Raw genomic sequence first — 72,089 nt, forward strand, 5'->3', positions numbered from 1 at the left:
CTGTTGGTCACATGTTTTTGTTAACTTTTTGCCCTGCGTTTTCCCCCTCTCTTCAGCATAAGGCGCTAGTCGATTCAGGCGCAGCTGGGAGTTTTATGGATCGTGGACTCGCCCGTAAATTGGGTATTCCGTTAGTGCAGATAGACCCACCTGTCCCCGTGCACTCCTTAGATAGCCGACCGTTAGGGTCAGGGCTGGTCAGAGAGGCCACGATTCCGCTGGACATGGTAACGCAGGGGAATCATAGGGAGAGGATCAGTTTCTACCTTATTGATTCACCTGGGTTTCCGGTGGTGTTGGGGGTTCCCTGGCTGGCTATTCACAGTCCCCTTATTTCCTGGAAACAGGGGGCTCTTAAGGGGTGGTCAGACGAGTGTTCAGAGAGGTGTATAGGAGTTTCCATAGGTGCCACAACGGTGGAGAGTCCAGACCAGGTTTCCACCGTGCGCATTCCCCCAGAATATGCCGATTTGGCTATCGCTTTTAGTAAGAAGAGGGCGACCAAATTACCACCCCATCGACGGTGGGATTGCGTGATAAACCTCCAGGAGAATGCTGCACTTCCCCGGAGTCATGTGTACCCGCTGTCACAGGAGGAGACGCTGGCTATGGAGACATATGTCACGGAAGCTCTGAGACAGGGGTACATTCGGCCCTCCATGTCACCCGTCTCCTCGAGTTTCTTTTTTGTGAGGAAAAAGGAGGGAGGTCTGCGTCCGTGCATTGATTATCGAGGTCTCAATTCGATCACAGTGGGTTTTAGCTATCCGCTACCTCTCATCGCTACGGCGGTGGAATCATTCCACGGAGCGCGTTTCTTCACAAAACTGGACCTCAGGAGCGCGTATAATCTGGTGCGTATTCGGGGAGGAGACGAGTGGAAAACAGCGTTTAGTACCACATCAGGCCACTATGAGTACCTCGTCATGCCGTATGGGTTGATGAATGCTCCAGCCGTCTTCCAATCCTTTGTAGATGAGATTCTCAGGGACTTGCACGGGCAGGGTGTGGTAGTCTATATTGATGACATCTTGATTTATTCTGCCACACGCGCCGCGCATGTTTCCCTGGTGCGCAGGGTTCTTGGGCGACTGCTGGAGCATGACCTATACGTCAAGGCTGAGAAATGTGTGTTCTCCAAACCAGCCGTTTCCTTCCTGGGTTATCGCATTTCCAGCTTGGGGATGATGATGGAGTGTGACCGCATTAATGCCGTGCGTAATTGGCCGACTCCGACCACGGTAAAGGAGGTGCAGCGGTTTTTAGGGTTTTCCAATTACTACCGGAGGTTTATCCGGGGTTTTGGCCAAGTAGCTGCGCTCATTACCTCACTGCTGAAGGGGGGGCCGGTGCGTTTGCGGTGGTCAGCAGAGGCTGATGGAGCCTTCAACCAGTTGAAGGTACTGTTCACTGGGGCTCCCGTGTTGGCGCATCCGGACCCTTCGTTAGCATTCATAGTGGAGGTGGATGCGTCTGAGGCTGGGGTTGGTGCCGTGCTGTCTCAACGCTCGGGCATGCCACCGAAGCTCCGTCCCTGCGCTTTCTTTTCTAAGAAGCTGGGTCCGGCGGAGCGGAACTATGATGTGGGGGACCGGGAGTTACTAGCTATGGTAAAAGCCCTGAAGGTGTGGAGACACTGGCTAGAGGGGGCTAAACACCCTTTTCTCATCTGGACTGACCACCGTAATCTGGAGTATATTCGAGCAGCGAGGAGACTGAATCCGCATCAGGCTAGGTGGGCCATGTTCTTTACACGTTTCAGATTTACGATCTCTTACAGACCAGGTTCCCTCAACACTAAGGCCGACGCGCTGTCCCGTCTCTATGACACCGAGGACCGGTCCATCGAACTCACTCCCATCCTTCCAGCCTCTCGGTTGGTGGCCCCAGTGGTATGGGAGGTGGACGCGGACATCGAGCGGGCGTTGAGGGTTGAACCTGCGCCTACACAGTGTCCGACTGGTAGAAGTTACGTACCGCTTGGTGTCCGTGATAAGTTGATTCGGTGGGCCCACACACTACCGTCTGCGGGTCATCCGGGGATTGATAGGACAGTGCGGGGTCTTAGGGGGAAATACTGGTGGCCCACCTTAGCTAGGGATGTAAGGCTCTATGTCTCTTCCTGTTCGGTATGCGCTCAGAGTAAGGCTCCTAGGCACCTTCCTAGAGGGAAGTTACAGCCCCTCCCGGTTCCACAACGGCCATGGTCCCATCTCTCGGTAGATTTCCTTACTGATCTTCCCCCATCTCAGGGGAATACTACCGTTCTGGTCGTTGTGGATCGGTTCTCTAAGTCCTGCCGTCTCCTCCCATTGCCTGGTCTCCCTACGGCCCTACAGACTGCAGAGGCTCTATTTACCCACGTCTTCCGGCACTATGGGGTTCCAGAGGATATCGTCTCTGATCGGGGTCCCCAGTTCACGTCTCGGGTTTGGAAGGCGTTTATGGAGCGTCTGGGGATCTCGGTCAGCCTTACCTCTGGTTATCACCCCAAAAGTAATGGGCAGGTGGAGAGAGTAAACCAGGAGGTGGGCAGGTTTCTGAGGTCGTATTGCCAGGACCGGCCAGGAGAATGGGCAAGGTACGTCCCGTGGGCAGAATTAGCCCAGAACTCTCTTCGGCATTCGTCCACGAATATGTCGCCATTCGATTGTTTTTTGCTGCCCACCAGTACTATTTATGATATAATTAGCAAAGATTATACTATGGAGTTGAATTTGTTGTATCATTTGTATTTTTGGTGGATTAAACTGAAATTGCAACAAACTTATGGCTATTGTATGTTTGTCATTTATTATCATGCCTTGTCCCTGTGCTCCCCATGCTATTCGCTTCCTCTGCTGGTCTTATTTGTCTCTTTCCTCCTTCTATCCCTCTCTCCCCCCTCCCTTTCACTCTCTCGCCCTCTTTCTCTATCGTCTCCTCCCTGCTCCCAGCTGTTCCTATAATCATCTGGTTCCCGATCCTTTTTTGATTAGAGTATATGCGTACTGGGCTACCAGCCGGTCCTGGCTCCGTGGCATCAGAGTCAGACCGAGGCTCCTGCAGTGGAGGAGTGGGTACAGCGCTCTAGAGAGACCTGGCGGGCAGTCCAGGATTCTCTCAGGCAGGCCATTGAACGGCAGAAGAGAGACGCTGACCGCCACCGCAGCGAGACCCCGGTGTTCACACCAGGGGACAGGGTCTGGCTCTCGACCCGAAACCTGCCCCTCCGCCTGCCCTGCCGGAAGCTGGGGCCGCAGTGTGTAGGGCCATTTAAAGTCCTGAGGAGGATAAACGAGGTGTGTTATAGATTGCAACTTCCCTCTTATTATCCTATTAACCCCTCGTTTCATGTGTCTCTCCTCAGGCCGGTGGTAACTGGTCCCCTACAAGACAGTGAGGTACCGGAGGTCCCTCCACCCCCTCTGGACATCGAGGGGTCCCCGGCGTACACAGTACAAGCTATTCTGGACTCCAGATGCCGGGTGAGGGGCCTGCAGTACCTCGTGGACTGGGAGGGGTACGGTCCGGAGGAGAGGTGCTGGGTACCGGGGAGGGACATTTTAGATCCTTCCCTCTTGAGGGATTTCCATCGCCTCCACCCGGATCGCCCTGCGCCTCGTCCTCCGGGTCGGCGTGCTGCGGGAGCCGTGCGTCAGGGGGGGGTACTGTCACGAACCTTGCCGAAGATGGTGCCTCTTCCCGTTTGGGCGGTGCTCGGCGGTCGTCGTCGCCGGCCTATTAGCTGCCATCGATTCCCTTTCCGTTTGTTTTGGGTAATTGGGTACACCTGTTTTGTATTAGGGTTTGTTTGTAGGGTATTTAAGGGCATTAGGCCCGCTGGGTATTTGTGCGGGCTTGTTTGTGTTACTCTGGGTTTGATGGTGTGAGTTATTCATGTATTTATTCTCCGGACTATTTTGTCCTGTTAGGACTGGCAATTTATATACGCCCTGTGTGTTGGCGTGATTGTTTTTGTTGCGCTGGGGAATACATGTGAAAGAAAGACTGAACCCTGCTCTCTGTGCCTGATTCCACCCACCACTCCTAGTTGATCGTAACAAATATATGATCGAATGACTCTCTCTTTGAATCTGGCGTTGTTTTGCATAGCATTTTATAAACCATGTGCCATGGAATTGGTACATCAAATCTATTCACAACTATTTTGCAATCTACACTACTTATTTTCACTAATGGAGCTCAAAATGTCCATATTGTTTTGCTAGCTGCATGTTTGATATACTATAACTCCACCAGTACTATTTATGATATAATTTACAAAGATTATACCTTTTTTAATATATATAATGGTTTTTATCAATTAGTATATTTGAGTTGAATTTGTTGTATCATTTGTATTTTTTGGTGGATTAAACTGAAATTGCAACAAACTTTCTATGGCTTGTTTTAAAAATAGCGATATTTTGGAGATGATTTAATAAAAACGAAAAAAACGAAAGTGAGATCTGAATAAAGGGAAAAAGGCCATTCTTGAACATGGGGTGAGACATTCTTACTAATTTGCTAGAGAACCAGTTTCGGATTTAAGTATAACTTTTGTATGACTGACGCCTTTAGTGAGGTCTAATGCTTTTATATTTAATAATATCTGCACTCCAAATTCATATTCGTTATATAAATAGGCCCTTTTAATTTTGTTTCTTGCCATCCCAAATAAAATGGAAATCAATCTTCCAAATCAAGATGTGTTAGCTCATGACCTAATGCACTTGCACAACACAGAAGTACATGCACGTGATACATTTATACTCCAATTAGACATGGTTTTGCGCATGTGCTAGATAATAAAGATTTCAACTTCAGTACTGGCACTCTAAAAAGTTTGGTAAAAAATACCCACTGGGGACACACTGACTGAATCAATGTTGTTTCCACATTTCAATGAAATACATGGAACCAACGTGGAATAGACTTTGAATTGACATCCATGCCCAGTGGATTATTTTCCTGTGGATGTTTTGGCTCACATTATGAGCAGATAGTGGATTATTTTCCTGTGGATGTTTTGGCTCACATTATGAGCAGATAAAGGATGAACTGCACAGACAACCGGTAGAGTAAGTTCAAATGTAATTCTATTCAACATTCTGGCTTGTAAGGAACATTTCCAAGATTTGGCAGTGCTTTGTTTCAGACTGTATACCAAGAAGTGTGATTTGTCAAGAACAAGACAAACACAAAGTAAGCACTTGAAATCACTGCACAAACTGAAGGATTTATATATATATATATATATATATATATATATATATATATATATATATATATATATATATATATATATATTAAACTTAATTTCAGTCACAGATAACTGGGGCACTTGCTAGCAATAAGGGCAGTATTTAGCAGTGTGGGCCAACATGTTTAAAAAAAGATCTAGGCCTAAAAGTAAGTCTATTGGCGTGAGTGTGTGCACAGGCATGTATTTTGCCATCACAAAATGATCAAATGAGTCAAACCATTCTATAAAACCACACTGTAGATTATATTAGGCCTACATGTGGGGATTTTTAAATAATAATCTGTCTGTAGCTAAATTAGGGGGTGCTAATTTCCAAGAAATGTAGTCTACACTGCAGTGAAAATAATGAATTATTTTCAAAATCATACTTGGTGACTGACTTCCTTTCTCCAAACAGCAGAGGGCAATAGTCACATGGCTGAATGCTATATAATTTTGTTGAAAATAGCTGCTTATTTCTTGGCATTAAATGTTGCATTAAATAGTTTGCTATAACATGTACTGTATACTACAATACAGAGGCACTGAACACCAGGATAAGATGAAATGGATGTAATGGTATCATCATACAATGTTTCCCAGTAAAATGCATGGTCTACACACCCTTCTTTTTATGTAACTTAGAAGTAAGGTAGAAGTAGGTAACCTAGATACAGATCCTAGAGGTACAGATTAATCCATATGCTGCCTCCACATGCCCAGATCATTTAGTTCCCACTCTAGTCTGGGCTACTTGGGAGAGATGTAATTGGATAGATATCATAATGATGAGAGGTGCTGCTGGGATGCACAGTATCTAGTCACTGTGTGTGCTGAGGTCAGCTTAAAAGAACAGGAAATTAAGCCATGTCCCAAGCATATGGGAACTAAATGATCTGGGCATGTGGTGGCAGCATATGGATTAATCTGTACCTCTAGGATCTGTATCTAGGTTACCTACTTTTACCTTACTTCTAAGTTCCACCAACCCAATAGCTAAGGCCACAGCAAAAATAATAACTAAAGGTCCAAGAAAGACATTGATGAGGAAAGTGACTCATGGGAATTAAATACACACATTTACTCATCACATCCTTGCGTCTTTAGGTCGGTATCATTTGTAGGTGTCAAAACAGTACTACGTTCAGTGTAAAACAATAAGGGAAATGCATGAACCATTAGGCCTACATAATTGAATGTTTGACATTGTGTCTGAAAGTCTGAAAGTAGGTTATATATTACTAAGCTCACTGTGACTCTCCCTCCCATCTCAAATTTAGAGAATATAAAGGACAAATTGCATTAGGCTAATTTCGTCCTGTGCGATATGACAGAAGACATGCTGATTGGTGGGTAGAGGAGTAGGAGGCGGGCACAATTAAGACTCAAATTACAATTAGTTTTATGCTGGTGACCTTGACTGCTCATTCCCTTATCAGACTGATTCTCTTTCCTCTAACACCGATCTAAAATATATATTGTTTTACTATGTCTCTCTGTTTTGCGTTTTAGTAGGTCATTGAGCTAAATGTTGTATTTTGATAGGCTAATATGTGTATGTACATTTACATTTACATTTAAGTCATTTAGCAGACGCTCTTATCCAGAGCGACTTACAAATTGGTGCATTCACCTTATGACATCCAGTGGGACAGTCACTTAACAATAGTGCATCTAAAACTTAGGGGGGGGTGAGAGGGATTACTTATCCTATCCTAGGTATTCCTTAAAGAGGTGGGGTTTCAGGTGTCTCCGGAAGGTGGTGATTGACTCCGCTGTCCTGGCGTCGTGAGGGAGTTTGTTCCACCATTGGGGGGCCAGGGCAGCGAACAGTTTTGACTGGGCTGAGCGGGAGCTGTACTTCCTCAGTGGTAGGGAGGCGAGCAGGCCAGAGGTGGATGAACGCAGTGCCCTTGTTTGGGTGTAGGGCCTGATCAGAGCCTGGAGGTACTGAGGTGCCGTTCCCCTCACAGCTCCGTAGGCAAGCACCATGGTCTTGTAGCGGATGCGAGCTTCAACTGGAAGCCAGTGGAGAGAACGGAGGAGCGGGGTGACGTGAGAGAACTTGGGAAGGTTGAACACCAGACGGGCTGCGGCGTTCTGGATGAGTTGAAGGGGTTTAATGGCACAGGCAGGGAGCCCAGCCAACAGCGAGTTGCAGTAATCCAGACGGGAGATGACAAGTGCCTGGATTAGGACCTGCGCCGCTTCCTGTGTGAGGCAGGGTCGTACTCTGCGGATGTTGTAGAGCATGAACCTACAGGAACGGGCCACCGCCTTGATGTTGGTTGAGAACGACAGGGTGTTGTCCAGGATCACGCCAAGGTTCTTGGCGCTCTGGGAGGAGGACACAATGGAGTTGTCAACCGTGATGGCGAGATCATGGAACGGGCAGTCCTTCCCCGGGAGGAAGAGCAGCTCCGTCTTGCCGAGGTTCAGCTTGAGGTGGTGATCCGTCATCCACACTGATATGTCTGCCAGACATGCAGAGATGCGATTCGCCACCTGGTCATCAGAAGGGGGAAAGGAGAAGATTAATTGTGTGTCGTCTGCATAGCAATGATAAGAGAGACCATGTGAGGTTATGACAGAGCCAAGTGACTTGGTGTATAGCGAGAATAGGAGAGGGCCAAGAACAGAGCCCTGGGGACACCAGTGGTGAGAGCGCGTGGTGAGGAGACAGATTCTCGCCACGCCACCTGGTAGGAGCGACCTGTCAGGTAGGACGCAATCCAAGCGTGGGCCGCGCCGGAGATGCCCAACTCGGAGAGGGTGGAGAGGAGGATCTGATGGTTCACAGTATCGAAGGCAGCCGATAGATCTAGAAGGATGAGAGCAGAGGAGAGAGAGTTAGCTTTAGCAGTGCGGAGCACCTCCGTGATACAGAGGAGAGCAGTCTCAGTTGAATGACTAGTCTTGAAACCTGACTGATTTGGATCAAGAAGGTCATTCAGAGAGAGATAGCGGGAGAGCTGGCCAAGGACGGCACGTTCAAGAGTTTTGGAGAGAAAAGAAAGAAGGGATACTGGTCTGTAATTGTTGACATCGGAGGGATCGAGTGTAGGTTTTTTCAGAAGGGGTGCAACTCTCGCTCTCTTGAAGACGGAAGGGACGTAGCCAGCGGTCAGGGATGAGTTGATGAGCGAGGTGAGGTAAGGGAGAAGGTCTCCGGAAATGGTCTGGAGAAGAGAGGAGGGGATAGGGTCAAGCGGGCAGGTTGTTGGGCGGCCGGCCGTCACAAGACGCGAGATTTCATCTGGAGAGAGAGGGGAGAAAGAGGTCAGAGCACAGGGTAGGGCAGTGTGAGCAGAACCAGCGGTGTCGTTTGACTTAGCAAACGAGGATCGGATGTCGTCGACCTTCTTTTCAAAATGGTTGACGAAGTCATCTGCAGAGAGGGAGGAGGGGGGGGGGAGGGGCGGAGGATTCAGGAGGGAGGAGAAGGTGGCAAAGAGCTTCCTAGGGTTAGAGGCAGATGCTTGGAATTTAGCGTGGTAGAAAGTGGCTTTAGCAGCAGAGACAGAGGAGGAAAATGTAGAGAGGAGGGAGTGAAAGGATGCCAGGTCCGCAGGGAGGCGAGTTTTCCTCCATTTCCGCTCGGCTGCCCGGAGCCCTGTTCTGTGAGCTCCCAATGAGTCATCGAGCCACGGAGCGGGAGGGGAGGACCGAGCCGGCCTGGAGGATAGGGGACATAGAGAGTCAAGGGATGCAGAGAGGGAGGAGAGGAGGGTTGAGGAGGCAGAATCAGGAGATAGGTGGGAGAAGGTTTGAGCGGAGGGAAGAGATGATAGGATGGAAGAGGAGAGAGTAGCGGGGGAGAGAGAGCGAAGGTTGGGACGGCGCGATACCATCCGAGTAGGGGCAGTGTGGGAGGTGTTGGATGAGAGCGAGAGGGAAAAGGATACAAGGCAGTGGTCGGAGACTTGGAGGGGAGTTGCAATGAGGTTAGTGGAGGAACAGCATCTAGTAAAGATGAGGTCGAGCGTATTGCCTGCCTTGTGAGTAGGGGGAGGTGAGAGGGTGAGGTCAAAAGAGGAGAGGAGTGGAAAGAAGGAGGCAGAGAGGAAAGAGTCAAAGGTAGACGTGGGGAGGTTAAAGTCGCCCAGAACTGTGAGAGGTGAGCCGTCCTCAGGAAAGGAGCTTATCAAGGCATCAAGCTCATTGATGAACTCTCCGAGGGAACCTGGAGGGCGATAAATGATAAGGATGTTAAGCTTGAAAGGGCTAGTAACTGTGACAGCATGGAATTCAAAGGAGGCGATAGACAGATGGGTAAGGGGAGAAAGAGAGAATGACCACTTGGGAGAGATGAGGATCCCGGTGCCACCACCCCGCTGACCAGACGCTCTCGGGGTGTGCGAGAACACGTGGGCGGACGAAGAGAGAGCAGTAGGAGTAGCAGTGTTGTGATAGGTTACATAAAATTCAATAAAGTTAAATCCATCACTGTATAATGTAGGCTATATGGTGAGGCCATTCAGCCAAGATGTGGCAGTCACGGATTGATTCCACCATCCTACTTGTGTACATTTTGTATGTTGTGGTGCATTAAAATACCAGAAGACCAACTTGATGTCAGTCTGGATCTCAGTGGGAACTGAAAAATACCACCTCTCAGATTTCATTAACCCCATTATCATAGGGCCCCACCCTGTACTATAGGAGACCCAACACTCTCATACTTGCAACCCAAAACAAAAAAGCTAATATTTGTCAGTCTTATAATCAATATTTTTTGGACTGTCCTTACATCAGGAAGTATTTCCTTATTGTCAACTGCATGATTATGGATAGGCCTACATTACATTTTTTTTAAATTAACTTTATTATTCAATAGTGCACATTTTGATACGTTGATACAAAACGTTTGATTTATGGAAAAATGGTACAGTGGAACCCCTCTCTCCCCCAGTTGTAATTTTGGCGTTGACTCTGTTACGTCAGCTGTTTCTCTGCTGTCCTGCAGTGTCCGTGTTTTTGTAGCTGAAAGTGTGAAAATACTCCGTTGCAATGGATAGTCGGATTTAGGAGAATACCTCAGCTTGGAAAGCATAAGAAATCTTACAATCCCACTCAAGTTAACTAAGGATACGGAATTAAACGTCTCTGCATTTCTATTTTCGGGTGGGATGGAAGGACACTTCTGCGCAAGGGACTCATTTATGCAGTGGTTAGATCTCTTGCTAGCAGAGCTAGCTAATGTGCAAATGCTAACTATAAAAACAATCAGCTAGCTACAACAAACGATTTGCATGAACGTCAGTGGATAGGTTTACTCGTTTAGCATATACAAATGCATTCCGCCAGCTTATTGTAATTTGTGTATTTTACTAAATCGAATCACTTAAAATGGATTAATGGATAGTTTACAAGCTAGCTAGCCAATTTAGCTAGCTGATTAGCTAGCTATGGATTGTTGTTGTGTTAGCTGACACGCTAGGTTTAGCTGTCCAGTTAAATCAACATAAAACTTGTCTTTGAAAATGTGGTGACACGTATTTAATGGTAGTCAGTACTGTACCCCTAGTATGGGAAATATATCCCAGCAAGCTACTGTTAGCTAACGTTAGCTAACTAGCTAGTTGATGGGTTGAGATGTAACTTGACTTCCCAATTAAGATGTAGTACGAGACAGCTGAAAGTTAATTCTAGTTTGCTAGCTAGCTTAGCTCATTCCTTACAGGAAAGATTGTAATTTGACATTTATTGCATGAGGGGGTGCCCAACAAGTCAGACAATCATGTCTAGTAAAGCCACGACTAAAGAGAATAAATCTGGTAGCTTCAGCAAGAAACTCTTCAGACGAGGCTCTGTGCGCTCCGTGGGTAGTTTTATGGGCAGAGTCCTCAGGACCCTGTCAACCCTGTCCCATTTTGGATCAGATGGGCATGCTATTGAAGGTGACAAAGACGACGGGGGTTTCACATTATTCAAAACTGGAGGCAAAGATTCACCAGCTTTGGATGGTAGTGACCGTTTCCTCGGAGAGAAGGTCCCTGGAGTGTCTGGTCTTAAAAACCATGGTAACACTTGTTTCATGAATGCCATCCTCCAGTGCCTGAGTAACACTGAACTCTTTGCTGAGTATTTGGCACTGGAACAATACAGAGGAGTCGAGGAAACTGATGAGGAGCAGGAGAAACCAAAGACAAACGGTGTGCATTTGGGGAGGAAGGGACCTCATGACAGAGGCGAGGTGACAGAGCAGCTGTCTGGACTGGTCCGGGCCCTGTGGACATTTGAATACACCCCACAGCACAGCAGGGAGTTCAAAGTAAGTTGGTACAATGTATCATAAAGCAAGACTGCTTCTCTCACAGGACTGCATTTGGTCCGCAGAATCAGCCTATACTACACATATTTGAAATGGTCAAATACATTTAGGCTACATCATACTTCTGAGACTAGGCTATCACCAGAATTTTCAAGCAGCGTTGCTGGTGCTGTTTGTTGCAGAATGCTGTCTCAAAGAGTGCTTTGCAGTATAAAGGCAATGCTCAGCATGATGCCCAGGAGTTTCTGCTCTGGCTTCTGGACAGGGTACATGAAGACCTCAACAACCATCCCAACAACAGGCCTTCCATTAAGGTAAACTTTTGTTTGCGCATCATAGAGTTAGGGCCTACTAATGCGACTTCAGGAACGGTGGTAGTGGCCAGGTTAGCACAACGAGACAGCTAGTGATGTGACCTCGAGCTAGCAGTGAATGGAGCTGTACCTGAGGTGAGTCAGCAGTCTGAGTGGACGAGGTGACAGGAGGTGGCTGGCTAATTGTGATGTCCTTTGAAGCCTCATTCAGACATTCCAAACGGATTAACATTTGAGCAAGGGTAAGGGCCTGGCATCCTGCAGGACAGATTTACAGACCTAACCCATTTCTGAACGCAGAGCCCCATATCAGGCATCAATCTTCCAGAGCACTGGAACAAACAAGTTAGGAGAGAGAGCTCACTTCCTTACTTTACGGAGTACTGACTGATTCACCTCCTAATGGGAGAATGAACAGGAAGTGATGGTGTTCTGTGTCCCTTTCCTGGATTGCTTCCCATCCGAAACAGTTTGGAACAGTTTGTGCATATATTATGGTGACATTTTATTTGTTTTGGTCATAGGCAAGGAGTTTTCAGCTGTTCGTGCTGACGTTTTATCTTGAGGCAAGCCAAAATGTGTAGCCGAAGTCTACGCCCCTTTGTCGGTGATTGGTCAACAGTAGGGATTCTTCAATGAAGAGTTTGTCATCACAAATCCTCTTCATTCAAATTTTGTTCACTTGAAAAGTAAAATTGTGCAACTTAGATCTCAGCAAAAACGTCAAAATGTAATGACAGATTTCTTCAGTTATCTTAGATGAATTCTGACTATGTTGAGGAAGTTTATACTGGCTACGGTGTCTTAAGATGGGCAAACGGTACTATTGTCACTTTCTCGTTTTAAAAGCAAAGGTCTTTTAAGGGAGTATGCGAGCACATTCGTTTGGATCACCTTAGGCGCCAGCCGAACCAAAGCATGGAGAAGACTTTAGACATGCAGAGTGAGAGACGTGACCAGAATAGACCCCACAGAGCTTTTGTTGATTAGTCTGCCTTGTCAAATGCTCATAGTTCCTTGAGGATGAGTCAGAGCTGCACCGTCACAGGCAGTTTTGTTTGTATTTTGGTCTCTTATCCTTTCGATGTTTTTCAGACAGCTTTGGATGCTCATTGACCTAGTGAATAGAATACAGCCTCAAAATCCTAAATCGTCTAATATGCAGTAAGAGCTCATCCACTCTGTTTTGTCCTATTAGCCACCAGTGGAAGAGGATGATGGGGGTCTAGAGGGGCCTTCCCTTCCACTCTCTACCGGTTCATTTGTGCAAGAGTTATTTCAGGCCCAGTACAGGTAGGTCTTATTTGATGCTTACCCCTGAGGAGTTTTATAATCTCCATTCTGTTTATTCCTCATGACTTCTTTTGAGACAAATGAGTTCCCTTTCTTACCAACAGGTCGTCGCTCACCTGCCCGCATTGCCAAAAACAGAGCAACACCTTTGATCCTTTCCTCTGCATCTCCCTTCCCATCCTCTTACCTCACACAAGGTGAGTACACACATCTGCTGTGTTCCATACTTCAGTCTGGTGGGAGGAACAAGACTGTTGACAAGTGTTGAAATGTACATTTTATTTTTATGTTTTATTTCACCTTTATTTAACCAGGTAGGCTAGTTGAGAACAAGTTCTCATTTACAACTGTGACCTGGCCAAGATAAAGCATAGCAGTGTGAACAGACAACAACACAGAGTTACACATGGAGTAAACAATAAACAAGTCAATAACACAGTAGAAAAAAATTGTCTAGAGGAGGAGGTATGTGAATAATTACAATTTTGCAGATTAACACTGGAGTAATAAATGATCAGATGGTCATGTGCGGGTAGAGATACTGGTGTGCAAAAGAGCAGAATACCTAGGATAGGATAAAGTAATCCTTCTCACCCCCCCTTCCCCCCTTAAAAGATTTAGATGCACTATTGTAAAGTGGCTGTTCCACTGGATGTCATAAGGTGAATGCACCAATTTGTAAGTCGCTCTGGATAAGAGCGTCTGCTAAATGACTTAAATGTAATGTAAATGCAGAAAAGTAAATAAATAAAAACAGTATGGGGATGAGGTAGGTCAATTGGGTGGGCTATTTACCAATGGACTATGTACAGCTGCTCAGATAGCAGATATTTAAAGTTGGTGAGGGAGATAAGTCTCCAACTTCAGCGATTAGTGCAATTCGTTCCAGTCACAGGCAGCCGAGAACTGGAAGGAAAGGCGGTCAAATGAGGTGTTGGCTTTAGGGATGATCAGTGAGATACACCTGCTGGACAGCGTGCTACGGGTGGGTGTTGCCATCATGACCAGTGATCTGAGATAAGGCGGAGCTTTACCTAGCATGGACTTGTGGATGAGACTACTTGAGACTTGAGACTGCGGTTCATTTCAATTTCCCAGGGTTGCAGAAGCAAAGTAAATGAGAAGGAATGTCGTTTTAGTCTCCAAAATGGCATATTTGGCCCATCTGCCGACCAAACCAAGCCAGTAATTATGGGACTCTTCTATTTCTACAGTCAATTTAAGGGCTACATGCCCAGACAAACACTCAATGGCTAAAGGAAATAGACTTACTTTTAAATCTGAAATGAAGATGTAGGCCTATGACTTTTTAGGAATATGTTAGTTTCTTTTCTGTCATAGTTTTAGTATTTTGAGTTTCATTATTTGTGCCTAGCAGTCAAAACCACCTTTATGCTCACTCAGCTGAGGATTCATAATGCTCCTAAACTGAGGTACCTGGGACACGCATGGCCTTTTTTGTCCTCATGATACAGTGATGTCCTCCGGCTGTAGTCTGATTGATGACAGAATGTTGGTTCTCCAGACCAAGGCTCAATGGCTCACCACTCTGGCTTCGCTACTACTTCTTCCTTCTCCCAGAAACACAATTCTGTTACTCAACTTTGGGTTATCATTTATCACTAGTCTGAAGCATCTAGGTTATTTCTCTTATGCCACTGTTTCTGGCCATAGTTGAGCTGATGTGAAGACCGATCCCACATAACTGAAGTTCAAATGAGAGAAACGCAGAAATGGCAACCATCTTAAAAATGAGGGTTCTCCAGAATGTGGGGTGTCTCAAACTGAACTCCTGAAAAAGCAGCGTTGCTGTGCCTGCTGGCTAAATTCTTAGTGTCAGCTTAGAGTAGCACTGATCCACACAGTCACCAGAGGAATCCTGCTCAGTGCTCTCACAGAGTAATTACAAATTAGCAGTCTCCACACAGTGTTGTAGCAGCATTACTAGGGGAGTTGGATACGTGTCCTCTCCTAGGAGGTTGATTATTGGACATAATTGTGTTTAATTTGGCGAAAGTTGAGTTTGTCCGTTCTGTTATTTCCTGGCCTTTGTCAGTGGTTTTTATCTGGTGTTTTGTAATTCCTTATATGGTGACAATATTTGATCCCTGTCATTCCCATGTTTCCTTTCTCTTCCCAGGCCTCTGTATGTGACAGTGGTCTACCAGGGGAAGTACTCTCACTGTATGAGGATCGGCGTGGCCGTGCCCCTGAACAGCACCGTGTCCAGACTCCGAGATGCTGTGTCACGTGAGACCAAGATCCCCCTGGACCAGGTGCTGCTTCCTTCCTGTTCTCTTATCCCTACCAGCCTCAGCTCTGTCTTACTAGGTTACATACACACAGAAGTTAACTTGATTGCTTTATTTTCTGGTGCTACCTAGCTACTAAGGATTTCAAAGGAATGTTATCTGAAAAGAACAGTAAAGGAGCACCCTATTTAGGCTTACTTTCCTCCTTTAATGATTCATCCCTGGGTAATAGTCTGATTGTACCAGCAGGTGTGCCCATTTCAGTATTAATAACTTCTTTACAGTGTTGTCGTAAGTACTATTAGGCCAGTGCGTCATCGTCTCTTTAATCAGGATGAAGGGATCACTGGAACAGAGCCCATTTTATCGAAGATCAACAGAACTGATGCCTTGGGTTTGATGTGCCTGAAACTTTCATACAGTGCTGTCATTGGATGACATTAAGCAGAACACTAATGTGTGTGAGATCCTGGTCTGAATAAGAAAAGTTGTCATGATTGAGGGATAGGGCAAGGACTCCAGGAGAAAGGGAGGAGGTTTTCAATCATGGTGTGTAGTCTTCCATATTTACCATTGTTCTGTATTTGCAGAAGAGGTAGGCCTATACACTGTAGAGAATATTGATGTTGTTTATTTATGTTCTGTAATTCATTCACTGAAATGGGCATGGCCTATCTCTAATCTGTTTCACCATCGTATCTGAATAAGAGGTTTCAGTGTTTACTAAATGGCAGCAGCATATTGATTTGTTTTGGCCATCCCCGCATCCCTCTGATTCAGTTTGTTTTGACGGAGATGTACTACGACGGTTTCCATCGCTCCTTCTGTGATGACGACGACGATCTCGATATCATTCAGGAGAGCGATTCCATCTTTGCCTTTGAGACGCCTGAGATGTTCAGACTAGAGAACATTCGAACCAAGAGAGGTACCTCTTCACTATTCATCTACTGTTGATATCACATTATTCAATACGTTTTGGGCATTTCTCAATGGAAGTTTTCTTTGGTAGTGTACTTGTCAAGCATTCTCTGTAATGTATATGGAAATATTGACTGAGTATCAATGACCAATTGAGATTTGAAATCCAGGGAGTCTCCTTGCCAACCTGAACCAGAACAACTTAAAGTTTGGGATTGAGATGAGCAGGACTCCATCTTTCATGCAAGGAGCCGTGATTCCTGCCACTACGTCAGCCAATAAGAACACAGGGGCCGACAAGATGGTCCTGCTGATCTGTAACCGAGCCTGCACCGGTCACCAAGGGAGGAGGTACTATAGAGATGAAATATTAATAATATTGACTGCGATGTTGGAATTGTATTTCTATGGGTACTACTGCCCAGTGTTTTCAACTATCCTCTGAAACCGTACACCATGCAGGTCATATGACATTTGTTATATTAAAATATACTTTGGAGTCTGTTAACAGGAGAATATCATTCCCTCTGTTCCAGGTTTGGTCTTCCATTTGTTCTGTACATGGATCGCACTGTGACCTGGGATATCCTGCAGAAGGAGATCCTGGAGAAGATGCATCACCTGCTCAGGCCAGGAGTTTACATTCAGGTGGGTGGAGGATAGTGAATGGAAACACAACCCCGCAGAAAGCAGGTCAACAAAAAAAATCACGATATGGCAAAAGAGTCTGAATTACAACCTGTGTAGGCTTTCACTAGTAGGCACTGTAGTTTACTGCATTTAACCCCCTAGAGTTGATCAATTACAAAACAAAAAAAATCACCATCAAAATCCGTCAGTTTAAGCTAGAGATGTTTTTTTTTGCATTGGATGCCTCTCAATCCACTGTATCCACCAGTGTCACACTTCCGCATCTGCGGTGAACGGTGACAGAGCTAGAGCGGTGTTTGTCAGACCATGAGACATCGCGAAAATTGTTCTTTTCACAAAAAGGTCTGTAGCATCTGAACAGTTTGACCTAGAAACTATTATGACCACTCTATGCAAAGTAAGACTCCCACAAACTGTTTTGCTCTATGACCCCCACAAATGTCTCAGGACTCGTCTGAAGATAACCAGGTACTGGTTCAAAGAAACGAATGGAAGTATGAAGGTAGTTTTGAGCCTACACAAAAAAAGGGGTTAAATATGTGTATAAAAATATATATATATATACACTACCGTTCAAAAGTTTGGCTCACTTAGGGTCACTTTTCCTTGTTTTCCATGAAAAGATAAATGAAATGAGTTGCAAAATGAATAAGAAATATAGTCAAGATGTTGACAAGGTTATAAATAATGATTTTTAATTGAAATAATAATTGTGTTCTTCACACTTTGCTTTCGTCCAAGAATCCTCCATTTGCAGCAATCATAGCCTTGTAGACCTTTGATATTCTAGTTGTCAATTTGTTGAGGTAATCTGAAGAGATTTCACCCCATGCTTCCTGAAGCACCTCCCACAAGTTGGATTGGGTTGATGGGAACTTCTTACGGTCAAGCTGCTTTCACAACAGCTCAATAGGGTTGAGATCCGGTGACTGTGCTGGCCACTCTATTATAGACAGAATACCAGCTGACTGCTTCTTCCCTAAATAGTTCTTGCATAGTTTGGAGCTCTGCTTTGGGTCATTGTCCTGTTGTAGGAGGAAATTGGCTCCAATTAAGCACCATCCACAGGGTATGCCATGATGTTGCAAAATGGAGTGATAGCCTTCCTTCTTCAAGATCCCTTTTACCCTGTACAAATTTCCGACTTTACCACCACCAAATCACCTCCAGACCATCACATTGCCTCCACCATGCCGGACAGATGGCGTCAAGCACTCCTCCAGCATCTTCATTTTTTTCTGCGTCACAAATGTTCTTCTTTGTGATCCGAACACCTCAAACTTAGATTCGTCTGTAAATAACACTTTTTTATAAATAACACTTTATTTTCCAATCTTCCTTTTTTCCAATCTTCCAGTGTCAGTTCTTTTGCCCATCTTAATATTTTATTTTTATTGGCCAGTCTGAGATATGGCTTTTTCTTTGCAACTCTGCCTAGAAGGCCAGCATCCCGGAGTCGCCTCTTCTCTGTTGAAGTTGGGACTGGTGTTTTGCGGATACTTTTTAATGAAGCTGCCAGTTGGGGCCTCCCACTCCTCTTTCTATTCTGGTTAGAGCCAGTTTGCACTGTTCTGTGAAGGGAGTAGTACACAGCGTTGTACGAGATCTTCAGTTTCTCTGAAATTTCTCTCATGGAATAGCCTTCATTTCTCAGAACAAGAATAGACTGACGAGTTTCAGAAGAAAGTTCTTTGTTTCTGGTGATTTTGCGCCTGTAATTGAACCCACAAATGCTGATGCTCCAGATACTCAACTAGTCTAAAGAAGGACAGTTGTATTGCTTCTTTAATCAGAACAACAGTTTTCAGCTGTGCTAACATAATTGCAAAAACGTTTTCTAATGAACAATTAACCTTTAAAAATGAAACTTGGCTTAGCTAACACATGCCATTGGAACACAGGAGTGATGGTTGCTCATAATGGGCCTCTGTACGCCTGGGTAGATATTCCGTTAAAAATCAGCCGTTTCCAGCTACAATAGTCATTTACAACATTAACAATGTCTACACTGTATTTCTGATCAATTTGATGTTATTTTTAATGGACCAAAAATGTGCTTTTCTTTCAAAAACAAGGACATTTCTAAATAACCCTAAACCTTTGAACGGTAGGCTTATGTTTCCTGGGTTTTTTTTATGTCCTAGATTTAGGACAGACACTTCAAAACCTTGTTTCTTCCAATTCATTTTTTGACTCTCCTTTTAGCCATTCTTAAATGTGTTATTCAATGCATTTCTATGAGCTTTAGTAGTAACAGTCAAAATCATAATTTTGTCAAATACATTTGTTATATATTTTTTATACATAAAAGGGTCCTAAAATTCAAAATCAACTAGCTAAATGATCCATAGTATGACCATCTTAAAACAATTTCATATGTTAGTTTAGCAACCCCTATCCTATGTCTTGGACTCTAAAGAAATAAATAGTTGATTCCCATGTAATGGCATGTTAGACGTTTAAGTTGCCTCATTGGCTAGAATGTTGTTGGTCTGGTTTGAAAAGCACGGCCGTGGCAACATGTCTATACGTAGCAGTCAGGTGGTGGGAATAGGGATAGTGAGTAACTAAAGTCCTGATATTATCTGCAGGTGGGGCCCTTCAGCCTACGAGTGGTTGGTGTGGTTGGCATCACGTACCTCCTGCCCCAAGAGGAGCAGCCTCTCTGTCACCCAACAGTGGAAAGGTCAGTCTCCTTGTTATTCCTGGTCCTCTGTAGCTCAGTTGGTAGAGCATGGTGCTTGCAACTCCAGGATAGTGTGTTCGATTCCCGGGACCACCAATACAGATGTGATATCTTAATTTGACCAGTTTCTATATTATGTGGATCTTATTAGTTAATGGACATTTTTGTAGGGGTTGATACATTTTTCATTAAACCTCAAATGCAATAAGTTTGCATTTCCTGACGCACAGGAAAATTCTCTGTAGCAACAGTGGTCAAATTAAGAAAGCACATCTGTACGTAAAAAAATGTATGCACTCATGACAGTTAGTCGCTTTGGATAAGTGTCTGCTAAATGGAATATTTTATATTATTATTCAACTGTAGCTCTCAACCAGGGTCATGTTCAGTAGGGCACATAGCAAAACGGTTCTCACCAGAAAAAGGACATTTGTGTTCAGGTATTATCTCCCCTTTTCAAAATGTTATCTTCCTACTGAACACCACCACCTCTCACCAATTCACAATTTTGTTTACAGTTTACTGCCTCCTTGTAATCCTTTAACCACACTTGAATGCCAGATCAGATGCTCTGATGTCACCAGAACTGTTAAATGGCGTGCCTTTACATGTTTTGGTATCTGTTTCTTCACACACTGCTTGCTCAGCAGGTTTGGTTTATAGTTTGTCCCAGTTGCTGATTCAATTGAACAGAATGGGAGTTTGTCACACAGTACACACACTAAAAAGCTGAGTAGATATGTGTACAGCAGGCAAAAAGACAGCCCCACGGGTAATGTAAATCCAATTCACTTAGATTTGTAGTGTTTTGAAGATAAGAGAAATACAGCTTGTTGGTTGATATGTGTTTAAGTTGTGAAACTGTCTTGTTCTCATTTTTCCTCAACATAATCTTTCCTTGGCAGAGCGTACAAGTCCTGTGGCCAGGGGGGACCGCCGCACGTCAAGATAGTGGTGGAGTGGGACAAAGAGACCAAGGATTAGTGAGTGAACGCTGCACAACAATATTACTGGTGCTCTGCATTTCTTTGATAAACGCCATGTTTCTGGGGGTTTGTGGTGAGATTTATCCTGCAGGGAAATACATGACCATAAATTATCCCCATGAAGCCACTAGGGATGGGGACGGTTATTAGAATATTAGAATATCCAAACAGACGTTAGTACTCAATTACTTGCGAGGGTATTCATTAAAAAAAATGAATATATAGGCTAGGCCTATTTGAATGAAAAGACTGTCTATAATGTAAGTATCTGTGACATTGCTACATGCAAGGATAGACCATGACATTAGACATTTGAATAAAACAACAGTTTTTAATTAGCTTTTATGAGTGTGCTCCATTTAAAAAATAATAATAATCTGTACCGTTAGCCTACACACTTCACGAGAATAGCTTGTTATTGTCGGTCAATCAAAGCAGCACTACCATCAAAGAAGGCTCCATGTGTACCAAGTGAAGTTGGAGCGGTACATTTTGAACCTCATAACTTTTGGAAAAAAATCTATACTGAACAAAAATATAAACACAACATGTAAATTGTTGGTCGCATGTTTAATTTCTGATGGGCAGGTGGGACGGTAGCCTGGCCAACATCCGGTGAAATTGCAGAGCGCGAAATTCAAAAACACCAAATTCAAATATTTAACATTCTTGAAAATATGTTATACATCAAAATAAAGCTTAGCTTCTTGTTAATCCAGCTGCTGTGTAAGATTTCAAAAGGGCTTTACAGCGAAAGTAAACCATGCGATTATCTGAGGATAGCGCACCGCATACAAACACATGAAAATCATATTTCAACCACGCAGGTGTGCCACAAAACTCAGAAATAGCGATATAATTAATGCCTTACCTCTGAAGATCTTCTTCTGTTGGCACTCCAAACTATTCCAGAAACATCACAAATTGTGATTTTGTTCGATAATGTCCTTCTTTATGTCCCAAAAATGTTAATTTATTTGGCGTGTTTGATTCAGAAATACACCGGTTTCAACTCGCACAACATGCCTACAAAGTATCTAATAAGTTACCTGTAAACTTGGTCCAAACATTTCAAACAACGTTCCTAATCCAACCTCAGGTACCCTAAAACATAAATAATAGATACAATTTTAGACTGAATAAACTGTTTCTAATACCGGATAAAAACAAAGTGAAGCACGCTCCAGTTTACGCGCACCAAAACAGTAGAGTCTACCTGGAGTGACACTTACAATGAAAAGGACTACTTCTTCAATTCTCAAAAGAAAAACATTGAACAATTTCTAAAGACTGTTGACATCTCGTGGAAGCCATAGGAACTGAAACCAGGTCCCTAATAATAAGGGTATCCCATAGAAAACTATTGGAAAATCCTATGACCTCAATTTATTTCTTCCCCTGGATGGTTTGTCCTCGGGGTTTCGCCAAATCAGTTCTGTTATACTCATTATTTTAACAGTTTTAGAAACTTGAGTGTTTTCTATCCACATCTACCTAGCTTCTGGGCCTGAGTAACAGGCAGTTTACTTTGGGCACGCTTTTCATCCCCTACCCAAGAGAGGAAATTAAAGATCCCAGAAAAGTTCTATATGCACAAAAAGCTTATTTCTCTCAAATTTTGTGCCCAGAGTGATCATTACACAGGTGCACCTTGTGCTGGGGAAAATAAAAGACCACTCTGAACTTTGCAGTTTTGTCACACAAGACAATGCCACAAATGTCTCAAGTTTTGAGGGAGAAAGCAATTTGCATACAGACTGCAGCAATGTCCACGAGCTGTTGCCAGAGAGTTTAATGTTCATTTCTCCGCTATGATAATTTGTAAGTACTTCCAAACGGCCTCACGACCACAGACCACATGTAACCATGCTAGCCCGGGACCTCCACATACGGCTTTTTCGCCTGCTGGATCGTCTGAGACCAGCCACTTGGACAGCTGATGAAACTGAGCAGTATTTTCTCTAATAAAGCCCTTTTGTCAGGGACAAACTCATTCTGATTGGCTGGGCCTGGCTCCCAAGTGAGTGGGTTTGATTATGCCCTCCCAGACCCACTGGCCAGGGACCCTCTGTGCCCCTGCCCAGTCATGTGAAACTATAGATTAGGGCCTAATGAATTTATTTCAATTGACTGATTTTCTAATATGAACTATAATGTTGTAAAATCGTTGAAATTGTTGCATGTTTTTAAAAAACGTATGTATTTTGATTATCCAGATATTTGAATAGTGAAAAGATGTCAAATGCCCATCCCTTAAAGCCAACAAATATTAATTTAAACAAAATATATTGTTTGTCTAAAGACAGGGGTGAGAGAGTATAGCAGACGAGGCACTTTGATGTTTGTTTTTGCTTTTTTAAGGCAAAAGTCTGCATGCTTCAGTTTGGCGGAGCGCCTTGCCGAACTCTGCTTGGCAAACCTGAACGAGTGTGCTTGCATACTCTTTTAAATACCTTCGCTTGATAAATAAGAAGAAAAAAACAGCAATAGATAGTACTGTTTGTCCATTTTGAGATGCCGAAGCTAGTATACACTTCCACAAAATAGTCAGAATGAATCGAAGATAACACAAGAAATCTGTCATTCATTTTGACGTTTTTGCCGAGGAGTTCATAGTCAAGCAATTTTACATTTAACTAAGATGTCTGGTGCATTATTTATTTCTGAATTTAAAATATGTGCATGAAAACAAGCCGTCTCTCGTTGAATGACAAACGCTTTGTTGAAGAATCCTTACTGTTGACCAATCACCGATGAAGGGGTGTAGACTTCGCATACCGACTTCGGCTCTGTTCGCCTACCAACTTCGGGTCAGTTCGGCTACTGTGCCCGAACATCCGAAAAAACCCTTCCCGAACGCCAAAACTAACAGAAATGTCACATAATGCCGTCATAATATATGCACAAACTCTTAGGAACTGTTTCGGCTGGGAAGCATGCTGGTGCCTTTAGACATTTGGAGACAGGATAACATAAAAGGAATGAAATCCTTAAGTATTAGACTACCTAAGCAATACCCACATATTGGGAAGTGTCAGATTTAGTATTGTGTGTTAAGAGGCAGTGTGTTGAGTGATTTGATTGGCTGACTGTGATTCTCCTTCCATGCAGTCTGTTTGGGCTCACTGAGGAAGAGTACATCCCTGATGCTGAGAGTGTGTATCTGCACAGAGAGCAACACCATCAGCCCCAGGCCTGCACCCTCGCTCAGTGCCTCCAGCTCTACACCAAAGAGGAGCAGGTAACACTGGAGTACACACACATTGTGTTGGTATCACAAGGCCACACACAATGGCTGTCGATGCATTTATATGCTGTTGTATGTATTTAAACAAGAAAATACACTTGGAAAAAGGAACATTCTCTTCTTACCAGAGGGTTTGTTTATTATTCCACAGCTGAAGATCCAATAGCCTTTAATTTTGTTGAAATGCTGAGGGTGCTGGATATTCTGCCCCTAATTCTATGTTTGAAATACAGCATTTTTATAATGGCTTCTCTCTGTCTGGAAGGACACCAGATAGACTGAATATACACTGTGGTTAGCAGAGGCTGGAGTTGGTCAGTTTAAGAACTGGCACTGGTCACAGAAATGAAGGTGCTGTGAAAACATGGAGTAGATCAGTCAGGAACTCCCTCTGTGAGTGAGACTGATTTAAAAGCACTGCGGTGGGGAGCTTTTCCTTGATGGCTGTGTGTGTGTGTGTGTGTGTGTGTGTGTGTGTGTGTGTGTGTGTGTGTGTGTGTGTGTGTGTGTGTGTGTGTGTGTGTGGGTGGGTGGGTGGGTGGGTGGGTGGGTGGGTGGGTGGGTGGGTGGGTGGTCTGTCTCTGTTCCAGCTGGCCCCGGATGATGCCTGGCGCTGCCCACATTGCAAGCAGCTGCAGCAAGGCCGCATCAAGCTCAGCCTGTGGACCCTGCCTGATGTGCTCATACTGCACCTCAAGAGGTTCAGACAGGTACTGCAGCAACAACAAAGCGTTCAGCACCCCTTCCAATTCCCCCACTGAGAATTGTGTCCAATCATTCCGGTTTTGTTTTTGTAACGGTAGTTGCTCATGCTTTGTTTGGGTGGCCCGACTGCTTCCTATTCTTGGTTTGCCTTCAGTCAGTGTTGCTTGTTCTGTCTTGTCCATGTTCAGTCACTACCATTCAGTCTTACCCGGTGACCTGTCACCTGCCTGTCTGAGGCATGTGTAGTGACAGTTCAGTTTACTGGGCACTGTGTTTACTGCTGTGTCCTGAAGGAAGCTGACAGGAGGGTGAAGATGCAGAACATGGTGCGGTTCCCTCTGCTTGGCATGGACATGGCTCCTCACATGGTGAAGAGGTCCCAGAGCAGCTGGAGCCTGCCCTCTCACTGGTCACCATGGAGACGACCCTACGGCCTGGGGCGTAACCCTGACGACTACCTGTACGACCTGTACGCCGTCTGCAATCACCACGGAAACATGCATGGAGGCCACTACACAGGTAAGACCGGTGGTTTAGCAGTAAGGTGGTAGTAGTCACTGACTGGAGGTAGATGGATAGGAAAATAACACTACATTCTGACAGCTTCTTCACCATCACCCTAAATCTCTTGTTCTTCTAACCCCCAGCTTACTGTAAGAACTCTGTTGACGGCCAGTGGTACTGCTTTGACGACAGTGAGGTCCAGCCCGTTGCTGATGATGATGTGTGTCAGCAGACGGCCTACATCTTGTTCTACCAGAGGAGGAACACGATCCCCTCCTGGTCCGCCAACAGCTCCGTAGCAGGTCAGTGGTGACTTGGAGTGTGGGATTTTCCTGACACTAATGTTTCGTTAAGATGGTGTATTACGTGGTGCTACAGGAGAAATGCCATTAAGTGACATTAAAACTGTTTGTCCACTCTTAGTTGGACAGTAGCATCAACATCTTGGTTATCTTTGAGAGACCTGAGGGGTTGATTGTCGTGTCTATCTGTGCCAGGCTCCACCAGCTCATCTCTGTGTGACCACTGGGTGAACCGTCTCCAAGGCAGCAGGCCGGCCAGCCTGGCTTCCGGGGCCTCCTCCAGACGCACCTCTCTGGCCTCCCTGGGCGAGTCGGTGGAATTCGCCACAGGGGACCGCAGCGAAGATGACGGTCAGATACCCTGGGTTTCTCTGTCTTCTTTCTCCATCTTCACCTCTTTTGCCCCCTCTCTCCCTCCTTTAGCTAGTTATTTCTAACCTTACAGGATCTGTTACTATGCCCAGTTGAGAGAAAGGGGCATTAAATTATCCTTTCAGGGAGTCTAGTGCATTAGTGTAAACTCATTTATTTGTATCTATTTAGGTGGATTTTCGACACGTCCCTTTGTTCGGAGCATCCAACGTCAGAGCTTGTCTTCCAGGTCATCCATCGCCAGTCCTCTGGCCTTCAGTGAGAACAGCATGAAGCCCTCCTGGTCCCTCTCTGCCAAGCTCCATATGAGGTCCAACTCCCCCTCACGCTTCTCCCTGGACTCACGCTCTTCTCCCCCCTTGGAGAGGATAGGAGAAAGGGGAGAGGCCTGTGATGACAAGGTATCCACGTCTTGCTTCGGTAGCTACAGCCGGCATGAGCGCTACCCTGGTGGCAGGGCCCCCTTGGCCATGATGGAGGGGAACAGCACGGACCAGGACCATGGCAGGAGGATCCTAGACGAAGTCTACTGCAGGGCCCCCACGCCGGCCGATAAGAAGAGCTCCAAGAGTGACCCGACGTACAACAACAACCAGATAACAGCCCTGAACCAAAACGCACAAGCCCCCCTGTCGAAAGAGCAGAAACGCAAGAGCAGCACCGCCGGATCTGCCCCAAAGTTAGAGAGCGCCAGGTCCAAAAAGAGTTCCATCAAGTCTGAGCCAGAGAAAAACTCCAAGAAGCGCCAGTGTTCGTCCTCCACCCCCAAATCCTCTACATCCCAAATGTCTTCCAGCCCTGTGGTAAAGAGCCCCAAGGCGACCACCTCTAAAGACAAGACCACCAGCAGTGGCAGTGCTACGCCCGCCAGGACCCCGTCCAAAAAGAAAGAGTCTTTGTCTTCCAAGGGTCCTGACTCGGCAGATGGAACCCCCCAGCGCAAGCAACGCATCTCCACACCGCTGTCCTCCGCTTCCCCCTCCCCCACCATAAAGAAGAGTGCCTCTAGCCTTGAGAAGACCACCTCTGGTCGGAAGAAGCTGCTGGAGAGAAGCTGCAGTCGGGACTCGGGGTTAGTAAGCCCTCTGGTTGATAGACCACGCTGGGGCAGCAACGCTGCAGCCAGGACCCCCACCAAGACTACTGCGGAGGGGGTCCGTCCAGAGAGGAGGTTTTTGCGGAGTTCCATCAGTAGCTCCTCTGTCACCAGCCTGCGCTCCCCCAGTGTCTCCTGCAGGGACCCTAGGCACAGCAACAAGTCAGAGGACAAGGGCTTGTCGTTCTTCAAGAACGCCCTGCGCCAGAGAGAGTCCCGCCGGTCGGCCGATCTGGGTAAGACCAGCATCCTGGCCAAGAAGGCCTCTGAGAGGACAGCCAGGCTGAGCGTTCAGGAGGAGGATGTGTCGGCCAATGCCTCAGAGCATCATGTGAACGAGGTTGTCACTGAGGTAAAGGAGTCCTCCAAGCCCTCCACCCCAGTCAGACGCTCTCTGTTACCTATTATAGGCAAATCCAAGTCTTCCACTTCTGAATCCAGTCTTTATTCTCCCCCCAATGGGAAAAAGCCTCTTGAGAAGCAGGCGTCCTCCAGAAAGCTTTCTGCCATGCAATCTTCTGCACGCCCAACACAGAAGCCTCAATGACATCATATATCGATAGCATTCTCGTTGTTTTATGTATGCAGCATTTTTTTTCCCGTGTGCCTAAGATATAAATATATATAGATTGAGAGAGTATATAATATATATATATATATATATACTTGTATTTTTCTTTTCATAAGCAAGATGTAAATGATCAAAAGCGCCTTTCTATCCTGTCATGGAACCAAATCATTGCCTTCGGCAAAGTATGGTATTAGTCTACTACTGTACACAAAACTGAATAGGAATGTTTTAAGATAGCACTTTGTAAATAGAGTATGGAATATTTTTCCCCAGAACAACGCTATATACAGTAACATAGTTAATAAAAAATATATTACTGTCAATTTTTATGTATTACATTTACTTGGTTTAAAAAGGTTATGTGAAACTAGAGTAACGGGTCTAGGACTTGACATTTATTAAGGCTGTAAGGGTACACTAGTCTGAAGATATTTTGTGGAGTAGTCTAAAATGTTACTCCTTTTCTACACCTGGTGCTGTTCAAAGGGCAATACTGGCACTGTTTGAAATATTTAAAATGATGAGGTTCTGAAAAAAAAAAATATATATATCTATGTCGGGTCAGCAACAGGCGTCCTGTGGCGCGAAACCAGCCAGGAAGTGATTTTTTGGGGGGGGGTTGGGGGACTACCCAAAGTTTTTAGTATAAACAAATATATGTATATATTTTGGGAATTGTTTTTGGTCAAAAAATGGGTTTAGTTTAGGAACTCTGTTACCAAGTATTCTCTTGAATTAAAAAAAAGAGACGTGCTCGTGTCTCAATGTAATCAAGGTATGAAATGATTGTTCTCAAATACAATCTGTTTTTGGGCTTAGTGATGGTCAGTTTGCAGTGTACAAATTATTCTAAATATGTTCCGGCCCCCGACCAGCTGCGGCTAAATCTAGTTGCCTACCCCTGATCTATGTGTTCAGTTACCTGTCCTGGTAGCACCTCTCAACCTGTGGTACCTCATGAGAGATTAACGTTTCTGCCAGTATGGAATAGCAGCCAGAGGCTGCTGTATAGTACTGATAAAATCCAACACCGCTCATTTAAGTTGAACATTTGTGCTTATTTGCCTTTGTCCGGTCTTCGGATGAAGTCAATTCAATCTAAATAACGCACACTGCACTGAACATTTTGCTATTTGCTGTTACTTGAAGCGTATCTACGTAACTGTTCAACTGTCAGGCCCTGCATGGGGATGTTCTCCTTAGTTGAATGATAGTTTGACGAGTCATTTCAGTCAGATCTGGTGCCACCCCCATATCTGCAAAGCTTTTCTAGCTGTAGCTTTTGACCTGTTACTGAACTCTGCCTGTGTCTTGCTGTAACCCATTTGGTAATCTACCATGCCCAAGCCTTTCAGTGCAATAGTTCTCAAGACTGTTCATCAGTCTTACCTTCTATGTTAAATATGATAACTTGAATTATGATTTTAAGATACCAGGGTAAACATTTTTGGTGGTCTGCTTGTAACATATTGAAATCTTCAGATACCCTTCTACTGAAATGGCATTTAACACATTTTGTAATATTTCGCTTGCCGACAATGTAAGAGACCCAGTTTCTCCAGGGTCTTGAGATTTGTTATCTCTAACCTACTGCACCAAGTTTAATATTAAACCCCACTGCAGACATTTTGCTGCCAAAATCTACAGTCTGTCTGAAAATGAAACCCCCACTGTTACATGTGAACTATTAACATATTAATGATTGTGTAGGGGCTCAGCAACAGCCTGACAACCTGTCACTTGTTATTGTTGCCCATGGCTACACTGTCATTAAGTGAGCTGCTGCTGCAAACACTGGTGAAATGGTGGGCTTTTGATCCAATAACAGCGCTAGCTCACTGAATTACTTTGCCTTGACCTGAGGGGTATACTACAAAACAGAATCAATGAATTAGCCAGCTAACTTTGATAAGCAACCAGAAATAACTTGATTTTATGGTTAGTTAGAGCATACCCATTTCAAACGTAACTTTATGTTTCGTAGAAAGATTTCAGAATATTTATGAAAGTTAGCTGGCTAACTCCATGATCCTGCTTTGTATTTTACCCTTCTGAAGACTTGTGTTGACTTCCAGATTTAATGTCTTGGCCTAGACTAGTTTATCATGATCTTGAGTCTCACTGATGACCCGGGTTCCAAACCTGTTCGGTTACATTCTCCTGTTGCCATGTTACGAATACATTTTACCACATCTTTCACAAAATGGACATAAAAAATATTGTCAACGTTTAGGTGATGAAAAGCTTTATTTTATGGCCCATCCTCATCTTTGAATATATTTTATTTGTGAAATCTGCTTTCACAGAGAAATCAGCTGCCTGCAACAATATTATCCTTTTCGGCTTTTAAGTAGATAGATGGTTGTGCCACTGTGATGTCAATCGATGGAAACAACCATTTCAACACTGTGGAAAGCAGTATTGCATGATAATTCTAACGCATGCATGTCCTTAACTATGCAATAGATTGTTGCTATGTGAACCAGAGAGTAAATGTACAATATATCCTATCTTCCAAATGCCAGCAATGGAGAGCATGGTTTGTGTCTTCCATTGCTTTAATTGCACACGTATGTTTTAGGATTTTCATTTTTGTTAAAAAAAATGTTTTATACATGTGAGAATGTTACCACATTGCGAAATGGATGTAACCCAAAATCTTTAAGATGCTGAACATTTTGTATTTGTCTTGTTTTCTAACTTAAGTTTACACTAAATGGATTTAGTCTTAAGATTGTTTTAAGGGATTGTCTCTACCTTTTTTTATTTTTACATTCATGTTCATTATGTCAATAAATGTTAATTGTTTTCCACTATGCTGGAGTACGTGTTCAAAGGGTGCTCTCTTTTTAAAGAGCCGGTTATCAGTCTTCCTCTTGTTCACCAGCAAGGACTTTATTATTAACACTACAGATGGACTCCATCTTTAGCCCAGTCATCTCATGTGTTGCCTGTGCACTCTGCTCTCATTTCAATTTTCTATGAACTGGTTGACTGTTTGATTTAGGTATGAAAGGCATGTCAGTTAATCGATGGATGTCATTATTAAGCAATGGGAGTGTTTCCCATTGGGTTTTTTTGTTTTTAAAGAACAATTTTGGTCTTGTTGTAGTTGCCATAAAGACACCTGTTGTGGCATAGACTACTACTCGGGCAGGGCTCTCAAAGCCTGTTCCTGGAGAGGTAACCTCCATGTAGGTTTCTGCTTCAACCCCAGTTGTAACCTGATTCAGCTGATCAACCAGCAAGGTGTGCTAGATGAGGGTTGGAGGGAAAACCTACAGGATGGTAGCTCTACAGGAACAGGGTTGGAGAGCCCTGGTCTTGGTCATCTGACATAGTTAGTGGTAGCTAATTAGATCATGTAAAGACCATGTCATTAATCAGTCATATGGAATTTGATTCATTCTTCTCTCCTTGATTGACACACTGGACTGTAGATACTGGCTACCTAATAGTACCAGGCAACAGCCCACGTTTCTACAATACTACAATAACACTATCTTAGTGGTTATCTATACAGTTGTAGTGTTCTGGAAGTTGTTCAAAAAGAGTACAGGAAAATATTTGACGATGAAATAAGTTTTGGAAAGTGCAAGAGACTGCGTCAAACCTTATGTTAATTTATTTGTTTGTTTTGTTTATGACGTATGTGCACTTTTAATGCATTTTTTTCTCTCTTTTTTTTAAAGAATGCATTTCTTTGAAAGAGAGACATTATGTTGGTTTACCAATGCAAAAACAACATGTAAAATGTAATAATAAAAAATATGTAAAGCAGTGTTATATTGTACATGGTCCCTTTTTAATACACATCTTTTACATATCTCCAGTATTATGAAATAATGTTGTCCACTGTGACCCACTAGAGGGAGCTTGTCTCCTGTGAATGTTTTTGCTTTGCACTGTAAAGCCAGATCATTGGACATCAGTTGTCCAACTGAATATCCTAAAACGGGTCAAATTTATTTGGTATAATTCTACAGTGTCATGTAATTAGCCTACTACTTAATTGTGGGATTATTTACATAATTGTTTTTTTCTCATTGTGAGGGTATACCTGGTTCCTTCCTCCACCCTGACCCTGCCTTACATTGCATTAGGACGAATCAAATGCATGTACCGCAATTAATTTGAAAGTGCTGTTTCCATTCAGTCAGAAAAACCTGAGCCTTTAGCAGGGTGCTGACTGCTAAATATCTACAGTAGTGCTTGATGTTGGCACGGAGTTAAATTTCCAACCAGATTTTCAGGATTGTCCACACTCCTCCTGCAGCCATCCAGAGTCTATGCAGAGCCTTTTGTTACTCAGAACCCAACAGTCAACATTGACAGCATGAACGGCATTTGATGGTGTTTTTTGCGTGATACATATAAAAAATAAATACGTATCTCCCATCCTCCCCCTTCCATTATAGATTATGTTGGTGGTGGTGTATGGACTTGGTGAGTGTGTATGAGATCACAAGTCAATGCTTCATGCTCTTACAGATGGATACAAGATGGTGCTATGTACCAAGTCTGGAGCAACTATTTCTGAAGCTTATTATCGCAAGCAGCGAACAGGGAAGTGTCAGGGCTTGAGGGGCTTGTAAATGTGTTTTTATTAGTGTTTTGCATGTCTAATCGATTTGCACATTGCAGAAAATGGTACCGCTTTCATCTCATCACACATTAACACGTGTGTTTTATTGAGTCTTGGGAGTATCTTTTCTCACAGATATTCTCTGCTCAGAGAATGTTTGGCATCTTAGTTAAAACACTTTTTTTACTGAATAGATTTCAGAAGTTCATAATTTGATGACTTCATTTCTTCTGTTCATTGTTTTGCAATAGATCCTCCACTCCAAACTGGACTGACATTTCATGTCCAGTGTGTGTGTTAATCTCCAGTTGGGTCCTAAATTATTGGCACCCTTGATAAAGATGAGCAAAAAATACTATAAAATAAATAATACATACTGAGCTATATTGTATGCTCAAAAACATTTGAAAATGAGACTTTATACTAATACAATTGCTCAGAGAAAGATTAAATATATTAATTATAATAAGTAAAATATTTTTTTCTCAAGATGGTTGTCAAAATTATTGGTACCACTATTTTCCATACCTTTCAATACCTCACCTTCCAATGATAATGGCACTGAGCCTTTTTGAATAATGTTTGGAGATTGGAAACACATTGGGAGAGATCGTAGACTGTTCCTCCATACATAATCTTTATCCATATCCTTCGTCCGCGCTCTTCAATTCAAACTACAGGTTTTCAATCGGGTTCAAGTCCGAAGACTGAAATGGCCATTGAAAAATGTTTATTTTGTGGTTAATAATGAACCATTCACTTGTGGATTTTGATATGTGCTTGGGGTCATTGTCTTGCTGGAAGATCCACTTGCGGCCAAGTTTCAGCCTCCTGGCAGAGGCAACCAAGTTTTTGGCTAAAATGTCTTGGTACTGGGTGAAGTTCATGATGCTGTTGACCTTAACTTCTTCGGCATACAGGGCAATGTTTGGAATTATGAATGACTTAGTTAAACACTGTGATGTGCCCAAAGTAAACTGCCTGTTACTCAGGCCCAGAGGTTAGGATATGCATATAATTGGTACCATTGGATAGACACTCCGAAGTTTCTAAAACTGTTAAAATAATGTCTGTGAGTATAACAAAACTGATATGGCAGGCGAAAACCAGAGGAAAATAATTTAGTTTTTGAGGTCACAGACCATTTCAATGCTAGCCTATAGGATATACAAATAGATAGGACCCAGATTGCAGTTCCTATGGCTTCTACTAGATGTCAACCGTCTAGACAGGGTTTCAGGCTTGTTTCTTGAAAAATGACCAAGTAGTTTTTCCAAGGTGTCTCTTATTAGAAAAGTAGTCCTGTTGGCGCGTGAGTGAGGTGCGCGCTCTTCGTTATTTATCTTCCCTATTGAACACACTATTCTCTGTCTTAAACAATAATATTTATGTAGATATTAGAGTACCTGAGGATGAATTAGAAACATTGTTTGACTTGTTTGGACAAACTTTACTGGTAACGTTTTGGATTCGTTTGTATGCATATTGAACGTGTGGATTACTGAATCATTGGCGCCAACTAAACAGACTTTTTTGGGGATATAAAGGACTTTATCAAACAACACGACCAGTCATTGTGTAGCTGGGACCCTTGGGATTGCAAACAGAGGAAGATCTTCAAAAGTAAGTGATTTATTTAATACAATTTGTGATTTTGTGATGCCTGTGCTGGTTGAAATGTATTTTGATGAGGGGCGCTGTCCTCAGCTAATCGCATGTTATGTTTTCGCTGTAAAGCCTTTTTGAAATCTGACAACGTGGTTGGATTAACAAGAAGTTAATATTTTAAATTATGTATTTTCATAAATGTTTAATATTACGATTTTTGTATTTTGAATTTCGCGCTCTGCAATTTCACCGGATGTTGTCGTAGGTGTCCCGCTAGCGGTTCATGCGCCCTAAGAGGGTCCCAGGACCAGTGTAAGCAAAATAGCCTCATAATATCAAAGATCCAACAACATATTTTACAGTAGTTATATGATGTTCTTTTCTGCATTTGCATCTTTCTTTAGATGCAAAACCCATATCGAGGCTAAAGACCTATTTTCACGTCATCCAAAAAATGTAAACGCCTGAGGGGTATACTACAAATTAAACTAGATCTACTCAGGCTTTTATAAAGCTAGCCAGCTTCAGTTAGCTGCACATTCCAGCTCAGGCTTCATTCGTACTATGAGGGTTGAAATTGCTCGCCTGCCTGCCGCTAACTCTAGCAGGCTTGTAACTGCGCGTGCATGTTGCAAGTGGCTGGTCGAGGACCAAACTGTTTGAGACAATGCTGCAACCATCAAACCATAGGAGTGGCCGTTTCACATTTAAATTGTTCCCGAAATCAACATCAACAACATTTTTTTACAAAACACTTTTGATGAATATAATATTTAACCAGTCATCTTTCTCAAATGAAGGAGATTGTGAGTGAGGGAATCTGATTCCATTGGTGCACAATACGCAGCTTAGTCATCTCATTGAGGGTAAGTTAGTTAGCCTGAACCCTGGAGAAGGTTAGTTCTGAAGCATGCGTTGCCATAGAAATGGCTGGCTAAAAGGTGAGCCACTATCGTATGACCGGTTATCAGAGTTGACCTCGCTAACTCAAACCTGATTCGTAGTATACCCCTCTGGAGTTTGCTAAAAGGCATTGGCACTTGGATTGGAACCGGTGCTTTGGTTCAGATGACATGACAATAGAACTCATTGGCCACGCACACCAGTGGTGGGTTTTACATCAAAAGAAATATGCATATTCAGAAAATAACCCCATACCTAGTGTAAAATATGGTGGTGGATCTTTATGTAGGCCCGGCCCCCTTCTTCTCACCAGCTCTGCTCACTGAGACTTCTCCCTACAGGGCGGTCAGATGCCAGCCTTCTCTACCTTTCAGCCAGTATAAACCTGTAGTTAATGATGAAGACCAATGGCCAGAGCTTCTGTTGAAGTAATCTGCAGACCATTAGGGCTGAGCCTAGCAGGCCAGATGATCTGTCAACCTCCTCCCACCACCCCGCTGTGTTCCTCTCCTCTGTCTGGCAGCTCTACATGCCCCTGGAACACAAAACCACATCCCTTTCATGTACTGGGAGTATCTGTCGAGATATTACTCAATTTCCCCCCACAACACATCCACCACCACTTCTATTGTCAGCCAGTCCAGGTTGTGAGGATGCATTTAAACTGATGTCACTGTCTAAGATTCCAGCTGTAGGCATGAGAGAGAATCAGGATGGATGTTCTTTAACGGTGACGCCAGGGGGAAAAAATAGAAGTGTGATTGGAAATGTTGTTTGAACAATAAGTGTTGTGAACGAGTCCCACTCCCACCAGTGCCAGACCTCATCGAAATAACAGCCCAGTAATCTAATCACTGTGCTGACCAAAAAATAATCTGTCATGCTGGGTTTTTTATCCAATGGCGGACTAACGTTGAAACTCAGGAAAATGAGTTGAATATTGATCAATGGAGGCCCTCCCCAGGGTACTTGTTGCCCTCTAGCTGAGATTGCTGGAAGAGAAATGGCACACTAGTTTCATTAGCATTTTGCAATAAACAACGTGTGGGTTGCCAAAACCATGCCAGAGTGAAGCCAGATGAGTATAAGAAGAGCCCTTCTTGGTTGTCTTTGCACAGGCATATCTCCCTGCATTTCTGTACACCATGTCATACCATGCCATAATAAGGGATTTGTGGCTTGGCAGAGCTCCAGAAGGCAAGCCATTTAAAATGTCCCCACACTTAGCAGAGGGTGCCATTTACTCACATTCTCCGTGCTTTGAAGCAGAGTGGAACCGACGTCGTACTCTTCACACTCAATAATATCAGTCTCCCACAGTAAAGGGCAAGTTACTTTAGTAATTCACATGCGGTTTTATCTCCTTTGTCCCGTCTTTTGACTCTGCTCTAGAGAGTGTGGGGAACTTTGTAAGAAAATCGATAGTAATTGATTCTTGAGGGCTGGAGTAGCAGGTTGGAATTCACGGTAAGAGCTCTGGGAAAACGTAGACAGAGAGGCAGTAGTGAAGGAGTGCAAGAACCTGGGCTGAATATGCATGTGGCAGCTCAGCTAAAGGTCAGCAACATGAACCTGTCTGTAGCTATAGATTATTAAAGACGGTCACCGCACCGGGCGCACCGTTACTAAGGGCCCAGAGATAAGCCAAGTTACACTACTGGCTCATCTTATGTGATGTAGGGTGGTCGAGGGGGGCAGCACACAACTCTGAGAAACAGTAGCAATCATGTCACAATTTTATTGGTTTCCCAAGTGTCTTGCTCATAGCTGGTCTGAAGTACAGTAAAACATTGTAAAGCAGATTATCTATAGAGATGATCTACTGTAGGGAATGTAGTTTGAACAAAAATGTATGATTTTAGGAAGCATGTGCCACCCTGGGTACAATCCATTTTTTTCTGCAGTCTTGAACTCTCTGGTCATTTCTCTCTAAGGAGTCTTTTTTTGTTTCCTCCTCATCTCCACTATCCATAACAGTGCTTGTCATTGCTAGTTAGTGCACATCAATCTGTCACATCAATGTCAGGATATTCTTTCTTTCTCCTCTTGTACTTTCTCATACTACTTGTTTGTTAGCCTCTCTTCCCCAACACTAGTCAATCAACCCTTCACAGGCTGACATTCAGAGCAAGATCGCTACAGACACTGGCCATTGAAAATGTCACCATGGAGAGAGGGACTGTTTGATTTCATTTGGAAGATTTCTCTGCTGTGACGGGTTCCAGCGGGTCACAGCTGACAGCTCCCAGATTGATGGCTGACATCCTCCTTGCTGGTGTGTGTGTGTCTGTGTGTGTGTGTGTGTGTGTGTTGGAAAACTATTCCCAGTGGTGGTGTGGAACCCCTGGCTGAAGGCCATGTGATATCCCTAATTATGACCACTGAATGGCACCCAGCATGGTGAGGCCCTCATCTAATCCTCCAACCTGGACTCAGGGGTATATGTAACATAGTAAACGAAAATCCAAGATTCTCAAATTAGGATGAAATTTTACTTATGGTATGAATGAATTTGTGGATGTCCATCATCCATTTTGTATATGTAACGAATTACAATTAATATGATGTGTTGTGAATTACAATTATTATGATATGTTACGAATTGCAATTCTTATGTTATAAATTACAATTCTTATATGTTACGAATGACAATTTGTTGTGGCTACCTTTAGCTAGGTGACCAATGCAACTTTAGCTAGGTGGCTAACATTAGCTAGCTTAGGGATTAAATTTAGGGTTAAGGTTAGGAGTTAAGTTAAAGGGTTATGGTTAGGTTAAAGTGTTAAGGTTTTGTTTAGGAGAAGGGTTAGCTAACATGCTAAGTAGTTGCAAAGTTTCTAAAAAGTAGTAAGTAGTTGCAAAGTTGCAAATTACCTAAAGCTGTCCATAATACAGTTTGAACATGCAACCTTTGGTTGCTAGATGTTCGCGTTATACGCCCACCCAGCCACCCTCCTTTTGTTTTTGGCATAAGTAACATTCTGTCTTATGTAACCATACCAAACGTAACATATCATGCCAATTTGAGTGTCTCGTGAGATTCTCATTTACCATGTTACTTCTACATCTAGTCTCAGAAGCTGTATACCACCTGAAAAAGAACTACCACACTAGCAAAAAAACAACATGTAACATTATCATTTCGATAATGCCTTGGTACAATTTCCTTCACAAGTTTATCTGGTGTTATCTGAAGAAACAGATACACAAAGATTAACCCAGCGTAGAGACAGACAGACTGTTTGTTACTGATTGCTATCTTTACCATCCAAACCATGGACTGATTTTAATATAGATTTGCTGGCACATGAACAGGCCAAATAGTAATGCTATGGTGTTCTACTTTCAAGAGGTTTGTTTTCAATCGGTTCCCCACAATTATAGAATGATTTTTGGAGTAATTTGCAATAATCCCAGTCACTTAAATGTATATATCTCAAAGAGTAAGATTGCATTTCAGCCAGTACATATCTTATATATTCAAATATAGAAAATAGTAACTCAATAAATAACAAGGAGTACCGGTACCTAGTCAATGTGCAGGGGAACGAGATAGTTTAGGTAATATGTACATGTAGCTAGGGGTAAAAGTGACAAGCCAAAATCAGGATAGATTTTCCTGTATTAAAGTTAACTCTGTAACCTAACAACTAACCTTAACTCTAACTCCTAGCGTAGTTAATGTTAGCCAGCTAGCTAATGTTAGCATTAGCGACCTAGCCACCTAGCTAACGTTAGCCACAACAAATTTGAATTCGTAACATATCATACGTTTTGCAAATTCGTAATGTATTGTACGTTTTGCAAATTCGTAATGTATTGTACGTTTTGCAAATTCGTAATGTATCTAAGTTTTGCAAATTCGTAATGTATTGTACGTTTTACAAATTCGTAACATATTGTACGTTTTGCAAATTCGTAACGTATTGTACGTTTTGCAAATTCGTAATGTATTGTACGTTTTGCAAATTCGTAATGTATTGTACGTTTTGCAAATTTGTAACATATTGTACATTTTGCTAAATCGTAACATATACTAAACGGAGGGTCTCGGATTTACCTACAGAATAACACAAAATGTTCTGAGACCAGATTTGTATTTTGTTATATTGCTAAGGCTCACCCCACCTACTCTCCTGCACACATGTCTGCTGTATGGTGATCAATCAGGGAGATCTGTCTGGATACCTACCAGGACTCTCCAGTCTAGTGGAGCAACCAAGTGGTGTGATAGATAGCGCTTCAGAGGTTATTTCTGGTGATCCCTACCACCACCAACACGGCAGGGTAGCCTAGTCGTTAGAGCGTTGGACTAGTAACCGGAAGGTTGCAAGTTCAAACCCCCAAGCTGACAAGGTACAAATCTGTCGTTCTGCCCCTGAACAGGCAGTTAACCCACTGTTACTAGGCCGTCATTGAAAATAAGAATTTGTTCTTAACTGACTTGCCTAGTTAAATAAAGGTTAATTTATTTTAATTTTTTTTAAACACCAACTACAGTCATACACCGTAAATATATTGTATTGGTTCTGCTGCTGGGTACACACAACGTGTGATTAACGTTCCATGTTTCTCTTCCTGCTGTGTTGGTAGTGAGCATGCTGCGTGTGCTGCTGAGCGATCAAACAGGTATGATAACCCTCAATAACACAGGTCAGAGGATGCAGATCTCCACAGATGGGATACTCAATAGGTTTTCAATTGCTCAGACCTCAGGTTTCAACGACTTTGACAGCTGTGTGAGATGCACTCACTCAGGGTGATAAGAATTACCTGGACCTGTCAATCAGACGAGGCGAGGTCAGCGCCTCTGTGTGAGATTTGTTTATGACAACAGAGTTTATGTTCTGCCAACAATCTAACAGCACAAACAATGATGCTGTTGGCTTGGCAACTTTCCTACTCTGTCACATTGTTTAAGGCTTTTTTTTGCCCATTATACTACCTGTATGAGGATGTTTTTTCTTTGTGCATTTGCAGGCAAGTCTGTCTTTGAGATTCACAACAAATGCACTGTCTTGATGCATTAGTATTGCATTGTAAAACAAATCAACATTTAGCACAGACCAAAATACTTGTGTTTCACTGAAAGGTTTGTATGCAAGGCAAGGGTAGAGCAAGAGAACAATCCTTATCTACAGTATGAAAGGATAGCACTATACAGTATCTACCCTGACAACCACTGTCGCTGCACTGCAAATATAGACTGAGGCTAATGAAAAACTAATAGAACGTAGCATCCATTGATGTGATCAACCATTGCCGAATGAATGATGTCAGTTCTAAGTTCTCTGATCATGGTCTCAAGGCTCGTACCTCTACCCTCCTTCTCCATTGTTGTTTGAGAGGAATTGAAAACCATATTTTAGAATAACTGCCGTGCCATATTGCCTCCATGAATCCTTTTTATCATGATACATTGCTGTAGGAGCGCAGCAGCTAATACAAAATATGAAGCCAGATGCCCTCCTCATAAACTGTTCCACCATTATTTATTCATAAATGAATGTTCTCCAACTGTGCTAATATTTCTCAGGGCTTAGGAGAATGAGCTAATGTGTTTGTAATTCCTTGTCTCAGTTGCTTTATCATTACGTGTCAAACGAATAAAGGTGTTACTAAGTCATATTTTTATTTCTGTCTTTCCCATTCCTCCATGACTACTGTAATTGGAGAATTTCCCCTAAATATGAGCAGCAGATTTCCTCACTGGTTAGAGTAGAGGTGTCAAACTCATGCCCCAGGGGCCAAATTCAGTCTTCAACGAGGTTTGAATGTCCTCACTGAAAATTGCTTATATTTCCTCGCTGTCAAAATCTGCCCAAAAATTCCTCTATCCATAGTTTAGGAATTTCCGATGCTCCCTGACTGTCTAGCTTTCATTTGGGTGATTATTAGCGAGCTGGAAACAGTGAAGAAACTCCACGGTCCGGATTGGACCCCGGGTGTTTGAAACCCCTGGGCTAGATTGTTAAGTCTTTGGAGGCACAGGAACCCAGAATAAAGTGATTCCATTTCCCATTACCTGGAGCTGTTCGGTTATTGAATTCTGCACACTGTGTGTTTCTAAATGTGGTTCAAAGTTGGATTCTCAAGGGGTCCTTGTTATTAAGATTCAGTACTATGAATACACCAAAGGAGATAGAGAACACACCATCATAAGATTACGGTTTTCTAAAATCGTGACAATGAGAATAGGAACTGGTAAGACAGCAGAAACAGATCTGGGACTCAATGTTGTTAATTATCCAATATAAAATCAATTCAACTATCAAAGTGGCCAGGGGCCTAGGCAAGAATGCTGCCAAATCAGCTGGCAGGTCAGGCGGGCATAAGGTAACCAAGATGGGCAACACACACCATGCACACAGCAAACAATTCACCTGAAGACATTTCTTGGTCTTTGACCAAAAGTGAGTTCTTATTTGCTTATATTATACAAATATATACATTTTGTTCAGTGTGTATTTGATTTCTTTCATAGTCTACATATTTATCAGATGACCTGTTGGAACCTTACTTTTAATGCATTTAGTATATTCTATCTGCTACCAACACGTTTTATGTTAGGTCACAGGGCAACTGATACCAACTGCTTTTATGTTTGTTGAATATGTGGATTATATACACTACATGATCAAAATTATGTGGATTTCCCTTCACTGGAACTAAGGGTCCGAGGCCGAACCAAGAAAACAGCCCCAGACCGTTATTCCACCTCCACCAAACTTGACAGTTGGCACTATGCATTGGGGCAGGTAGCGTTCTCTTGGCATCCGCCAAACCCAGATGGTGAAGTGTGATTAATCACTCTAGAGAAAGAGTTTCTACTGCTCCAGAGTTCAATGGCAGGGAGCTTTACACCACTCCAGCTGACGCTTGGCATTGATCTTAGGCTTGTGTGCGGCTGCTCGGGTACGGAAACCCATTTCATGAAGCTCCTGACAAACAGTTTTCATTTGACGTTGCTTCCAGTGGCCGTTTGGAACTCAGTAGTGAGTGTTGCAACCAAGGGCAGACTATTTGTATGTGCTACGCACTTAAGCACTCAGTGGTCCCGTTCTGTGAGCTTGTGTGGCCTACCACTTTGCAACTGAGCCGTTGATGCTTCTAGATGTTTCCACTTCACAATAACAGCACGTACAGTTGACCAGGGCAGAAATTTGACATGTTGGAAAGGTGGCATCCTATGACGGTTCCACGTTGAAAGTCACTGATCTCTTCAGTAAGGCCATTCTACTGCCAATGTTTGTCTATGGCTGTGTGCTCGATTTTATACTCCTGTCAGCAACAGGTGTGGCTGAAATAGCCAAATCCACTCATTTGAAGAGATGTCCACATACTTTTGTATATATAGTGTAACAGCCACCTGTTTCAATCTTGTTGTTACCTGAAACCAGTCTGAGCCAGATGATGTTGATGTTGTCATGGGAAGATAGAGCTCTCTGTCAGAGGTGGAGGACGTTGATGGTAAGAAGATGTTCAGTTTGTCATCCAGCCTCCATAAACAGAGACACTCAAAATGCAAATGCACAATGTGCTCCTTGTTAATGACCCAGTCGTAAACACTAACTCCCCCTCACACATTTGCATCTTAAACATAACCTGCAGCAGGCTTGGCCAGTAAATTGGTACTTCAATACATTTGTCAGTAAGAGGCATTTTCTCATTACTTTTATGAAGATGCAGCTGCTTACTCACTGCAGCACAACAAGGAGGAACAAGAGGAAGTGACCCGCAGGAAGTTGTGATAAATCAGAACATATTAATACTGTCAAAGTAACCTCTCACTGAAAAAAATCAAAGTTTATCAGTTGCATTCATAGATTTGCAGATGTTTTCGTAGATGCAGTGAAATGCTTATGTTTCTAGTTTCCAGTAATACCTAACAAAACATGCTGGTCCGACCAATATGATTCCACGCTTCAAGATTGCTTCGATCACGTGGATTGGGATATGTTCCGCATTGTGTCAAACCACATTGACGAATACGCTGATTCGGTGAGCGAGTTTATTAGCAAGTGCATCAGAGATGTCGTACTCACAGCAACTATTAAAACATTCCCAAACCAGAAACCGTAGATTGATGGCAGCATTTGTGCGAAACTGAAAGAGCGAATCACTGCTTTTAACCAGGGCAAGGTGACTGGAAACATGACCGAATACAAACAGTGTAGCTATTTCCTCCGCAAGGCAATCAAACAAGCTAAGCGTCAGTATAGAGACAAAGAATAGTCGCAATTCAACGGCTCAGACACGAGGTATGTGGCACGGTCTACAGTCAATCACGGATTACAAAAAGAAAAGCAGCCCCGTAGCGAACCAGGACGTCTTGCTCCCAGACAAACTAAAAAACTTCTTTGCTCGCTTTGAAGACAATACAGTGCCACTGACATGGCCCGCTACCAAAACCTGCGGACTCTCCTTCACTGCAGCTGATGTGAGTAAAACATTTAAACGTGTTAACCCCCGCAAGGCTGCAGGCCCAGACTTGCATCCCCAGCCGCGTCCTCAGAGTATGCGCAGACCAGCTAGCTGGTGTGTTTACGGACATATTCAATCAATCCTGATCCCAGTCTGCTGTTCCCACATTCTTCAAGAGGGCCACCATTGTTCCTGTTCCCAAGAAAGCTAAGGTAACTGAGCTAAACGACTACCGCCCCGTAGCACTCACTTCCGTCATGAAGTGCTTTGAGAGACTAGTCAAGGACCATATCACCTCCACCCTACCTGACACCCTAGACCCACTCCAATTTGCTTACCGTCCCAATAGGTCCACAGACGACGAAATCGCAACCACACTGCACATTGCCCTAACCCATCTGGACAAGAGGAATACCTATGTGAGAATGCTGTTCATTGATTACAGCTCAGCATTCAACACCATAGTACCCTCCAAGCTCGTCATCAAGCTCGTGACCCTGGGTCTCGACCCCGCCCTGTGTAACTGGGTACTGGACTTCCTGACGGGCTGCACGCAGGTGGTGAGGGTAGGAAACAACATCTCCACCCCACTGATCCTCAACACCGGGGCCCCACAAGGGTGCATTCTGAGCCCTCTCCTGCACTCCCTGTTCACCCACGACTGCGTGGCCATGCACGCCTCCAATTCAATCATCAAGTTTGCAGACGACACTACAGTGGTAGGCTTGATTACCAACAAAGACGAGACGGCCTACAGGGAGGAGATGAGAGCCCTTGGAGTGTGGTGTCAGGAAAATAACGTCAACAAAACAAAGGAGATGATTGTGGACTTCAGGAAACAGCAGAGGGAACACCCCCCTATCCACAACGACGGGTCAGTAGTGGAGAGGGTAGTAAGTTTTAAGTTCCTCGGCGTACACCACGGACAAACTGAATTGGTACACCCACACAGACAGCGTGGTGAAGAAGGCGCAGCAGCGCCTCTTCAACCTCAGGAGGCTGAAGAAATTCGGCTTGTCACCAAAAGCACTCACAAACTTTTACAGATGCACAATCGAGAGCATCCTGTCGGAGTATATCACCACCTGGTATGGCAACTGATCCGCCCACAACCGTAAGGCTCTCCAGAGGGTAGTGAGTTCTGCACAACACATCACCAGGGGAAAACTACCTGCCCTCCAGGATACCTACACCACCCGATGTCACAGGAAGGTCATAAAGATCATCAAGGACAACAACCACCCGACACTGCCTGTTCACCCCACTATCATCCAGAAGGCGAGGTCAGTACATGTGCATCAAAGCAGCAGAGAGACTGAAAAACAACTTCTATCTCAAGGCCATCAGGCTGTTAAACAGCCACCACTAAAATTGAGTGGCTGCTGCCAACATACTGACTCAACTCCAGCCACTTTACTAATGGAAAAATTGTTGTAAAAAATGTATCACTAGCCACTTTAAACAATGCTACTTAGTATGTTTACATACCCTACATTACTCATCTCATATGTATATACTGTACTCTATACCATCTACTGCATCTTGTCTATGCCGTTCTGTACCATCACTCATTCATATATTTTTATGTACATGTTCTTCATCCCTTTACACTTGTGTGTATAAGGTAGTTGATGTGAAATTGTTAGGTTAGATTACTCGTTGGCTATTACTGCATTGTCGGAACTAGAAGCACAAGCATTTTGCTACACTCGCATTAACATCTGCTAACCATGTGTATGTGACAAATACAATTTGTTTTGGATTTGATTTGATCCCAAAAGTTTAAACATATCAGAATGAGCAATATCAGTAAAAGCTATGTCTAGAGTCCAGAGTATACAGTTGAAGTCAGAAGTTTACATACACTTAGGTTGGAGTCATTATAACTCATTTTTCAACCACTACACAATTTTCTTGTTAACAAACTATAGTCTTGGCAAGTCGGTTAGGACATGTACTTTGTGCATGACACAAGTAATTTTTCTAACAATTCTTTACAGACAGATTATTTCACTTGTAATTCACTGTATCACAATTCCAGTGGGTCAGACGTTTACATACACTATGTTGACTGTGCCATTAAACAGCTTGGAAAATTCCAGAAAATTATGTCATGGCTTTAGAAGCTTCTGATAGGCTAATTGACATCATTTGAGTCAATTGGAGGTGTACCTATGGATGTATTTCAAGGCCTACCTTCAAACTCTGTGCCTCTTTGCTTGACATCATGGGAAAATCAAAAGAAATCAAAAGAAATCAGCAAGGTGAACAGGCCATGCCTCTGGTGGCTGAGGCCCTTGATGATCTCCTTGGCCTTCCTATGACTCCTGGTGCTGAAGATGTCCTGGAGGCCAGGCAATGTGCCCCCGGTGATGCGTTGGGCTGAACAAACCATTCTCTGGAGAGCCATGCGGTTGAGGGCGGTGCAGTTGGCATACCAGTCGGTGATGCAGCCTGATAGAATGCGCTCGATGGTGCTTCTGTAGAAGTTCGTGAGGGTCTTATGGGCCATGATGAATTTCTTCAGCCTTCTGAGGGTGAAGAGGCGCTGTTGCTTCAGGTCCTTGGTCCTTGGTGATGTGCATGCCAAGGAACTTGAGTCTTTTGACCCTCTCCACTGAGAGGCTCTCAGTCTGATTCAAGGAAAAAGTAACACTTTTAATTGGTGTGTTTGCCTTTCATCCGGGAATTACCCATTTTTTAAAATTGTATACTGTTATAGTCAGACTGTGGCCATTAGATTCTGTTTGCAAGGTTAGGCTGTAAAAGGAGAAAGTAAAGCAAGGGTATTTTATCTTAGATTTTAAAACAAGGTTCAGGGTTGTTTTGATATGATTGCGTGTTGTTCATTTGCAGTAGCTATTACCACGGTCATGTTATTGTTTCTAGCCTTGGTTGCTCGTACCATAACTCCAAGATCAGCAAGGATGTCATGTTTTCTCTTCACCTATACGATGGCCTTGGGGCATGTCCATGACAAGTTAAATATCCCTCCTCCCCTCCAACCTTCCCTCACTAATTAACAGTGAGAGGAAGCCCTATTACTACCCCCAGACTCTGTTCTGCTCCTTTAGCTAACAAAAATGAGAATAATATTCAGGCCAGCCAGCAGTAAGAATAATAGATCATCTCATATATACTCAGAGGAATAATGTGAGAGCTTTATTGCGAGGTCCATTTCTGTGAGCATTTACCTCTGATCTAATAGGGTGTAATGAAGGGACGCACTACTGTAAGACAAGGAGTTACCCAACAATTCCTCCCTAATTATTCCCGCCCCAATGCCCTAATCATGGTGCAGTAGTGTAGTATGTCCTATATGTATCAAGCTTTCTCCTTTATTCTCCTCACAATTCGCCAGCTGACCTCCCCAGCTGGCTTTCCTCGGTTGATATGCACCGCCCTTTGCTTTTTAATGTTACCAATTAAAGTGCGAATATAGCGGCAACTTCCTCTTTGTGATAATTAGAAATGCTTGAGACATTCTAGAAGATGCTATGGATACGTGGCTCATAAAGGCTCTCAGAAATTAAATGGCGTGTGATATTATGGGTTGTTAGGGCAGGGATGGGCACTCCAGTCCTCAGGGGCCAGAGTGGTATCACACTCTTTCCCAATAACTAGGTGATTAAACTACACTGAACAAAAAATATAAATGCAACATTTGGTGTTGGTCCCACGTTTCATGAGCTGAAATAAAAGATCCCAGAGATTTTCCAAATGCACAAAAAGTTTATTTCTCTCAAATATTGTTAATATCCCTGTTAGTGAGCATTTCTCCTTTTCCAAGATAATCCATCCACCGGACAAGTGTGGCATATCAAGAAACTGATTAAACAGCTTTACACAGGTGCACCTTGTGCTGGGGACAATAAAAGGCCTATCTAGACCTCTAGACACAATGCCATAGATGTCTCAAGTTTTGAGGGAGCGCACTATTGGCATGCTGACTGCAGGAATGTCCACCAGAGCTGTGGCAGAGAATTGATTGTTAATTCCTCTACCATAAACCACCTCCAGTGTCATTTTAGAGAATTTGGCAGTACGTCCAAACGGCCTCACAATCGCAGATCATGAGTATGGTGTCATGCGGGCAAGCGGTTTGCTGATGTCAACATTGTGAACAGAGTGCCCCATGGTGGCGGTGGGGTTGTGGTATGGGCAGGCATAACCTATGGACTACAAACACAATTGTATTTTATTGATTGGCAATTTGAATGTACAAAACGATCGCAACTAGATTCTGAGAGCCATTGTGAGGCCCATTTTTTAAGGTATCTGTAACCAGCAGGTGCATATCTGTCTTCATATGAAATCCATAGATTAGGGCCTAATTTATTTATTTAAATTGACTGATTTCCTCATGAACTGTAACAGTCAAATCGTTGAAATTGTTACATGTTGAGTTGATATTTGTACTCAGTATAATTGCATTCTAAACAGGCCCCTGGAAACTGGAGTTGCCCATCCCTGATTTAAGGTATGATTTATGTATTTCACACTATGTAGAGGTATTTTCATGTAATCGTTACCAATCAACTGCATTACAGTTAAAAACTAGTTGGACTGCTACCCCCGATTTTTGTACGCAAGCTATGCTACCCAGCTAATACAAAACGGGAGTGAGCATTTAGCAGTCACTTCTTCTGAACTCCTACATGTTATGCAGCGAAAAAAGAGACAATGCATAAATCATTAAGGATTTGACAAATATCCACTTTGTTAGATCATATTTGTTGAATGTGCCCAATCTGTACGTTCCATTGACTCCTTTGTATGTGTATGTGTAGTGTTCCAGAGGAAGAGAACATTTTCAACAGCAGATGTGTCGTAAAATGACATTTACCTACCGTGACTTTGAGATAAGCCATTGATATCTACCTTTCTAATTATGTCTGTGAAGAAAAGAAACAAATGAATAAATAAATAAAATCCAATTAACAAATCTGAATAAATAAATGAAAAATAGCCAGGATGATTCTAACTGATTCTATAGCTACCCAGGATGATTCTATAGCTACCCAGGATGATTCTATAGCTACCCAGGATGATTCTATAGCTACCCAGGATGATTCTATAGCTACCCAGGATGATTCTATAGCTACCCAGGATGATTCTATAGCTACCCAGGATGATTCTATAGCTACCCAGGATGATTCTATAGCTACCCAGGATGATTGTAAAGTTCTTCGTTTCATATATTTTTAAAAACAAAAGAGAGACAGAAACTCCACACAAAGTCTTGACGTGTAATGCAGAGGCAATTTACAGCAATTTAGCAGGGCCGGAATCCAGCAGACGCCTCCTCAGGCTCCACTTTTATTTTCATAGAGGATCCCAGAGACAGTAATGAATCATAGTTAAGACCATACTGCAGTGTAAGCTCCCAGTTTATTAAGCAGTCAGCAGCTCATTGCTTTTCATCCTACCGAGTGTCATTGAAATAGACTACAGGCTGACATGCTGATGTTCTCCAGCCTATCCTTCCCTCTCCTTTCTTTTCCCACCACCACATGTCAAACTTCACACACACACACACACACACACACACACACACACACACACACACACACACACACACACACACACACACACACACACACACACACACACACACACACACACACACACACACACACACACACACACACACACACACACACACACACACACACACACACACACACACACACACACACACACACACACACACACACACACACACACACACACACACAAGAGCAGAGCTGGGCTTTGGAGTGTGTGTTGACCTTGACTTGTGATCTCCCCTATGTGTTGAAGCTGTGTGACTGAAGGGAGGAATTTAATCACCTCATACTCTTGTCTCTTAGACAGGTTCACTCTGACATTCAGGGGAAGGACGAGGGATATGCTACAGGAGGATGTTTTTATAAGTAATAAGCAGGGGTTGGTACTAAAATTATTTTCCAATTATTATTTCGTTCTAAACAGAACCACAATTTTTTTCATTCCATTCTACTGTTTCCAACCAGCAAAATAAAGTTCTGAACCGGTAAAAAAGAAAGAAATGTAGTACTGTGAAATCAACTGTTTTACATATAGTTCATCATTACATTATGATTGACAGACAAGTTTAGCCTATGGTGCAAGATGTAACTGACATATAGTTGGCCTATAGTATCCATAACTAGATTTGAAAAAGTTCATCCATTCTTCTCTAACTAATTGAAAATCTCTCTCCCTATCTTCTGAATCACGATTGTAAAGCCAGTACAGTAGCCTGTGCTAACATCGGTACAGTAGAATGTGCTAACGTCAGTACAGTAGCCTGTGCTTCAAAGGGGAGAGGAGCAGATAGCCTAAATACGCTCAAACACTAGCAAAGATTCACAGCTGGCAGGCAGACAATGGAATAGGTTTCTGAGTGACAGAGTGAGGACTTTGCACAGGCACTTTGTTGCATGTTTTTTGTGGGACAGGAATAAATGCCTGGAACGTTATTAACCGGTTCTGTTCTGGAACAGTATGGATTACTTTAGTTCCATGTTAGGTTTCTGTTCCTTGGCAGGTAGCCTAGCGATTAAGAGTATTGGGCCAGTAACCAAAAGGTTGCTCGTTTGAATCCCTGAGCTGGCAAGGTGGAAAAATCTGCTGTTTTGCCCTTGAGCAAGGCAGTTAACCCCCAACAAATGCTCCCTGGGCACTGATCACATGGACATCGATTAAGGCAGCCCACCCCGCACCTCTCTGATTCAGAGGATTTGGGTTAAATGCGGAAGACTAATTTTGATTGAATGCGATCAGTTATGCCACTGACTAGGTCAGTTCCCCTAATACATCACATATGTAACGTACAAGTAATACGTCACATAAATGACTAACTATGTATTTTTTTGTTGCAACTTATTAATTATGCTGCAACGCAACCTCCAGATATTACACCGGTAAAACAAGATGGCTCATGCATGAATGGAATTTGCCACCCATTGTTTTGCCCAGCCACTCGTTGATGTGGATCTATTGAGATAAGAGTAGAAAAGGTCCACTATACCTCTGGCTAGCCAGGCAACCCATGAGTACTCTCTCTCTCAGCCGGAGAGAGGTGAGCTGTAGTGGCTGAGAGGAGATGCACATCAACAGGAATCTGTCTTTTCCCCATCAACTACAGTACACTACAGATGTAGGATTTTTATTTGATCACCCTGTTGCCAGAGAACATTCCTGCAATGCAGGAAATGTAACACTTGTATTAGAATTTTAAAAGGCTTCTGAAGTTTGTAATTTCCATTTGAAATTTCAGACTTGATTTTCACTTACGAAAAATGTATCAACCTGTAAATAAATGTCCATAAATTATAATCCACAAAATAATTCACATTTCTTATTGCTGTAGGATTATTTTCCTGCTGAGCAAGGCAAACCAGCTCAAATTAAGATCCTCCATCTGTATGCCAGGAATCAGCTTTCTTCATGTCCAGTTATCCTTCTCTCTAATGTCTTGTGAAGTGGCTTGTTTTTTTTCCTCCTTCCAAGTTGAAGATGCTTATTACTGGGCTGGGTAAAGTTAGCGTTGATGTTGCAAATTGGTATATTGGTACTTAGTATGAAGTATGGCTGGTGGACTGTCAATCCGGTGGCTGCTGCTGTGCTAAACGTCAGGGGATATTGCGTGGCAATCTAAGAAGCTGCTGGGCTAACTGTGACAGAGCACCTCCGGGCTCCAGTTTCTGTAGCCAGTAACTCTAGAGCTCCACATATTTGCCTGATGTGTAATTAACAATGATTTATGGCAAGGGGACAGCGCATAGAGATGAAGCTTGTTGAAATGGAGTCTATATGGGTCTATCAGGGTCAGGCTGAGATGTGTTGGGACTAGCAGGGCGTCAGTCACACGTTGGACCTGTGCTGTATAGTCTCCTCCTCTCTCAAAGGGAAAAGGGCTGTGCAAGGACAGCAGAGCTCCCGGCAGGCAAGCTGGGAAATTGTGTCATCAACCTGATTTTTGCACACAGGACAAGGAATGAGGTCAGGGGAAATGACATATCACAAAGCCGCAATGGCGTGATTTTGGGGATTTAGGGTGTACAGTGACAATTCACTTGTACAGTATATTTGCTTAAATGATCATGACACCCGAGGACTGCCATGGTTATTCACAAGACTTATGTTATGTTTGCTATTGTCAAAGGTAGTGTCGAAGGCTGTGTCTTCCCATTGTGGCAGATCTGTTGAAGAGATGAGTTAGTCACTGTGATAAGTTTAGCCTCATGAAACACACCAACCACCTTGTTAGAGAAGGACTATGACTCTGTTGCGGATGATGTGTGACACGTCTCCGTCATGAGATGCTGGTTATTGGTAATAAATGCATGGTTCAGCACGGTTCAACCACAATATGGTCATGATGTATTCCCCATGAGGGATGTTGTCGAGCTGAAAGAAATAAGCGTTTCAGAACCCACACAGACTCTTATCTGCCAGGCTTCCATAGTCCTGACTGAAGGGGTTCCAAGTTGGATTTTCCATAGGATAACAGATGCTTGTGTCACTTAGTATGTGTAAGCGTTTCAGTTTTTATGGCATATCATAGCTCGTGCAAATTGTAATCAGATTGTTGTGAATACCCATAAATATTGGAACATGAATTACAAGCCCACAATGTTTCAGACATGAAATATGTATTGATGTAAAGTGGTAAGGCTGTTAGTCAATGTGTTGCAGACAGCATTACAACCAAGAATGGAAGCGGAAGGTATTTTCTGTTGTTGCCAACATTAAACCAAAATGGGATGAATGTGGCATGAAATATGGCCCTGAGCGGGAAGAGCAAAATCGACTGGAGCTAGTGCTTAAGTTTAATTGCAGACATGTATTGATTTAAATCCGTTCTACAGAATCCATATACAAAAGATTGAAAGTCAAGCATTTAAATGTCCCACAGCATGAGGAGGAGAAAGGAATGCTAATACATGCAGTGTGGTAAACACAGTTAAATCCTGTGTTATCAACACCATTATCCCAGACACCCTAGACCCACTTCAATTTGCATACCGCCCAAACAGATCCACAGATGATGCAGTCTCTATTGCACTCCACACTGCCCTTTCCCACCTGGACAAAAGGAACACCTATGTGAGAATGCTGTTCATTGACTACAGCTCAGTGTTCAACACCATAGTGCCCTCAAAGCTCATCACCAAGCTATGGATCCTGGGACTTAAACACCTCCCTCTGCAACTGGATCCTGGACTTCCTGACAGGCCGCACCCAGGTGGTGAGGGTAGGTAGCAACACATCTGCCATGCTGATATCTACACAAGGCGGTGTCAGAGGAAGGCCCTAAAAATTGTCAAAGACCCCAGCCACCTCAGTCAGACTGTTCTCTTTACTACCGCATGGCAAGCGGTACAGGAGTGCCAAGTCTAGGACAAAAAGGCTTCTCAACAGTTTTTACCCCCAAGCCATAAGACTCCTGAACAGGTAACCAATGTTTACCCGGACTATTTGCATTGTGTGCCCCCCCCCAACCCCTCTTTTCTATTACGCTGCTGCTACTCTCTGTATATCTTATATGCTTAGTCACTTTAACTATACATTCATGTACAAACTACCTAAATTGGTCTGACCAACCAGTGCTCCCTCACATTGGCTAACCGGGCTATCTGCATTGTGTCCCACCACCTGCCAACCCCTCTTTTTGCTACTCTCTGTTCATCATATATGCATAGTCACTTTAACAATACCTACATGTATATACTACCTCAATAAGCCTGACTAACACCTACACACACACACACACACACACACATTTCACTGTAAGCATTTCACTGTAAGGTCTACCTGTTGTATTCGGCGCACTTGACAAATAAACTTTGATTTCATTTGTTTCATAAAGCTTTACTTTCACTGTGTTCAGTAAGAGAGAAGCGAGCCCCACTTTATCAGTCTATTGGCCAATCAACATGTATGCCCATCTCACATCATGTCACCAATTGCTCCTTATGGTGCAATAGTGATTTGCAATTAAATATTCCAGATGTGCTGATTGAGAAAAGGTGCTAAAGGATCTAAAACCTTTAAGGGTTCTTCGACTGTCCCCATGTTAGAACCCTTTGAATAACCCTATTTGTCTCCGGGTAGAACCCTTTTGGGTTCCATGTTTATTTTTGTATTTTATTTCACCTTCATTTAACCAGGTAAGCTAGTTGAGAACAAGTTTTCATTTACAACTGCGACCTGGCCAAGATAAAGCAAAGCAGTGCAACCCAAACAACAACACAGAGTTTCACATGGAATAAACAAGCGTACAGTCAATAACACAATAGAAAAAAATAGAAAGTCTATATACAGTGTGTGCAAATGGCGTGAGGAGGTAAGGCATAGTAGGCCATAGTAGCGAAGTAATTACAATTTAGCAAATTAACACTGGAGTGATAGATGAGCAGATATTCATGTGCAAATAGAAATACTGGTGTGCAAAAGAGCAGAAAAGTAAATAAAAACATTATGGGGAGGAGGTGGGCTATTTACAGATGGGCTATGTACAGCTGCAGCGATCAGTTAGCTGCTCAGATAGCTGATGTTTAAAGTTAGTGAGGAAAATATGTCTCCAGCTTAAACTTCATGTAGAACCCTTTCCACACAGGGTTCTACATGGAACTCAAAAGGGTTCATCCTGGAACCAAAAAGGGATCTCCTATGGGGACAGGTGAAGAACCCTTTTAGAACCCTTTTTTCTAAGAGCATAGCTAGATAACAAACATCTGTCATCGCTTCTCCTTTTCTACCAATGAATAACCAGATGCCTCAAGTTCAAATGTAACTGTAACTCAGCCGTTAAGAGAGAGAGAGAGAGTGAGAAATATAAAGGAACAAAATGGATTTAATGTTAAAAAGGACAAAAGTCCAATATTTTACAGTTAATGTCCCTGATGTATATTAAAGGAGTATATAGGATTAAGATGCAAGAGATATGGCTGATGAATATTTATTTTATCCTTGTCTCTGCCAGCAAGGTTCTATGCATTCTTACTCACTCTCAATCTCTCTTTCGCTGTTCTTGGCTGACTATCTCTCGACACCTTTGAAGTGGCTATACATTTCTGAGAGTATCCCACCAACACGAGAAGCTAAGTTCCCCTCGCTGTGTCTGCTGTGTAGAGACTAGAGAAGGCTAGGCCCGAGCTGAGCATCAGTATGAATGATACATTCAAATTTGTACATTGAGAGCATCCAGACTTCCTACCCGTCTGTCCCACTGTTAACCCATAGCCTATTATAACATTTGTTTTTGGCAACAACTTGATAAGGAAAGGCAATGAAGGTCGGTTTATCCTCTGGGTTCTTATATTGGGGCCAAGGTTTCTGCTATAATTGGATGAGAGCTAACACTTCTTGCCGATTTACTCAAATTGTGGCAATGTAAAGGCCAATATGCCTACCGTATGTGTAGGTGTTTGAAGTGGATACACCGAAGCCGAAGCACCATAGTGCCCTCAAAGCTCATCACTAAGCCAAGCACCCTGAGACTAAACACCTCCCTCTGCAACAGGATCCTGGACTTCCTGACGGGCCGCTCACAGGTGTTAAGGGTAGGTAACAACACATCCGCCATGCTAATCCTCAACACGTATGACCATCAGAGGTGTGTGCTCAGTCTCCTCCTGTACTCCCTGTTCACTGATGACTGCACGGCCAGACACGACTCCAACACCATCATTAAGTTTGCCGATGACACAACAGTGGTAGACCTGATCAACGATGAGACAGCCTATAGAGAGGAGATCAGAGACCTGACCGTGTGATGCAAGGACAACAACCCCTCCCTCAATGTGATCAAGACAAAGGAGATGATTGTGGACTACAGGAAATGGAGGACCGAGCATGCCCCCATTCTCCTCGACGGGGCTGTAGTGGAGCAGGTTGAGAGCTTCAAGTTCCTTGGCGTCCACATCACCAACAAAAAAACATTGTCCAAGCACACCAAGACAGTCGTGAATAGGGCAAGACATAAATTTATTCCCAGCTGCACCATCAAGAGCATCCTGACGGGTTGCATCACTGCCTGGTATGGCAACTGCTCTGCCTCCGACCACAAGGCACTACAGTGCGGTGCGTACGGCCCTGTACATCCTGCCATCCAGGACGTACAGTGCGGTGCGTACGGCCCTGTACATCCTGCCATCCAGGACCTCTATACCAGGCGGTGTCAGAGGAATGCCCTTAAAAGTGTCAAAGACTCCAGCCACCCTTGTCATAGACTGTTCTCTCTGCTACCGCACAACAAGCGGTACCGGAGCGGCAAGTCTAGGACCAAGATGCTTCTAAACAACTTCTACCCCCAAGCCATAAGACCCCAAGCCATAACATCTAATCATTTTTCTTAACTGCATTGTTGGTTAAGGATTTGTAAGTAAGCATTCCACTGTAAATGCTTACTCACTGCTGTATTTGATTCGATTTGATATTGATATTCTCTCCAAAGAGACTTGAGAGGTTCATGAGGCGAAACCGTATATTTCATTAATAATGTAAACAACCAGAGATAGAGATAGTTATGGTTGATGACAGGCTTTTTTTACCAAGATAAACACATACTTAGATGATGTGAATAATGTATGAAGGATAATATACTCCACACGGATGACCTCTCAGTAACAAGTTACTGTTAATGTGTTGTTGTTTACTTCTTACTTAGTAGGCTACTTATGTAGAACTTGGGGAAACTTACATTTACATGCTGGTAGTTGTTTTTGTATTCAAAAGCATATAGAGCATAAATACATAAATTACAGCAGAACAAAAACATTTCTATGAATCTTTCCCTGTAATCTTTATGGTTTCCTTTTTGGCTTGAGTGACAACACAGTGTTTTCTATAGCAAAAGTGTGACATATTTAAGTATTTTCGATTACACTCTGTTCAAAGTGGCAACAGTCTGTAGCTATAAAGTGGCTTATAAAATGTAATTGGCCTCCTCACTGGTTTGTGTTGCTGGAGAGAAAATCAAATCAGCTTTGATGTGTTTTATGAGAGCCAGATGAGACATTAACCATGGGTTGCCTCTGTTATTTATTGAAATGATGAAGATCATCACGCTCAATAATGAATAAGGAGTGGGGCTGGGACCCATGAGGTTGTGAGATGAATTAGAGGTGCCTCTAGTCTTTTCATCTGCCCTGGTGAATGAGCCTCTTATCATCAAAGTTGAATAACTGTTTTATGCACTGGCCTATTGTTTAAAATAATGGAAAAGAGCTCTAATTTTCATGAGGCCTTTTAGGGTAGGGAGCTTAAATGTTATTTAGATGGGCACCATGCATTGTGATGCACAAGTTAGTTTCAAACTGAAATACTCTTTGACTCGTGTGTGATGTCATGATTAATAATATCATATTAATTGATCTCATCTGCCTGATTAGTGAACGCTACCCTTACTGAAACTAACCCTGCTGAAAAAAAACAGCATAGGCCTGTAACGGCTGTAGTCGGGAGAAAGAGAGGACCAAGGTGCAGCGTGGTAAGTATTCTTTGTAATTTAATAAAGAATGAATACTGAAACAAAAACAACACACGGCAAACGAACAGTCCTGAACGGTGCAACAAAACACAGAACAGAAAATAACTACCCACAACCCACAGTGGGAAAACAGGCTGCCTAAGTATGATTCTCAGTCAGGGACAACAATTGACAGCGGCCTCTGATTGAGAACCACACTAGGCCGAACTCAAAAAACCAACATAGAAAAACAAACATAGACTGCCCACCCAACTCACGCCCTGACCATACTAAAACAAAGATATAATAACAGAACTAAGGTCAGAACGTGACAAGACCAGCATACATTTCAAGCTGGTTCAGGCTGGTTTAAACTGGTCTATGCTGGTGAGTGCAGGTGAGTTGTACAGAACATGTAGCAGTTTTAAAAGCAAGTTTGCTGCAATTATACACATTTTGCAATTGTGTAACTAATTGTATGCAATTCTACTCATTTTTCCATGGGGCAGAGAGAAATGTATGCAGTTTTTAATATATCTGAGTGAGAGTGACTAACAAAATCAATGGGGGCTCCCCGGTCGGTAATTCTACCATGATTACTACAAGTTTAGATAGCTGGATGCTAGACTTACCAATCTAAAACATTTTTAGCTGGCATGGGCTAATTGAGTGACTGTCAGTGACTGAGATAACACGAGAAAAACTGCTGATGCACAACCACATGTTGAAATTGCACTTTGTCTATTCAACTATTCTAACTCTCAACAGTAACTGAGTGGGGTCTCGACGGGCCTACAAACAGGCGGGCCTCAAGTTGCCCATCCCTGGACTAGCTGGTCTGACCAGCATGGGTCTGAGTTTAGGACACTGGTGACCAGCATTCACAGTTTGGGACACAAACCAGCTTATGCTGATATTCTGGTGACCAAGCTGGAAGATGCTGGTCTATGCTGGTCCAACATGGTCTAGCTTGTCAAGCTGATCTGACCACACCCATCATTATCATATTTCTTAGCATACTCTACTGCAGTTAATTTAAGAAAAGTTTATTTCAATATCTTTTTTTGTTTGCTGTGTTGTTTCATGTACATTGCTTGATTGATGAATTAATCGTATGCTAAATAACATGTATTTCTCTAAACTAAAATCAAATTTGTTAGTTGGACTTACTGCACCTGTTACTGAAATGGTTGTTCCAGTTTAGATGGCGTAGGTAGTCTCATTTATTCATCTTTAGAAAAAAAAAGTTCGAATTGTTGGGTATCCCCACTCTGGCTGGATTCCAATAGGAATTAAATGTCCCTTTCAAAGCCAGCATTATGACTTGATGCTGGTCACCAGTGTCCAAAACACAGTGAAGGTTGGTCACCAGCAAAAACATAGCAAAGGCAACAGCAAAAACACAGAAAATGCTGCTCACCAGAAAAAACATCACCTATGCTGGACCAGCATATGTATCATGTTTCAGAGAAGACCCAGATGCAGACAGTGTTGAAGTAACAAGAGTTTATTACCAGAACAAGGGGCAGCCAAAACGACAGGTCAAGGGCAGGCAGAGGTCAGTAATCCAGATCAGAGTCCGAAAGGTACAGAACGGCAGGCAGGTTCAGGTTCAGGGCAGGCAGAATGGTCAAAACTGGGAAAACTAGAAAACATGAACTAGAAACAGACAGGAGTAAGGGGGAAACCACTGGTAGGCTTGACAAACAATACGAACTGGCAACAGACAAACAGAGAACACAGGTATAAATACACTGGCGATAATGGGGAAGATGGGCGACACCTGGAGGGGGGTGGAGACGAGCACAAAGACAGGTGAAACAGATCAGAGTGTAACAATATGCTGGTCTATGCTGTTTTTTTCAGCAGGGAAATGGAATATATACAGTTGAAGTCGGAAGTTTACGTACAATTAGGTTTACATACACTTAAGTCATTAATTAAAACTTGTTTTTCACCACTCCACAAATTCCTTGTTAACAAACTATAGTTTTGGCAAGTCAGTTAGGACATGCACTTAATGTAATGTTTCAACAATTGTTTACAGACAGATTATTTCACTTATAATTCACTGTATCACAATGCCTTTAAATAGCTTGGAAAATTCCATAAAATGACATACCTGTGGATGTATTTCAAGGCCTACCTTCACACTCAGTGCATGTTTGCTTGACATCATGGGAAAATCAAAATGAATCAGCCAAGACCTCAGAAAAACATTGTAGACCTCCACAAGTCTGGTTCATCCTTGGGAGCAATTTCCAAACGCCTGAAGTACCACGTCCATCTGTACGAACAATAGTGCGCAAGTACAAACACCATGGGACCATGCAGCCGTCATACCGCTCAGAAAGGAGACGCGTTCTGTCTCCTAGAGATGAACGTACTTTGGTGTGATAAGTGCAAATCAATCCCAGAACAACAGCAAAAAACCTTGTGGAGATGCTGGAGGAAACAGGCACAAAATATCTATATCCTTAGTAAAACGAGTCTTATATTGACATAACCTGAAAGGCCGCTCAGCAAGGAAGAAGCCACGGCTCCAAAACCACCATAAAAAAAGCCAGACTATGGTTTGCAACTGCACTTGGGGACAAAGATCGTATTTTTTGGAGAAATGTCCTCTGGTCTGATGAAACAAAAATAGAACTGTTTGGCCATAATGACCATTGTTATGTTGGGATGAAAAAGGGGAAGGCTTGCAACCCGAAGAACACCATCCCAACCGTGAAACACGGGGGTGACAGCATCATGTTGTGGGGTGCATTGCTGCAGGAGGGACTGGTGCACTTCACAAAATAGATGGCATCATGAGGATGGAAAATTATGTGGATATATTGAAGCAACATCTCAAGACATCAGTCAGGAAGTTAAAGCTTGGTCGCAAATGGGTCTTCCAATGGACAATGACCCCAAGCATACTTCCAAAGTTGTGGAAAAATGGCTTATGGACATCAAAGTCAAGGTATTGGAGTGGCCATCACAAAGCCCTGACCTCAATCCCATAGAAGACATGGAATTCTTACTTGGATTAAATGTCAGGAACTGTGAAAAACTGAGTTTAAATGTATTTGGCTAAGGTGTATGTAATCTTCCGACTTCAACTGTATATACCGTATGTGTGCAGTCCACATGAGCTGTGCTGTAATTATTGAGGTAATTCTGTTTAAGGCATTTACTTTAGCTCTTCTCTCTGGATTTATGCTGACACCTAAACAGCCTGCGCACTTTGAATGAAATGATTCCAGCCAACAAGGGCTCATGGCTCTCTGGGCAGAGCTAGTGTGTGCTTTTTTTGCATGCGTGCGTGTGTGTGTGTGTGTGTGTGTGTGTGTGTGTGTGTGTGTGTGTGTGTGTGTGTGTGTGTGTGTGTGTGTGTGTGTGTGTGTGTGTGTGTGTGTGTGTGTGTGTGTGTGTGTGTGTGTGTGTGTGTGTGTGTGTGTGTGTGTGTGTGTGTGTGTGTGTGTGTGAGGGACTGTTTTTGGCAGCCACTAGCTAGTCTAGCGCAAACAATGTTTCCGTTCCATTTGTCGTGCTGAGCAACTCCTATCTCTGGCTCGTAAAAGTTATAGAACACGACCATTACCAGCATCGTCAATCTACCAATTTTCAGTCACCAACACACTTTGTAAATTAATGGTTTGTATCGAGTCCTTCTAAAACCTTGCCACTTACATCCAGTAATTGAACATGTCTCATAGACACGTGTAGACGTTTTTACGTCTCTTCAGATACAGGAGATGACCTTCTGAACGTCAAGCTAGCATGTTTGTTCTTTGTAATACCCGGCAACAAGTTACATGACTGTTTCCTTTTTGAGACATCTCTTTCAGCAAGTCTTCAACAACAACAATGCGGCATATACTACATCTTCACTTAATTTCCTATTCACCCACCCCCACACCATGACTAGATAAACAAATAGACCGCTGGATCACACAGAAACATAGGTGGTCAGGAAGGGAGGCAAGGGCGCTTTCTCCAGAGAATGTCAAATCCTGGATTTTCAAGTGGGAAACCTTACTGTTTTTCACTGTTTGTAATACAACCATCATAGAATAGTACTATTTGCATTTTTCCCCCCTCTGCATAGAGCATCTATACAAAGCCCCGCCGTGTTCCTCACTGTACCCAATGTGACAGAGGGGAAAGGGTGGAGGAGTAGGGTACATGTTTGAGTTAGTAAGACGTCACTGACTGCGCCCTTTCACCTGAGGCAGTGCCATAAGAAACACGTTATGTACTGGACTATTACCGACTCTTCAACGCACCATGTAGTGCAGGACTCCCATTGTGTCAGTGACGTGGCAGGAACACTACAGTTTTCCCACCAGCACTGCTTCCTCATCTCCTGTACTCCTCACAGGCTGCGTTCTTCATCCAGTTTAAAACACATTCAGTCATACAGTATTTTATCCATTCTTAAGATGCAGGTATAGGCAGTGTAGAAGTGACTGGCCCAACTGTGGTATGTCCCCTCTGCCATGAGACTTAGTGGGAGGGAAAGTGGTAATAATTCTTTGCTCAGAGTGACATATCTCGTGGCCTAACGACCCCACCTAAATGAGGGCTCTGTGACATGCACAGGAACAGCTGAGATTTTTTTGCATTACTGAAATTGGCCCACGTGTCAAGGTTTCATTTCCTGGCCGTGTTTCTGTCTCAACCTTTAATTTGGGGCGCTGAAGCATCATTGTTCAACGAGTCGCACACTGCTTGCAGCACAATATCAGTAATTGGGTTTGACCTTTTTTTCTGAAACACCAAAGCTACAAATGAAATTCAGAGGGAGTTTCAATTATGACGTTTTTGGAGGTGGGGGCTGGGAGATTTACAATGCCACAGCTGTAACAGTGTCTCAGTGCCCTGGGTAGGAGAATAATAAACATGCATTTAGGTGTCTGTATCACAAATACAACAGGGAGAAATGGGACTGCTCCATCTGGGTTCACTTCCATGTGCTCCCTCTTTTCTATTATCAACTATCACAATGTCATCACACTTGGAACTAATGAGTATCATGCTCTTACAAGAGCAAGAACACATTTGTCTAAATCGTCTTTTCCATAAGAACATGTCATGTGCACATACAGAGTACTTATGCTTTGAGACAGGAAGCACTATGACATCTAAGAGTAACTGTGACCATTAACAAATGAATAAGAATGTCACATCCCATGCTTGAGTGACAGTGGATGCTTTGGGCTACAAGATTCAGATGAAGACAGAATGAGTTATATGTTGTGGTTAGTTGTACTGTATTATTCATAGTCATGTGTTGGAAGACCACCTCGGAGCATTCGTATCAGGCAATATGATTTAGATCTGCATGATTTACAGATCGCTGTATTGTGCATAACTCTCAAACGGCTCTAATAGAAAACCAGTCAATACACTTGCATTTCTGTGGGAAATAGTTTAGATTCTCACAGAGAATCAAATAGTTTGTACAAAAGCATTAATAACTGTTTTTAAATTGAATAGTTTTCTGCTAATATATATTTTATATCCATCCTAACATGAATCCATCCTGCAATCTATTGTTAAAGGTTATCATATTTCTCTTAACATGTTGAATGTAGAGTGTGTCTGCTGGTCATGGTACATTGGTGTGTAAAAGGCTGTTTGTTTGATGGATGTCTCAATAGGAGTGAATAATGGGAAAGTGAACATGCTATTTATAGTCCCGTTGTGCTTGGGATACAGTTGGTAATGGTCATAAATGCGTCACTGGGAGTCATGTGCCTGCTTGATTGAGTTCAGTCAGTCTCTCGTGACGTAGATTTCACAGGAAAGCAAAGCACTCCATTCCAGCTCCAAACGTTTAGTGGTATGAAATTGTTTCAATACATTTTAAGTAGGTTAAATCTAAGTTAGATAATATTTCCCCCAAAGCACTTTCTTTTGATAAAATGAAAAAGGGACCCTGAATGTAACCAATCATCCTAGTACGATGAAAACGCCTGTAAATTGTTGCAATATTTCTTTGCCCAGTACTTCCACTCTAATGTCGATGATGAGGATACATTGAACTCAATTTTCACCATCATCATCATCACAATCTACAGCAACCATTGCAAGAAACAGCAGCAACAGACAGTATTAAGCATCAGCATGTCCCACATCTTAACAAAAGGCACAATTGATCAATACCCTGCCCGAGATCCATGATACTGGAGGGCATGTACAGTATACTGCATACAATAGTGGTCTGACACCTCTTTACATAACCTCTGTATGGTGCCTATTCTGCGCTACCAAGCAAAAAGGCAGGAACTGCTCATTTGATCGAAAAATGAGATCATGTCATTTTTGCTACATTAAATACATGCTTAATCATGTGGACAAGTATCCTGCCTCTATTGTGTTTTTGGAGAAAATGGGGGTCATGTTAGCAGTTACTGCATAAAGTTACTGTGAAACCAAGGTAAATAAAAGTCATTTTTCTCAGTTCCACACTATGAGCAGTTACTGCCGTTTCACTGGTAGGGCAATATTCTCCCCTGTCTGTGCTGTGCATGGTGCGGCAGCCCGGGAGCTCTCCATGGTGCTGAATCTCCACCCTGAAAGCCTTGCTGTAGCCTTCAACTGCATAGTCTCTCACTCACATCGCATCCTATGAAGGGCCAAGGACAGCCGATTCATGTTTCCTGGAGGAAGGTAGATAATGAGAAATTTAGTGAGTGCATTATATTTCTATCCTCCACTCGTCTCCCGAGGTTTAGAATAAGCTGTTAAGACAGGTATCCCCCCCCCCCCCAGACAATGACCTTAGCCAGTTATTTAACGTTCTATCTCTGGAACAGTTATCTATCTCTGGAATGATCAACCCTCATTAGATGATGCATAGATACAGACTTTACAAACATTGGATCCTCATCTGTTGATTGTGGCAGTAAATGCTCATCACAGGAGTGCGATAGAGAGCTTCAGAGGAATTGGTGGTGGACAGTATGTTTGAGATCGTTTGAATACCCCCTATTGATTAGTTAACCGTATTTAATATCCTTTCAAATCAACTCAGTGATGCTGAATTTCCTCTCAATATAATAGTATTTAACCATATTTTCCCTTTTTATAGAAAATAGCACAAGGCAACACAATTACCAATTTGACATTCTGTATGCTAACTTCAAGACAGCATAATTGAGCCGTTTCTATTCCATAAAAAAAGCTACAATGCATTTCCCTTTAAATGCCTGACCACATGATAATGATGATAATGATGGTAATCATGCAATATATCCACAAAACCACAAAGTACATGATGCACTGGTCTATCAGTGAAGTGTGGTGGCAGACAGATAGGGAGAATCTACATTGTGATGTGAGCTCTGGCTGGCTGCTTTCATTACCTGTCACACGACAGACCAGATGTTGAACCCAAGCGTGAAAATAATTCCACCCAGTCCTGACCCTGCGGGCCCCAGGGCTCACATGCTTGGTAAGTGTCTCCCCGCTGGAGATGCCATGCAAAAAAGGATGGAGGGCTGAGGGTGGAGAGGCTAGAGCTCTGCTACTTGACCTGAGCCCGATGGGCCCCAACATTATACATCGGGTTAGGGCTGGGTAAGGCCTGTTTTTGATTAATAACTAGGGTACGGATAGGGATTAGGTATCACTAAATGGAGTTTTGTCGTGGTGAAGTTTCTAGTGATGAAAAGTTGTTTATAAGCTAACTGTTCTCTGTCTCGTCATGGAGCAGAACAGCAGAGCAGAGGCATTTATATCTATACTCACACAAGCAGAACCATGCACAGAGCGCATGCAGAGTGAGCAGCGCAGGGAGCCAGGGACAGACAGGCGAGCTGCTAATGACTTTACTAACGGAGGAAGTTATTTCTGATTTCCAGAAGGGCCGGGCTTTAAATTTGGCAGAAGCAATCGGGCCTGGTTAGGGTAGGGCCTGAATGTCACGAGCATGGGTAGGGCTTAAAATGTATGCCTGTGTAGGGCTCTTGGAGGGGCTGGTGGCAGGGGTTGTAGGTCAGTGTCACTGGTAGTCTGTGGGTACTGTGACCAAAAGGGACACTGCTGCATGAGGAAAGGTCCCTGAGGTGTCTTCAAAGCATCCTTGGGATGGTCCACCGAAGACACCTCATCCTTGGAATGGTCCACCAAAGACACCTCATCCTTGGAATGGTCCACCAAAGACACCTCATCCTTGGAATGGTCCACCGATGACACCTCATCCTTGGAATGGTCCACCGAAGACACCTCATCCTTGGAATGGTCCACCAAAGGCACCTCATCCTTGGGATGGTCCACTGAAGACACCTCATCCTTGGAATGGTCCACCAAAGACACCTCATCCTTGGGATGGTCCACCGAAGACACCTCATCCTCGGAATGGTCCACCAAAGACACCTCATCCTTGGGATGGTCCACCAAAGACACCTCATCCTTGGGATGGTCCACCAAAGACACCTCATCCTTGGGATGGTCGACCGAAGGCACCTCATCCTTGGAATGGTCCACCGAAGACACCTCATCCTTGGAATGGTCCACCAAAGACACCTCATCCTTGGAATCTCCATCTTCCCAGACTGCACACCTACTGAATGTAGGTGGTTACTTACAATCCCCACTCACTGAAAGGGAAAACAAGTGGAATACGAAACAGTTGGAAAGACAAGGAACCGTATTCACCACACTGAACTCAATTGTGTGAAGTTACAAAATAATTACTACACTATTATTTAACAGCGTATACGTATGATCTTGTCTCTATAGTAATTAGTGTTACAGTTATTTGTACAAGGGGAAAGTGTTACCAAACAGGGATATAACGAAGCAAACCCTGGTACAAATAGAATGTGAATATCTATCAGACCTGTTGCAATTCACATCACTTGTCCAATCAGATGAGTGAAGTGAGTGCTAATGGAAGGGTTGGTGTACAGGCAGATTCTGCTTTCAGAGGGTAACAATGCCATTATCTAATCCCAAATGCAATTCCCTCTGATTGTTTTTAGAGGTCTTTCTACTATTCTGTGTCAGACATGCATATTCAATTACCTCAGATGAGCAGTGTTCTTCATTACTTGATTCAGTCCGGAATTTAGAAACAGACCAGGTTTCAGGTATCAATCTTTTCTCAGGTGTAAGTATGTATTTGTTTGTGCGTGCGAGTGTTTGCGTGCGCCTGCATGTTTGCCTGCGTGTGCATGTGTTTGTGAGTGTGTGTGTGTATGTGGTGGGGGATGGTAAAATACTAATTCCTCTGGATGTCAAGCAGAAGTCATTTATTGTGAGGATGCAAACATTGTAAGCGGGGAAGGTTACTACAGACTTGGATTTCACTCTGTCATGGGAAAACTTTTTGAATCAAAGCTTTTGAAAGTTGGCTGTGGTACAGTTTATCAGTCAGAGGTATAGGTATAGGTAAGGACTGGGGATAACACAAGGGGAGATAAAAGATCAATGTCAGGCAGGTGGCAGAAAATGTATTTGAGAGTCAAGGCCTAAGACTTCTTAAAAGTATCCTGCTTTCCAAGAATGGGTTGAAGTCATTCTTTGCCTCCATTCATCATTTTTAGTTATGTTATTATTGATTTAAAGTACTAATGCATTATGGGCAGGTGCTATTATTAAAGAGGTAGTAGTATTAAATGTATTGGTGGTGTATACCACAGTTTATGGCAAATTGATATTTGAATGCACTGAGGCCCAAGGGCAAATTAGGTCAAACATTCAAATTAGATTCACATGAATTCCCAACTGCATTTTATCCTGTTCATTGGATTGGAAGTCAAGTTCAGTCAAAAGATAATCAAGATTTCATGAGGGTGTTGTTTATCAGATCATGCGGACAAAATGAACTACAAATGACTCGGTCTTTGACAGCGGCGAGCACCATAATAATCACCTCAATTCAAAAAGTTATCACATCACCTTTCCTCTACGTAATTAAATTAATAATATATTTTTTCAGATTCTCAGAACCGCTTATCACTTTTATGGAGGCATTGCTGGAGGCAGTCCAGTGCTTGAATACAAATAGGTCTGCCTTTGGATAATCTATGTATTCAGTAAGGATGCTTAACACATATTTCAGTGTCACGGAGCTCTGACGTTTTAAATACAAAATCAGTTGTTGTTGCATAGACTTTCAATAATTAATTTAGCTACTGGCTTGCAGTGCCTTTAGTAATAACATTAGTGTCCATTATCCTCTGCTACTCTGGTCTGTAGTAAACTTTATTTGTTATCAGTAGAGCTGTAGCCTGAGCTTCATTGCTCAGCAAATATCCTAGTAGGATTTTGTAGCTCGTGATAAATCCTAACACAAATCTCATTAGAGGTTGTAAAGTTAATCGCTCCTATCCAGCATGACATTGATAACACAATCACACACTCCATGGCAGGCACGCTGTGTGGAATGTTCCACAGGAAAGCCTGGAGCGAGAGATGGAGAAAAAGAATAGTAAAGTATAAATATTATTTGAAGACCAAAGATCAATTGTCTCCAGTGATCAAAACTACAGCGCTGGACTGATTCTCTTTGAAGCTGAGGACACTTCTGAATTCAAGCATGGTAGATTCAGTGACACGTTTGACATTTTAAACTGCAATCCATTTTATACTTAGTAGATGACACATAGAACACTTTTTGGGGGGTGTGGCTTGAGACCCCCCTTTTTTCTACTGCAGAACTTCAAGTACATCGGGACGTCAGTTGATATTGAATGGTTAAACTGCCCATGGCAAATACTGTTTGGTATTCTTCTCAAATTCTCACAAATGCGAGTAGACAAATGCACATACTAGAGAGTGAATCTCCATGCCTCCTTGACACATTGTATCTGTGTCTGTGTAGATATGGAATGCTTGGAGCTGGAGGGTTTTAAATTACACTGTTCGTCCCAACTGATGCTGTTTGAGGATAACCGTTTTTATATTCTGTCTGCTTGCAAACTGAGGAATGACAATGTCAGCATTCCAGTATGTGACACCATGCTAAATAACAGCGCTTTGCTTTCAGGTCCTATTTGAGGCCGTGTTGGCAGGCCGGATCAAGCTTACCAAACAGAGATTACATTACTAATACAACATCTTCTATGAACGAAGGCAAGACGCTTCACTGAATAAATCCAACCTCTGCATAGCTGGAAAAGGAAGATATATTTCTAAACAGTATTCTAGGAACGATCGTCTAGATGACCAGGTGCCCTTCAGTCTTAATGAGAAGGTGATGATGTATTTGAATTAGGAAATGTTGATGTTGATTACGGCTTTTAGACCAATGATGACGTCATACATGCTAACGTGGGACTGCACGTGCACTGTGGCGTATCTTTTAGACCAATGAGGACGTAATACATGCTAACGTGGGACTGCACGTGTACTGTGGCGTATCTTTTAGACCAATGATGACGTAATACATGCTAACGTGGGACTGCACGTGCACTGTGGCGTATCTTTTAGACCAATGAGGACGTAATACATGCTAACGTGGGACTGCACGTGCACTGTGGCGTATCTTTTAGACCAATGAGGACGTAATACATGCTAACGTGGGACTGCACGTGCACTGTGGCGTATCTTTTAGACCAATGAGGACGTAATACATGCTAACGTGGGACTGCACGTGCACTGTGGCGTATCTTTTAGACCAATGAGGACGTAATACATGCTAACGTGGGACTGCACGTGCACTGTGGCGTATTACACGATCTCAAGGGTGTACATGTGTCCGATGGTGGTTAATGTCTGTTTCTATGTTGCGAAGCCAAAGACAAATGTCCATTTCCACATTGAGTGGACAATATAGTTTTTCTAATTCAAACTCTAATTCAGAATGATCTGTAAACCAAATTTTGAAATCGTATGTATTAAGCTTCTCTCTCCTCACCACTGTCTCCAGATTCTTGTCAATGCTTCCTTACAGTATGTGTGACCTTTCTATGATGAAATGTTGGGGACATGAGTTCTGACACGTCGCTTTGTCTTGGGAATCTCTGGCAGTGGAGAAGGTTCAGCCCTCCGTGGTGCAAGGATGCATGACAGAAACCTGGGGTATCCCAAAGGCCACTATCTGTCTTTAGCAAATTTGCCAAGCATAGCATCTAATGGGAAATATATTCATCTTCAGCACTACCCGAACATCAGCATATTGATAATGGCGCATTTCTATGTTTTGTAGAAAAAACACACACGTATGTTAGAATTTCAATAACAAACATAATTTGGGTTATAAGCAGTTTTAAGAGGACACACAAAAGTGACTTTTTAAAATCCTCCTACAGAGTCACATGCAGGTAAGACATTTTGATTCATATGTAGTATCAGAAAGAGAAGATTCTGAGGTTTCCAAAACACTTACCATTGGCAAATGACTCTCAAAAATATAACTTTTCCCAAGAATAACCACTGTTCCGTGCACTACACATGTCAACAGCCTAAAGTAACATAAACGAATGCAAATGCTATTGTGTACTGATGGAATGCTACTCAAGACCTTCATAAACAGAACCAACATTTAAAAAATCCCGACAGAGTTTGGTATATGAAATGGATTTATTAGATTGTTAGACTGTTGGAGTAAAAATGACTCGTTTTGGCTAGAAGGGGGGTCCCTCAAGGTCAGACTTTTCTAGTGTTAAAGGTACATCTCAAATAAAGAACAAATGGAAGAACTTTTTTCAGAACTGTTTTGTACTATCTAACCCACAGCCTCTGGCATCAAGATCAGTGGTGTTCACTCCTGGTCTCATATAGTCACAGTGTCTGATGGTGCACTTTGTTATGCACAACATACTGGACATACTGTTGGTGAGAGAGAGAGAAACACAGCCTGAAACCACTTCAGATCTACCGAGCAGTAAGGGAGACTCATGCTGAGTCGGAAAAACAAAGTAAGACTTTCACTTCAAAGCCTTACAGGAGAGCTTCGTCTATGTCAAAGCTCTGCTAACAGCACACACTTTCTGAGAATAAAAATACCTACAGGGAATAGAAAAAACACACAACTGCCCTTGACATTCTGAATGTCGTGGTGAAAGTGATAGGACTCAGATTGCCACGGTTCGAGCGCTAGAATTCCGTTTTAAAGTCCCTCTCCAAACTTTGTGAAGATTCTAAAACTGTCACAGAGATCAGAGGAGAACTTCAAACAGGCTGTGAGAATATCAATCATTAACATCCTATAATATTTAGTGGAGTGCAAATTCTTGTAACTTCCTCATCACCCCTTCATTCTTTAAGTGTCTGGTGTGGGAATGTCTCTGCCGTTGCTGACTGTGGTTTGAAACCCTATACAGTAAAGCTGAAGACATTAACAACGGAGCCTGGGCTTCCCTTGGCACAAAATGTAGCAAATCAATGGGTATACGCTATAGTAATCATGCTGTGACACATTCTGATCTACATTCAACTTACGTTGTATTCAAATTGTTGACAGAAGGTTCAGCCCTGCTTGGTGCAAGGACTCACTGCACACACCGTGATGTTGAAATGACAAACACAAAACGCCGGCTGTTCCACTGGAGCCCGAAGTCCCAATTATGTCAACAAATATTCATGTCTAATTTCTTGACAATATCTGCTTCTCTTTGGAACTTGTTTGGTACTACCTGTCACATTCTGGATTGATGTATTTTTGCATTTACAGAGCCTCTTTGTAATTACAAACTATTGTGCTTTGCTCACAGTTGAGCTAAAGCCCCCTCGATGAGGAAATGATACAGCATTGTCCTCCACTGTATATGTGTTCCCGACCTGTGACTGATGAGGTATTACTTACAGGAACTTGTGATGTGGGTCTATAAATAAAGGCCTGGTCCTGACCTTCTGTTGTGCTCAGCGGTGCTGCCTGCGCTGCTCAGGCCGTTTTTAGGGCCGGTCGCCATGTCTCTCCAGTTATCGACCATATGCTCTTCAGCGCCTGAAAAACAACACAGGCAGGCTGCCTTCTCTCTACAGAAGGTTTGTTTTTCAAAAACTATGGACCTGTTATTCAATAAAGTAGTTCCAATGATCTGAATAGCGATTACATTACTATACTACATTTTCTGTTATAAAATGCATTTTTTTAAATTCATTCTAACAGCAATTTTGAAAAGCCTGTATTATAATGAATTTTAGAATACAACTCAATCAATGGTAATTAAATGGACCGGTTCTATGGTTGTGTCTCTTTCCTTTCAGAGCATGAGGAAACAAACGGATACTCTCAGAGCTCAATCAGAGTGGGATGGACTGCGATTTATCACGAGGTGAGCAGTTTCCCTCTGTTTTTTTACTGAAGTTGATAATTACTTCATAATTAAATGGTTGTCAATATCAGTGGGGAAAAACTGACACAGAAACGTTGAGTCCTGTCAACAAAGTGAAATGGCTTCTTTGCCTTAATGGTTATTAATAGCCGACAGAACCACAGAGAAGATTGTTAATAATATATCCTGGGAGGTCTATTAATCCCTAGTTGATAGGAATACATCTGTTTAACACCCATGCTAATCCATGGGCTTTTATGAATGTATGACTTACACTATTAACTGAGCTTCTCAACAGAATGAGAATAATGTATTTTTTGATGCCATGCAGGGAATTAAATGTCACAATGGAAAGTGCTTAGATACGGAATACTAAACCACTGGCAGTGTGAGAACAAAATAGCTTGTGAAAGTCTACAATAATTCCACTTCCTGCTGAGAATGCCTTTGTATTTGGTCTGATTGCAACAAATGCTTTCTCCTGCTTTCTAGAGTAAAACCATTAGACCCACAATTACTGACAGTTATGCCCCAGAATGATCCATGTGTTTTCCCTAACTGCATCCACATTACGGGTCAATGAGACATTACATCAGCAGACCACGTCTCCCCACCCTGTTTATGGAATTGATTAGGCTTTATTCACACCCTCCAAACAGCCATGACAGGTTTATGCCTCAGTATTATGAGAAATGCCTTTATGAATCTGAGCTTCACACTACTAATTGCAACTTGGTGTCACGTTCTGGCCTTTATTTCCTTTATTTTGTCTTTATTTAGTATGCTCAGGGCGTGAGTTGGGGTGGGCAGTCTATGTTTTGTGTTTCTATGTTTGGTTTCTGCTTCGGCCTAGTATGGTTCTCAATCAGAGGCAGGTGTCGTTAGTTGCCTCTGATTGAGAATCATACTTAGGTAGCCTGGGTTTCACTGTTGGTTTGTGGGTGTTTGTTTCCTGTGTCAGTGTTTGTGCCACACAGGACTGTTTCGTTTATAATTCACTTTGCTATTTTGTATTGTGTCATGTTCAGTTTATACTATTAAAACATGGACACTTACCAAGCTGCGTTTTGGTCCGATCCTTGCTACACCTCTTCAGACGAAGAAGAGGAAATCTGCCGTTACAGAAACACCCACCAACAGAGGACCAAGCGGCGTGGTAATGGGCAGCAGCAACAGCGAATGAAGACACAGGACTCATGGACTTGGGAGGAAATTCTAGACGGGAGAGGACCCTGGGCACAGCCAGGGAAATATTGCCGCCCCAAAGCAGAGCTGGAGGCAGTGAAGGCAGAGAGGCACTGGTATAAGGAGGCAGCACGGCGGCGTGGTTGGAAGCCCGAGAGTCAGCCCCAAACATTTCTTGGGGGTGGGGAGGGGGCACACCGGGAGTGTGGCGTAGCCAGGTAGGAGACCTGCGGCAACTTCCTGTGCTTACCGGAGAGCGAGAGGGACCGGGCTGGCACCGTGTTATG

At 43.0% G+C, this 72,089-nt stretch overlaps 1 protein-coding gene across 1 annotated transcript; it reads left to right on the forward strand.

Moving 5' to 3' along the window:
- The first annotated feature begins 10,158 nt into the window (after positions 1-10,158).
- Positions 10,159-31,184, forward strand: LOC123999532 (ubiquitin carboxyl-terminal hydrolase 31-like). Its single transcript, XM_046305414.1, has 16 exons — positions 10,159-11,501; positions 11,684-11,815; positions 13,014-13,108; positions 13,213-13,305; positions 15,249-15,384; positions 16,141-16,288; positions 16,452-16,632; positions 16,818-16,929; positions 19,524-19,618; positions 20,524-20,601; positions 23,716-23,845; positions 24,442-24,561; positions 24,850-25,075; positions 25,204-25,362; positions 25,558-25,713; positions 25,906-31,184. The coding sequence occupies exons 1-16, from the start codon at positions 10,938-10,940 to the stop codon at positions 27,375-27,377; spliced, it is 3,897 nt and encodes a 1,298-aa protein (XP_046161370.1). The 5' UTR covers positions 10,159-10,937; the 3' UTR covers positions 27,378-31,184.
- Positions 31,185-72,089: the final 40,905 nt, after the last annotated feature.

Source organism: Oncorhynchus gorbuscha, linkage group LG16 (assembly GCF_021184085.1).
Source record: "Oncorhynchus gorbuscha isolate QuinsamMale2020 ecotype Even-year linkage group LG16, OgorEven_v1.0, whole genome shotgun sequence".
NCBI classification, from domain to species: Eukaryota; Metazoa; Chordata; class Actinopteri; order Salmoniformes; family Salmonidae; genus Oncorhynchus; species Oncorhynchus gorbuscha.

What these genes read in the sequence shown, in the direction of transcription:
- LOC123999532 (XM_046305414.1), top strand. Translation starts at nt 10,938, where the DNA reads ATGAGGGGGTGCCCAACAAGTCAGACAATCATGTCTAGTAAAGCCACG. An exon ending in GGCCAGGAGTTTACATTCAG is followed by an intron (nt 16,930 to 19,523) that starts GTGGGTGGAGGA and finishes TATTATCTGCAG; the next exon opens with GTGGGGCCCTTCAGCCTACG. An exon ending in GGACCGCAGCGAAGATGACG is followed by an intron (nt 25,714 to 25,905) that starts GTCAGATACCCT and finishes GTATCTATTTAG; the next exon opens with GTGGATTTTCGACACGTCCC.